Source organism: Camarhynchus parvulus, chromosome 7 (assembly GCF_901933205.1).
Source record: "Camarhynchus parvulus chromosome 7, STF_HiC, whole genome shotgun sequence".
Classification (NCBI taxonomy): Eukaryota; Metazoa; Chordata; class Aves; order Passeriformes; family Thraupidae; genus Camarhynchus; species Camarhynchus parvulus.
The window spans coordinates 15,636,594-15,708,682 of record NC_044577.1 but is presented as its reverse complement, the minus strand read 5'-3'; the positions used below and the strand labels follow the sequence as shown (position 1 = coordinate 15,708,682).

At 38.8% G+C, this 72,089-nt stretch overlaps 1 protein-coding gene across 1 annotated transcript; it reads left to right on the top strand.

Moving 5' to 3' along the window:
- Nucleotides 1–17,257: 17,257 nt before the first annotated feature.
- AGPS (alkylglycerone phosphate synthase) lies at nt 17,258–65,940 on the top strand. The gene is given in 21 exon segments (XM_030952052.1): nt 17,258–17,284; nt 17,286–17,452; nt 28,417–28,506; nt 32,133–32,223; nt 36,659–36,779; nt 36,851–36,925; nt 38,526–38,597; nt 39,399–39,478; nt 41,066–41,146; nt 42,116–42,241; nt 44,252–44,360; nt 44,784–44,911; nt 47,503–47,554; nt 49,774–49,850; nt 51,013–51,125; nt 52,648–52,717; nt 53,684–53,745; nt 55,530–55,619; nt 56,018–56,117; nt 57,804–57,861; nt 64,943–65,940. Coding segments are annotated over 21 exon segments (1,911 nt in total). The 3' UTR covers nt 65,065–65,940.
- Nucleotides 65,941–72,089: the final 6,149 nt, after the last annotated feature.

Genomic DNA, 72,089 nt, shown 5'->3' with positions numbered 1-72,089 from the left:
TAATGGAAAGGCCTGCAGTTACCCTTAGGCATGAACTTGATTACATGAAGAATAAAAAATACAAAATAAATCACATGCTTTAATTCTAAATTACATTATTTGATGTAATAAGAACTTCCATACCAGATAAAATCTAAATTAGTTGTCTGCCAATAGTAATTCCCAGATGTCTCTGAGGAAATTGGCCTATTCTTCAACCTCCTTTCCCCCTCTGCAAGTATAATTGATAATTATGTAACAGCCTGACTCTAGGGGAAGTTATTTTCTAACCTCAGGCTGGTGGCTGATTTATGCCCTGAACTGTGAACATTTATATCCATTATGAATTTTTATCAGGTCCAATCTAATTCCCCGCACAAATGTATGAATATGTATGTATAACCTTTTACTGAATCCTGCTAGGCACTTGGCCTCAGTGATATCATTTGCCAGCATGTTTCACAGGCATATTACTTTTGACTTTAAATATAATGCCTTTTACTTTCATTATCACATCAATATTTGCTTGGGGAATGGATCAATGGTAGTGATAACCCGCAATATCCTTTTCCCCCAGTAACTGCCTGCTCTGAAGAGCTTTCAAGCCTCAGCTGGATCCTGTGCGCCTGTGCGGGACCAGAAGGTAACAATCTCCAGTCTGCCAACATTTCCTGCTCCATCCCTCTTAGCCCACACTTCACCTTTTATGTTATGGGTTGACGACAGGCAGAAGGATGATGCTTGCAGTAAATGAAAAGGTTAAAGTGTCTTTAGGACTACAATCACTCTGCTGCACCATGACTTCCTGAATTTGCAGGGGTCATTTCCTTTTGATGTCAAGAGGAGGGTTTATTTTGGGGAGAAGAAGTTGTTTTGGACTATGGGAAAGACATTAGTTTTGATTTGTGTTGGGTCAGGTCAAAGAGGTGCTTTTGTAAAATACTGGAGAGGGAGGACTTAATCTTGGGGTGACCTATTACAGCTACATTTTATCACAGGAAAAGGGTTGATTATGTTTGATTTGGAGGAAATTGGTTATACCTAGCAAAAGAGGGTTTGATAAGGAATGATTCTGAATAGAAAATGAAGAAGTGTTTTACCTAAAGACAGAATTTCACTGAATGTCTACATGGGCTGACTACTGCCGTGATAAGAATAGTTGGATTTTGACTAGAGGCAAAAGAAGGTGAGACAGACTGTAGGGAAGATCATGCAGAAGCAGCAAGAAAAAACAGTGTTTTCCTTTTTCCTCTCAGTCCTCAGACATTATTGGTGGCACCTGCAATGAAAAGAAGACAATGAGGCCAAGTTCAATGGTCCATGCATGAAAAAATTTGTGTTTGTGAATCCTCATAACACACTCAATGAGGAACTATTATTGGGCTGGAAAAGTTCATTTATGAAGAACAGGGATATATGCAAAGCCAAAAGGGACATGTGGCGTTGTTACAACAGACAGTTGGCAGTAACTCCATACAGTGATCACAGGCAGTATTAAGCATCTGTGGACTTAACCACAAAACTTCAATTCTAGTGTAAATTCTTTAGCTTGTGAGTGAGTGCTGAGATATGGTCTCTTGTTGGTTCACTTAATTATATAATCAACAGCTCTGAAGTTTTCATTTGGATTAAAATTTCCCTGGAACTCAAGTAATTTAGATCTGAGGTTTTGGCTCTAGTCCCTTCCCAGCTTGTACTCAATATAAATTACTCTCCTGGAACGATGACATGTTCAATTTATCCTCCATTTTAGATGGTTGAAAAGTGCATGCATAATTCTGTGCATGCCACACTTTCTGTAATCTACTGTGACGAATAGACCAAATGACTGAAACTGCTAGGTAATACAATTTATTTTAGTCATGAATCCACATCCAGCCATAGTTAAAATACCAGGCATTTGAATTATTTGATTTGAATCAATGCCAAATTCAATCTTATGCAAACCAGAAAGAGAGAGGGAGAAGTAGTCCTGGTATTAACCCAGTGATTTATGCGTGGGAACATAAGGCCATAACAAGCAGCAATCAGCCAATTGTAACAAAAGGAGTGGACCACCATGAAAAATCGGACAACGTTTCATTGGAGGGATTGGGAACATGGTGATACTTTTACACCTAGATAATGACCACAGGAAAAGTAGACTCAGGGACCAGGATTCCCCACATTCTACCTTCTGTCAAAAACACTGGTCAAGCTCAGTACACCCATCTCCACTCACACTGGGATGATTTCCATGGTGCAGTACAACAAAGGATAACAAATATTCCCATTCTGGAGAGAAAACCAGAAAATAGTTATATCACACCTGTCTGAGAGAAGTATATATTATTTCATGGTCTAATTCCTAATGACTATGTCAAATTAAGAGCTGTATCCAGAAATAATGAACCTTGGTGTTGAGTTTGCATCTCCTGGGTCAATCTGACTTGCCCATTAGAGCCACGGGTTTAGGTACAGGGAGGCAAAGTCACCTGAACATTCCCCAGGATAAAGGAGGAGTGCCTAGAATTTTGTCAGCATTAGAAATCCCACAGGGATAATGACTTTGAGGATTATTTTATACTCTGAAATATTACCGTTTTTCTTAGAGCTCTTTTTACTGTGTAGCAAGGCCATGTTTGCATAACCAAATGATAGGAAAGGCGGCCAAAACAACTTTCTAGCTACGCCTACTAATTCCAGTATTCAACTCAACCCAACCAAAGAGGTTTCTGGGTAGTGGCCTTGAAAGCTCATTACTGCAGTTCTCTTTACCCACTGGTGCCCAGAGAGGCTCTGAATGAACTTCCTCTGAAGTTACACTTGGAAAGGTCCAACTCCTTGTAGGTCTTTAAGCAATTTTCTCCTCAGCCAGAGACCTATCCTCTAATTTGATGCCTCTCAGTGAAAATGTTTTTCTCTCAATTGTCATGCCAAACAGTTGTCTGCTTTGTTAGTTTTTTCACAGAAAGGCACCTGTTCAATTTTAGATACTGTTCAGCCTGTTCCACTTCAGAGGTCTGCACTACTCCTCCGAGAGCCCTGAGCTCTCCACATATTTCAGGCTGCCAGCTCTCTTATGTGCTTTTCCCCAGCAGCTAATTTTGCTCGGAAGCTCTTATGACTGAGCCAGCTTCCGTTCCTTCATAAAGGGATACCCTCTTGTTATTGCAATTGAGGAGTTCCATAAGAGGCTTTTAACGTCTCCAGAGTGTTGTTGTGTACAATAAAATCCTGAATTAAGCTGTATCTAACACTTGTTCATGCAATACTGATTTATTGGCAAATTGCATTTGTTTCTGTTGTTGACAAATACTTTTAGGTTTATTTCTAATACCACAATTCCATTATCAGATTAATATAGGCCTAAAATAAAATGTTATATGCTTCGTTTAAATAGCCGTACCATTTCCAAGCCTGAATCACTAATATGTACACTGCCATCTTGTGTCCTGAAATTCTAGATAATATAAAAATGCACAATATACATAGAGCTTTTCACAAAATAGGAGATAGCTATATGAGTGGAATTGGCAAGGTTATCAAAGGATCTTTACTGCAATTTCCTTCTCTTTCTTGTAAAATGTAAAATAGTCATTAAAATAGCAAGTCTGATTGATAACTCTAAATCCATCTGTTCTAAGCATCTATTCATTTTAATTAGTGATTTGTGGGTAACCCAGTAGAAAAAAGAAAAAAGGCTACAGAGAAAATTCTGCTACAGCCAAGCCACTCTCTTTTCCAGCAATAAGGTCCAGTATGGACTCCAAAGTGTGGCTCTGTTGCAAGGCAACCTCTGAGCTGGTGTGGGGTTCCCAGAGCAGTTCTATGCCAAATGCTTCTCTTCTGCCAAAGGAGGTATGATAGAAAAGAGTGAAGACATATATTTTTAGCTGGAATCTCTCCCTTTGGAGCAACCATGGTTCAAACATAACTGGATCATCCATGAGTCTGGTCCAGTGCTCACCAGAGGACTGGGCACCTGGTTGCAAGAGGACCTAAAGTAACATATATTTACAAAATGAAGAAAGTGAATCCAACATTTCTGCCCCACAGTGTTTATTCAAAACTAGATTCAAACCACAAAACTAATGACATTTTAGTGGATGAAATAAGTACTGCTTTTTCTCTAAAAATGATAATTCCTTCACAACATGCTAATCAAAGAAGCCTTTTCATACATTCATACTCCCAATTGCTTTCACTGTATATAATATTTAGCTCTGCCTTTTTGTTATGTTTTTATTAATTTTATCTTCTGTCTTCTGTTGTTTATTGTTGCAGATGTGTAGGAGCAGTCTCAAACAGTTTTCAACAATGGCTCTGTAAAACCCCAAAGATTTACTCCATGCAGTTATTGTTGCCTGAAACAAGCATAGGTAGCAAGATAGGGGAGAGGGTGCAAAATCAAATACTAAACTTAGAGACATCTGGGGCAGGGCAGAAAATAGTGAAAGCCTATCAAGGTAATAGATGCCAAGGTAAAAGGGCAGAGAACATTAGCATGGGGACAGAAGCACTCTTGGCCTTACCCGCTCGGACATTTGCCTCAGTTAATGGCTTTCCATGCCAAAAATTTTTCTTTCCACCTGTTTGGAATTTCTTAGCCAAGTGTGTACACACATTTGTGTACGTGAACTTAGAGTATTATTTGCCACCTCTGAAAGGCAAACACTTGAGGCACCCATTATTGTCTCAGGCAGGCAGGGCTTCTGTCTCCCAAGGTTATTTTTTTATGCCTTACATGCATAATATACAATGACACAGAGTTTGAAGAACCTCCCTTTCTCATTACATGAGCAGTAACAAAGACTTGAAAGAGCTTCTGCTTCTGTAACAATACTTTTATAATACCTTACTGCTTTATGAACTTTTCTTCAAAAAGCAACATGTGTCTTGCGGCCCAGTTGCATAACCTCCTGCTCAGTAACAGGAGAACATTAAAACTGTTTGCACAACACAGTGTTTAAGTAACATAAAAGCTTATTGAAAAGGACTTTGCAATTTCAAAATCTGGAATGCTTTGCTAAGATTGTTAATGCTATTTTATTTACTTTATCTGCACATAAGATTCCTGCCAGTTTTCTTTGTTTTCCAGCGGAGAGTCATACTTGCTTACTTTATATCCTTTGCTGTGTTATTATCCAAGAGATTTTCAGATAGAAAAAGCTAATTGGCTACATACGAGGAATGATAAAACAGTAACTACTAGAAGTTAGATAGAATTAAGCAGGAAACTGTTTTCTTCTACTGTAACCTTTGATGTGGTGTGAATTTACCTCCCTGGTGACTGAATAGCACTGGCTGTAATAGTTACGGGAAAAACAGAAGAGGGAAAACTACTGCAAACAGAGCAGGTCTGGTAGGAGAACTGATGTCTTTTGTGTCCTCAGTTCCTGGAGATGTTGGCTGACACAGCCTGTGACTGGTCAGTCCAAGCCTCTCAAGCACGCCATGCTCCAGCTTTTGAGTGTCTGCCAACAGCTGCCATACTGGGTTAGACTGCACAATGTCCTAGCAATAGATGAAAGTTTGTTGTTTCCATTTCCAGCTTGCTTTCCATTAGCTGGTTCATTTTGTCACTGTCAGACTTTCACTGATGCTAGAAGATGCCTGCCCACCAGTTGGCCCATTTTGGTAACTACCTACCAGCAGAAGTAGATGGTGGGAGATAAAATATTAGGGATAATTCTAAGTATGTGAATTGAACCTATCCCCTCTGGATGAGTTACTACATGCTGCAGTACCGTGAGTGAGCTGCTGATGGAATCCTAAATGTGAACTTTGGAGAAAATACTTGCTCAAGTTTAGACTTTCACATTCCCATCTAAGAGTGCCCTCTGACCACCAAAAGTCACAAGCATTAGGCAAAATTGCAAACACAATGTGTGCAGCTGGGTCCAGCTAAACCAACAGTGTCCTTTAAAGATCAAAGAACACTCAGAGAAAGAACAGCATCGGGGAAAGGCAGATAGAGCTGCACTGAACAAAATTTCAAAGCTTTTATTTATATTTTATCCTGTAATTAAGCTTAATATTTCTAAGCTTTTCCAGGGGTACAAAGCCTACCATGTCTGTTATTGCAGTCTTGGCTCTCCTGGTAGAAGTAAACTACTCCACATCCCTAGAGCACACACTACATTTCCCAGAGGCTGTGCATGTACTTTATTACTCAAGCATACTTATCTGAAGAAAAAGGAGCTCTGCCACCGAGCACGAAATAACAGGTCTTGACTTTAAAGTTTCATAAGTTTTTGTTTTATGTTTTAACAAAGCTGCCTTTCCTTTAAAGTGTCCATCTGCAGGGCTATAAACATTAGTGAGGAAGCCTCTGCTTAGGTTTATTTCTGTTAGCAAGAGCAGCTGCCCATCTGCTGGGTAAAAGGAAGGCTGGGCTTTGGTGGATTTGGAGGCAAAGGTCACAAACAGCACATCCCAGTCCTTTGCCAATGACACATTTAGGCTGTGACAGATCAGAAAATGTTTTGTTAATCCACCCCGCTCAACTTTCCAGATCTCCTTGGATCAGAACTCAGTAACATGGAATCTCAAATGGCCTTCACACAGAGATGCTGTCTGTGTAAGATAATTGTTGTCCCCAAATGTGGTAGGTCAAATGAAAAGATGTCACCAGGTCCCAGGGTCCAGCTTCAGCCTCTGTGTTTCAGGATGTGAGATGGGGATGTCTGTGGAAGCTGGGGACTACAGGACCTAATGCTGGCCCTGTGCTGGGACCTGCTGCAGGGATTTGCAGGGCTGAGGACATAACTTGCCACAGAGGAACTGATTAAAATCAGCTCATTACAGGTCAGCACTCCAGAAGTCTGAGGGATGCTTGTGCAGCTGGCTGTGGAGTCTTGTTCCAACACCTGGGACATTCTGAAGAATCTTGCAAGCAACGTACAAGGTAAGATAGAGTGAGAAATCCAGAGTTGACTGGGGGGAAAAAACCCCACACTTGGAAGTATTTTCTTTTAAACTCAGTCAAAACATAAGTGACTCAAATCTCAAGTAAGATTGACAGGGCATAAGGATCAAGTTTGCCTGTTTTAACACAGCCAACAATGCCCTACAAGTCAGGTAAGAGCTATGAAAGGCAGGAACACTTGGCAATCCTGGGATACACAGTATCACCTGGAAAATAAATCTGAGGCAAATAATTCTTCCTTTTTAATTTTTAATGGCTTTTAGAAACTGCTTAGAAGCTGCAGTAAAATGTATTTAGATACTATAACAAAAGTGTTTAGAAGATACTTTGCTGATATATAAATACACAATTCAGTTGATTACAAACTAATTGCTAAAAAGCTTTCCGTAAAAGCCCCTCAAGATTCAAAAGCAGCGCTTTCTGCTCTAAGAGTTGGAGAATTTGCATGATGTACTGAGCACTAAATGAGGAATTTAAACATCTTACTGGAGGCATAAGACAGAAATTATTTCTAGCCATTTAAGGAAAAATTCAAACAGAAGAAAAATTCAAATTAGGGGCTCAAGAACAGTTACTTTAGCTCTGTCTTGCTTTCCTGTGTACCAGGAGTCACACTCTCCATTCCAGATGAAACTTGCTATTTTAATTGGAGCAAGGCAGTTTTAATGCTCTTGGCCCAAGAGCACTTGCTTTGTACCAAGATGTCCAAGCAAGTGCTACCATTGTCACAGCAAGATAATTGTTCTGATAAATGTCTTCATTTTCTAACTCTCCCTCTGTTGAATTTATTATCATGGTTTTATTCTTCCTTCAGTCACAAGGTTATACTATTTTCCTTAACTGCCCTCTTAAAACTAGTGCATCCACAGTCCAGGAGGGAGTGCTCTAGCTTGGGAGCCAACACTATTATTGCAGTCCTGATGTTCCAGCAAGCTTGGGAATGATTGCCCTGAGGTTTCTCACCAAGCTGCTTTCAGCTCACAAGGGCATGAAGAATCACTTAGTACCTCTTTTTATGCCTAGTCATTAGGTATATTTACAGTAGTACTTTCTCCCTCAAAGTCTGGCACTGCTTTCTTTGCCCCTACTTTCTGTTTTACAACTGTTCCTTTGCCCCTAAACTTCCAGTCCTGCAGCGCTGAGGAGCCATGAACACAAGGACAGCTTGTTTTTTCACTTCTCAACACACAAAGAATGTTGTGTTAAAGAGAAAATAAATTCTGTTTTTCTCTCATTTGAAATGCCTACCTTCTTCAGCGACATCACTGCATGTAATGGAGCAGTAAGCTGGTCCCCTATCAAACAAAGCAAGCAGCAGAGATTAATTATCTCACAAATATTTTGGAGAATCAAGCAGTTCACCCATTTGTGCTGCTCCATTTCCCGTGTTTTCAGCTGAAAGAGCAGGCTGCTGTCTAAATTGATGGCATCCTTTTCAGCTGAGACCAGCTTAATCTATTTTGTGTTCTTCAAAAAAGGAGCTGCCTTTGTTGTCCCTTGTATGTGCCACAATTCTCTATTGAAACAAAGCACTGGAGAACAGCATTGGCTTGACAGTGCCCGAGACTGGAGTCCTCAGGTCTGGCAAGGCAGCAGCAGCAGGAGCATTTAAGGTGTCCTGCTGCTGCCAATTCCACAGGATAAGCTGATGCCAGTCATTAATTGTATATACTTAATTAAACTTCTACAAGGCACAAATCAAATATGCAGGTGAATTCAAATCACATCATCATAAGGAAGGAAACAACATTTTAAAAAGTTAAAATCAACAAACAACCAATATTTCTAAAAGGAAAGGGAGACAGATGGCCAGGCTTCCTGTTGGTAACTCTCACTGTTCTGTCTGCTTTAGCAGTGCTTGCTAACTTATTGGTAATGATGCTTTTTAGTGATTCCTACCCATGAGTGTCCACTTTTCTCCATGAGGGTCTCTCTCTCATCACAAAGACAGTTTAGCTGCCTCTGGAGCAGCTGCTGAGCTGCTCCAGGTTATGGCCTTGCATATTCAGATAAATTGCCACTCATTTCTCTTAATATATTGTGCTGTAATTTGAAAAATCCTGAAAATCAACCCTTTTCATCAGCATTCTGAACTTAAAACTGTATTTTAAAAACAGTAACAGATTTGCATCTGAGCAGAAATGTTGCTTTTACTCATTCAAATATTCAGTTCAGCTGCCTTGGACTGCCCCAGCCTAAACTAGAGTGGAATCAATATTTATTTTGTTTCACATAATGACAGAATTAGCTACGTTTGTTCAAACTTCTTTGATTTACTACCTGATCTTATTATTCAGAATTCAGTCTGTCTCTTCCTTCTGTGTTTTTTTGAGCTCAGAAGGGGCAGAACTGAACAACTTAGATCTAGTTCCAAGGAAAAGGAGAGTAAGTTATGGAAGCTGTGTGCTTCTGCCCCAAACAAAATGCAAATGGTCTAGTACTAGCATAATGATAATTTAGCTGCCTGTAAACCATTAAATCACTACTTTTTTGCTGTGGTTGGCCACCAGTGCAACACCATATGGTGGATGGTGCTCACTAGCTTGTGTTTAGGTTCCCTGTTCACAGTTCTGTGACTCTGGTTCCTCTTTAGCTGACTGCAATTCCTCCTTCCCATTTCCCCATTCCTTGAGTGATAGGAGAGGTACAAAAGAAACATGGTACAAGGAAACAGAATATCCTATGTCCATGGCATTGGCAGTCTCCTGCCAAAGCTTTCTGTGGCAAGCTCAAAAAAAACCCATTTCTAAATGTTCAGTTTGCCTCCATAATCTTGCCTTGTAATTGCTTAGGGTGCTCAGTTCCCTCTTGGCACAGCACATGAAGGGACCATTAAATGCCTAATACCATCAGGTGTGCTTGTCCACACTCTGCCTGACTCTCATCTTATCTGTTCTCATTATCTTTGCATGTATTCCTGAATGTCTTCATTCTGAGGCATGTCTCTCAAAATGAATTGTATTAGTTCCCTACATTTCTTCAGTACATACAGGGAGAGCATCTCTGTTTTGGCAGTCCACAGGGAATTTGCTATTTAAATTAGAAGGAATCACAGGGAACTTTGGGGGAACAGACTAAGAAGGAACTAAATAGCACTCAAGGCTGAAAAAAGATACAAGTTCAGGGGATGGGAAAAAGTGGCTATTTGGATAAGCATATCTTACAGTAGTTTAGAGCATAAACTGCAAATCTGCAGAACATCAGGAGTCAGCCTAACCCATCTCCCCATCAGACCTTAAATGACAGTGATAGTCTCCACTCTTAGCTGTGTGTTAAAAGACTGTGCATCTGATTTATAAAAAGGATATGGATGCCTGCATATATCAGAACAAATACAGATGCCTCTGAGTAGTTGTAAACTGCCTTCCATTTTCACAAAGCATTTGGAAATTCAGATGTTTAATAAAATTCCCTCTTTTTAGTTATATAATCTTGACTTTTCCTTAGTAGCTACCTTTACAGGACAATTTTACTATTGTGGTGGAGATAACTGTCAAGTAATATGATATGATATAAGAATTATTGAGAAAGACTTAATCTAAGGTGTAGATATCTTATTCTATTCTGACATCTAGTTCCCTCAAGATCATGAAAACCTATTGTTTTAAGCAAGGGAAAAGACACAGTTCCACATGAAAAGTGACCAAACCAATGGCACTAAGTGAAGGGAACCCTAGAAGTACAATCAAACACCTAGGGTGAGTTTTGTTCATTTTAAAGAGTCACAATTATTTATCAGCTTTCTTTTGGGAACAGTTTTTGCACAGTCTGTTCAAACACTCTGCCTGTCCCAAACATGGTGTTTACACAATTACATTGCTCAATTGTGTGTCTGATGTTGCATACCTTGGTATTCCCCAGAGTATACTTAGGGAATTGTCTTAAAATGTAATAATCACTAGAAGAAAATGTTCCTTCTCTTTAAACTCCAAGAATTTGCAATAGCTGATTTGTTTCTTAAGTTGCCTGGATGTCTGATCCAGGAAAGGGTTTTTGTGAGTCAGCTACAACAGTTAAGTGTTAAGAGTTTTAACTGAAATATGTCAAACATTTCTGCCAAGTCATCTGATAAATGTCCCTGTTCAGCTGTAAAGAACTCTGTAAAAGATGCAGTCTAGAACAGTACAAATACACTAGGCTTTTTATTAACACCTTTTTCTTATTTTAATTAAGCAGTAAAAATTCAACTGACTTAAGCTGAACTCAAGCACAACCAGCCCTCTTCATACCCTTGTATTTAGCCTCCTCTTGAGATGCTGTTCTCACCCAGAAATTGTAGAGCTCTTGTCATACTTAAAATCTTCTCAAAAGTATATAAAAGGATTGAGCTTCTAAGTAAAACACAAGCAACAGTCTCTTTCACAATACAGTTTATATGTTATACACCCTTAGGAGTAACAACACTTATTAGAACCAGTATGTCTAGGGACATGAACCAGGAAAATACAGAATTAAGCAAATGTCATTATTATGTAATTTCTTCTTTCTCCTCTACATTCTGAGAAATTGCAGGAGATTGGGAGAATTTTAATGTAACACATGTAGTGCACCAAACTACATTATTAGATTGGATATTAATTAATGTAGTCTAATAACTATATTATTAGACTGGATATTTCAGCAGAGTGCTGTAATATAATCTATTTTACAGTATGGAGAACTGAGAATAGTCATGAGATAATGTCATCAAGACAAAATACAGGTGAACTGGAGTTGCAACAGGCAGGAGAGTATAGATGCAAATAGTTTCTACAGAAGCTCCCTTGTCATGCTGGGCAGTTACATTTCACTTTAACTGACAGCTCTCTTAAAAAAGTGGAAGTGGGAAAAGTCTTGGGGCAGTAAAAAAGGAGTGTGCACTTGAGCTCCTTGGGATATGTACCTTGTATGCTAACTGTCTGTAAATGTCAGATTGTGCTTAACTTCACTGACCAAGCCATGAGAGGACATCTATGGTAACTATGTTTGGTTTTACAGAATTGCCTCAAAAAGTAAATATGAAAGATTTTTCTCTTGACAAGCGTTTGACATACACTGTGGAAGAGTTGAAACTGGCAGGGCTATATATCGCTATGCAGTTTTCTCTGAAGCTTGTCTCTCTTCCCTCAGTTTTTTGGATGCAGCAGGAGTGTCATTCCAGTCGAATGAAAAGGTGAAATGAGTTCACTGTGCACCTGCAAAATATGTACATTGATAAACACACCTGCCACTATTGCTACCAGCACAGAGCACAACTGGTTTGACTACCAGAAGTAATCAGAAGAAACAGATGCATCTCATTCCATTTGCTGAGGCAAAAAGCTTTGTCAGCTTTGAACAGAGGGATGCACAAACTTATCTGTGCATATAGCTAACAATTTAGAAAGTATTTTTCTTCAATGCAAAATTGGTATACAGAAAATTCAGGTCTGAAGTTACTAAGTACAGCAATAATAAAAATATATCACTGATAACTGCTTTGGAGCACCAGTGGAAGGCTTAGTGGAGTTACAGCAGTTTCATTGAGGAGTCTATATATATTTTTAAATATACCATGGATAAGGACTTAGTACTTAATTCTCAGTGAACATCTCTTGTTCAGATACATATTTACTTTTAAGTTCTGGCATTTCTAAGATTTCAGATCATCTTATTGACTGAAAGCTGAAGTAGTTGAGCTCCTTGTACACTTTCTCTCTTTAATAGGAGAGAGTTGACCACCATGTAAAAAAAAATCTGCATTTCTTGTATGTTTAAAGACAGAACATACTGCCCACTAACCTTTTCTGTATAAAAAAGGTCAACTTCTGGTTGGAGATCCCAAAATTAGAGGTTTCATTCATGGCCAACGCTCTCTCTTATATTTTTTCCCTATTATCACTCCTATCCTTGTGTAACCTTTCAAATCCAGGCTGATCCTCGCCAATGGCTTGAGGTACTGCAGGCTGCTTTGTAATGCTGAGCTCTGAGACCTGGGCCTTTCTTCTTCTGTGGCACTGAGGCTGCCAAGCTGAGCTCATAGTGCTGTAAGCTGGTAGTGCATGGATGGACTGAGGGATGAATGCAGTGCCTTTTCCCAGGGACTCTGCTGACATTGTAAAAGTAACACAATGCTTAAGTAGGTCTTAGAGAAATTGTCTACTTTAGGGAAACTTCTTGGGCCATTCCATATCAACAAACTCCTCCCAGAGCATGAATTACTTGGTGTTGAATGACATGTTCATGAATGTGTGTATAGGCTTGTTTTGTTGTTTTTTCCCCCTCTAGTGAAAAAATTACTAATCCAGAGGTTATCTCAAGGGCTTATGCCTTTTTCCCCCTTTTATTGCCTCAACAGCTTCTTCTGAGTCCATGATTCAGCTGTGGATGTCCCACACCCATCCTAAACCTAGGGCAGGCAAAACCCCACCTCTTCTGTAGGCGGTGTCATTTTGTACAGGGGTACAGAACAAAAAGGTGTTCTAATACATTTGTGTCAATCACATCTTAATAGTGGCTGAACTGGAGAGAGCAAGAATACCTGGAACACGCCTTATTCAACAGGTGTTTCCTTCTGTTTAAACCTTTCAAGTAGTACCATGAAATGAAGAGCCTTGAAAAAATTAGTTTATTACTTTTTCATTTATCTAGAAAGCAAAGGCTTCTTTATGTCTATTTTCTCAAAGCCTAGTATTATGGTAATGTTCTTCTGTTGCCTTCAGAAGCAGTGAGGTGAATTAAGAATTGTAGCTTAAAGCTGTGTCACTTTAAAATGAAAAATAAACAAAAATAATACCACAACTTTTTCTGCTATTTAGTCAGTAAAGGAATAGCACAGACATGTACTACAGCACTGCACGTCCTGCCAGGACTGGGAACTTTCTTGTGTTTCTATAAAACTTCTTTGAAATGTTTCAAAATTCTTCCTACAGTTTAGGTTGAACACTGTACCTTCTCTCAGATGTATGTATAGGGGCTACTTGCCATTAAGAATTTTCTGCATCTGATACCTACATCTCAGGGGCTCTCATGCTATATTAGGTAATTCTCTACAACCTGTTGCAGGACTCCACTCAAAGAAAGAAGATTTATCAGAAGAGTCTTTTCTTCGCATAGCCTGTGTGCAGGTTGCCTAAGAGTGTAGTGTTTGTCCTGAGAACATGTTCCCCCTGTAGTCTCCCATGGGACCACTCTGTAATGGAACTCTGAGACACCTCGTTTTGAAGACCTCTCTGCAAGTTTACAGTACTTTGGGAACTTTATTTTGTATTACACTGTAAAATGGCTTTAAAACTGTGTTTCCTGAAAATGCCAATGTGCAGAATTCTGGAAATGCGGGCCTTTGTTGACAGGAGGTGTCACACTGAGCTGGCATCTCACTTATGCTTACAGATGCACTTGGTTTTGTGGGCAGGACAGCTCATGGAATAGCAAAGGCTGCTGCTTTGGCTCAACAACAATTAGAATACTTCCAACTACTGCATTGTAGATCTGCTGGTATTTTTACTGATATAAATTTTCTTCAGTGTCACAACATATTACTTTCAAAATCCTGTTCCCTAACTTTTCTTCTCAGCACTACTACTTACCAGAATGAATCATATGGTTAAATTAGATATAGTTTTTGAAAAGATGCCAGTGGTTCACTTCAGCAAATGAGAAACAGTGACTTCACAATCTGATAGTGCACTATGTGACTGCTGCTTTTTATGAAGATTGCCATCCTTCCAAGGGAAGGAGAGATTGCATGCAGAGCACTGGTAGGAGCTTAGCATGCTTATTGTAAGAAAAGACTCCTGTTGCACAAAAATAAGGTGTGACTTAGCTATTCCTCTGCTTTGCAAAAGACAAGGCTCTCAATAGTTTCCAAATCATACCACTACATCTCTAGCATCCCCAGTTAAATCTTCATTCACACACATACTTTAAAACTAATTTGGAACTTTTTTTGAGAAATAAGTTGTGAGGTGATGACAAATATTACTTATCAGATTCCAGTTGAGGTCAATTTTTTACTGTGAAGCTCAACAATTAGGATCAAATAAATGACCAATGGGCTCACTATTGTTCCTTACAAGTGACTGGGATACAAGGAAACATTCTAGGAAAATCTGAAGCCTACTACAGGGGATTTAGTATCCGTTTGGCAGCATTCAGCAGTGTGGAAAGTTTTAGGTAACTGTGACTGAAATTCCTCCCAGCTATATCCAGAACTTCAGTAAACAATGTGAATGGAAATTCAGTCAAGACCTGTGTTTGTTCCCTACAGACTGCCTCCACAGCAGCAGACAGCTAAATGTGGGTATGCATGAGTTAATCCAGAAACCTGTATACAGATTATTCACAGGGGGGAAATTTAACTCCATAACCAAACTATTGAACTGCCACAACAGCTGTTTATGTTGCACTAATACCAGAAACCTAAGGCTGAGATCCCATTGCAACTAGTGCAATCACTGCCCCAGGAAAATTGCAAGCTATTTTCTAGACAAAGTACACAAAGGGCATAAAATAAATTAACAATGGTGAGAATAAAAGCAAAACAAACAGTAATAACACCTGGGTGACTTTTATGAACTGCTTCTCATCAGTAGGCATTACTGGGGTTGGTCCTTTGTTGTCAAACAGTCCACAGTGTGTTTATCTTCAGACCCATTTCTCTAGGGAGACACTGTTACCCCTGGTTTATATATGGGGAGCTATGACTCAAAGAAGCACCAATATTGCATGTGAGGTAAGGAACTGAGCCTAAGTCCCACTGCTTGCGCAGTACAGCCTGTCCCCTGAGAACTTCCTGCAAATTGCTTACTTAATGGAAAGGTACCATTTTGAAGTATCATGGGAGAAACGGGTCCCTAGAAGAGGTTTGAAAAAGGGTAAGAGCTTTATAAATTTTCATGGGATTTTATTTCACATAGGTAACAAACATCTGAGGAAGAAATGAACAAATAAATCAACATTGATAGACCAAATGTCATTATCAAAGTATCAGTCATCACATAGATCCCAGCAATCCACTTCAGGACTTCCAAAGAGCTGGTCAGTGCCAGTCAGTGGCAAAAGCCGATCATGAAAGTAGGTCCTGTGTGACAACCGAGCAGGCTTCAACAGCGTGAGATACTTCATGTCACAGAGGAAAAGTTGGAATTAATCTGAGTAGGTCATCTAGCCCATCACCTTGCCCTGAGCAGAACTGCTTATAATGGTATGTCTGACAGATGTATGTTGTCCGTTCTTAACGCTGTCTAATGAAGGTGACTTTGTTCTCTACTTAGGCAGACTACAACAGTTTTTCATTTTCACTGCCATTAGAAAGTAGTGCTAATACTGAACTTATATCTTGCAGCTTGAGCTCATTACTTCTCACCAACCTAGCTGGGACACGAAGGGCAGATTGATTGCGTCCTTTCACTCCGTAGCAGTCTTTTACATATTTGAAGACTGATAACCTATCTTCCTTAGTCTTTTGTAAGGGACTCGGTTTGTTAAGTGGTTTTTCATTCCCTGATGGAAAAAAATCATCTTCTCATCTGTTCTACTTTAACACATTTACAGTTTTCACATCCTTTCCTTTGTGGAAATCCAAAGCATTCTGGTGCATCAAGGTAAATTCACAGCAGAAAGCAACTGGGGTTGGCATCAAATCTTTATCTCCCCTTAAATCCCAATTCCTCTCCCTCTTCAAAGTGATGCTACAAAGTGAATCCCAGATGTTCCCAAAGGTCCCAAATACGATCAGGATTGTCAGTTTTTGCAAGGACTGGCCCAACGATGGGTGTCCCAGATAGAGCAGGGGGGATGCATTGCCCGAAGTGGTAAGCACTCATTTCCTGGTGCGGGCTGAGCGAGGGAGCAGATCCCGGGGAGCAGGATCCTCCCTGCCAGGACAGCCGGGTTGCACAGGCAGAGAGAGGCACCCGGCTCAGCAGGCCGCACTCACCGGGGCCTTGTGGCCCTATCAACAGCCATGATAAAATCTGCAACACCTGTAGATTATTTGCCACCTCATCGACCTATTTCTTAAGTAACCCGCCTATGCTATTGTCATTAATTAGCATTTCATCATTAACTTGGGCAATCCACATCTCTAAAGGACACCTTTGTGTTCTCTCAAGTTTGTTCAGCGACCCAGAGGGGCTGTAATTACAGCACCGGAGGCGGGAAATCTTTAATAAACGCTTCCTCTCTCTCTCTGTCTCCGGTTTGCCCACCGAGCCCAGCGCTGCCGAGGCAGGAGCTCCGGCAGGACGCGCGGGCCGGGCCGTGCCGGGGGAGCGGGATCGAGCGGCGCGGGGCTCATTCGGCCGGGGGGGCGGGCGGTGCGGCGGGGCCCGCGCGGGGAGCGCCGGGCGGCGCCTTCCGCCCGCGCGCCCTCTCACCCGGCGGCGGTCGCGGCACAACACGGAAGCGATGGCGGCCGCGGCCGGGGAGGCAGCGGGGAGGCGGCGGCGGCTCCCCGTCCTCCGCCCGGCGGCGGCTGCGCATCATCTCCGGGCACCTGCGGGGCTCGCCGCGGGCCCCGGGGCGGGGAGCGCTCTCCCCGAGCCCCTGCAAGGCGCAGGGCGGCTCCGCCGGGCCGGCCTCAGGCTCCATCCCGAAGAAGCGGTGGGTGCGGGCGGGGGGTCACCGCGGGCCGCGCCGGCGGGGCCGGGCCGGGCTGGGCTGTCTCCCGGAGCGCGGGGCCGGGGCTGCGGGCCGGGGCCGGGCTCTGGCAGCGCTCTGCTCCCGGGCGGGCACGGGCGCGGGCCGGCGGGGCCCGGGGAGGCCCCGCGTGGGCTCTGCGGGAGCAGCGGGGCTCCGGCGGGCGGGAAGGAGCGGCGGGAGGAGGGTGAGGCAGGTGCCGCTCGCGGGTGATGTAAATGGCTGAAGCCATTCACCGCTGCGGGGACTGGAGCAGAGCGAAAGAAGGTGGTCTTCAGCCTCTTACCTGTTTCTGTAGTAAGTGGGATGGTGGTAAAATGGGAAGTCGTTCATGGTCATCTGATTCACAGCTGTAGATGTGATGGAGAAGTTTTGTTTTTGTAAAATACTTTGAGGCTGCTCTAATGAGGAATGCAGCACGTGTGAAGAGCAAGGTCTATGTCTGGTCGCCTCGGTCCTCCTTTTCACAGAAACCTTCAGCTGATGTAAATACTGGCAGAGTGTGCTCATGCATTAGGTTCTAACAAAAGTTTCTTAGACATGAATAATTTTAGAGCTATGAAATACTTTCTTCTGCTTCTTGCTGTCTATAGTAGTATGGAGTCAGGTCACATAACACCAAGGGAAGACAGTCAAATTCTCTAGTTCAAAGTTATTTCACTGGTTCTTGGATTTTTTTTTCTGCTAGAATTTTTTAAAAATGTTATGGGTATAATAGCATTATGTAGTTCCATGTAACTTATTATTATGAAGCCACCTTTCTGCCTGGGTGGACTTGTATTAATTTTGTGACTTTCTTTCTTTTACTGCTCCCCCTTTCTTAGATGTGGATTTTCTATATGTATGTTGGCTTGCTGTCTTACAAGAGCATTTTAAGGCTTAGGTTGTAGACAACCTCCTGTTCTCTCTTGAGCTCTGGGCAGGACCCAGTGTGTTAGTGCATGGGGGTAGTCCAGAGGCAGACTGGGCAAGCAGTGAATAGAAGAGCTGTTCCTCGTTTGAGGAAAATCCATTCAGCCCATGCTTTGCTCTCAACTTTTTCAAAAAGAGAGCAAGGAATAGCCTGTATTCTCCTAACAGGAAGTTTGTGGCCTGAACTTGGCCTGCTTTGGGAGGACTGGGCTGTCATGCACATGCAGTCAGATGTGAACAGCTTTGAAAGCATTTAATTCTCATTGAGGGGAATTTGATGCGTGTGCTGCTCAGTGGGACAAATGGGTTGTTCTGAAGTTGCTGCCTTCCATATTGAGTTTTTGTTTGGTTTGAATCCAGGAAGAAATCACTGTTTCTGGAAAAATACCAGCTTAACTATTTTTCAGGGATTTATTTTAAATGGATTGCTGTATAATTTCTGCAGCCGGTTATTGCATCTGTGAAGAGCAGGAGAAACAAACTTCTGTGAAGATGCTTGTGACCTGGAAGGTCGCTTCTTTCTCTGTGGAAACACAGGCTTGGGGAACTTAACATTTGTACTTCTATAAGTTACTAACATTGCTCTCCCCTGGTTGGACTTGCTATAGGATCATAATGGATTCGTATTTTTACTCTAAATAACTTGATCTGGACTCAGAATAAAAATTTGCTGTGGGGGTTTAAGGAAACGCTTAGCTTGTTCTGGAAATTTGCTGGAAAGCTTAGCTGGTTCTTCACCAGAGGTACAACTTTCTTGCTGTACTTAGAGCCCAGCCTATTTGTATGTATAGAAACACAAAAAACTTAAAGGGAGCTTTATCTCAGTCCTAAGTTTCTGTCTGAACATCTGAGATATGGTTGAAACACACCTAAGATGCTGCATGTGAAAATTCTGAGACTAAAGTATATCTAGGATATGAGGATCGTGGTTGAGCTCATGTTTGAGGATAATACCCAGGTTTTGGAGTGGTGGAGGAGAAAGTTCTATTGCCTACACTGGTTTGAGGGGGGCAAGTCATGAATGCCTGAGTCTTGTTCTAGTGACTCCCAGCTAATCTAGAGCTGATTTTTATTTGTGAGGCCAAGAAAGTTACTGGAAGAATCTAGTAAAAATAGCTGACCTAGAGAGACTGTGCATGCCTACTTTTGGTAATATAAGGGCAATCTAAAGCTGGATGATGTTTGCTTGTAGTCTGTTGAATGCTAGTTCAGCTCTACTGCCTCTTTTGAACTGTTACTTTAATTTTTCCTAGCAAAGCTGTAGCCAAAATACCTTAAACAAAATTTTTGTTCTTTACACCTGTTGCATCTTTCCTGTAGTGTTTGAAATAGTAGCAAAGCTGTAGACACTCCTTTAGCAGATTCAGATGCACTCTCCTCATGTTGCATTTCTTCTGCAAGTAAATGGCTTTCTTTGATGGGAAAAAAACCCTTTACAGTACTTTAGGTCTGTGATCACAGAATTTTTTTTCAGGCTGTTTTTCTAACAGTCAGTAGACAGTGGCCTTTGAAAACATGGCTTTCTTGTTGGTAGTTCAATGACCAAACTGCTAAAGATCTTATCCAGACATTATTTCTCACCAGCCAGGGGAGGATGGAGAGTACACGTTATTGGCTGAAACTCTGTGGGTCTCGTCTAATTCTTCTTGCTTCCAAGTAAAAATGCCTTGGAAGACTGGGCAATGCATTTACATATTGATGTGTTTAAGGATTGTAACACACTTTCTACTTTTTCAAGTTTTAGTTATTGAGATGGGAAAATTCCTCAAAAGACAAGTAACTATGTATTTGTCTGAGTATCCTCTTGAGGGAAACCTTAGGCACTGTAAGAGTAGAGAGATGTTATTTCTTGGTGGCGTTCCTGGCTTAAATGTAATATTTTAATTGAGCATTGCAGTGAAGGCTGGAATGATGGTTACACAATGTGTGTTGAAGCCTGAAGAGGATTATAGGCATGATGAAAAAGTTGGTAAAACAATTGAGCTGGAAAACAACTCTTCATTGAAATTAGTTTTCCTGTCCTTTTATATTATGCTGTTGACTTTTATTGACTGGTAAACTCACTTTGCTGGTGAGACTTGAACTAAAAACTTAATTAATCTTCAGAATAACTGTGTATACATGAAGTGTTCAACCTGTACTGCTTTGGAAGCAGTCAGGTGCTACAACTTCCTAGAACAGAGTTGTACCAGAGTAGCTGCTGGGTGTGCTCAAGAGTCCCTTAGAGATGGAATATGCACTGGTGTTGAGCTCATCAAAACTTGTATAGTATAACTTACTCAAGCTTTCAATGCTTTGGTCTTTGTTAAAAGGGATAATTGATGAAGTTTAACTAAATGTTGACTCAGTAGCTTGTAGGCTTAAAATTTGTTCTGTACTAGAGCAACAGAAAGCCGGAGAGGATCTCCTGATTATCCTCTCTCTGTGGAGAAGCTGCTTTCTGAGGGGATGAAGAGAGGCTTGTAAATATCTTTTAATTATTATGGGCATACTGTTACACAGGGTAAACTAAGGGATGAGTGTGTAGTGAGCTGTGTGTTGAGTTCACAGGCAGGTTTTTCAGGGCAATGTGTTAATGTTGCTGAGCCTTCTTCAGATAGACACCTGCAATTCTTGCTGCTAAGGATTATGATGTCATTATGCAGCGACATGAATTAACTCCTAAAGAATTGGTACTACTTGAATATAACAGTGTCTTCAGAGAGGCTTTGTATCTTACCCCCAATACTCTGAGTGCTCTTTGTTATAAAGACTTCATCCTTTAGAGAACAGTGTTTAAGCAACACGTGGTGCTAAGCTGTGTCCTGGTGCAGCTGATTTCTGAGTTTAAGGTGGTGAAAAAGGATGAAGAAGGAAAAGGCTGGTGGCACTTCACTAGTCTTAAGAAATCAGAAGAACCTGTTGCATTGAGGAAGGTGTGGCAGTTCACAGGAGGTTCTGTGGTTGCATCAAAGCAATTAATTGTTAGTCAGAGTTAATATTTGAGGAACAGATAAAGAAGATTCTCTCATGGAAACATTAACATGAAAAAAGTGTCATAATCTGATGGTAAAAGTGACTTCATATGTTACAGCAATTCCTGTCTAACACATAGCTCCAAGTAGTTGCATGTCAGGAAGATGAAATATAGGAAGTCTATAAAAATTTAAGTAACACAGTATGTATTGTTAGATCATTTGATACCAAGTGAGCCAAACTGGATATAGTCATTAGCTAAATTTTGTTAGAAAAAGAACCTAGATGGAAGTGTGAAGTGTTTAATATGTGAAGCTCAATATAGATTATTATATGGAAGCAAGTAGCAGTTTACAGCACAAACTGAAAGACTTTTGTAGATCAGCTGTTTGATATCTACTGAGATCTGAACTGTTATGTGCAAGAAAATCAATGTGTATATAGCTGTTTATTTAAACTTGATGTATTTATTTAAACTGAATAGAATTAGAATAATCTGATAATGCAATAGATTAAAGTAATTACTTGGACTAGAAGCTACTTTGAGCTGAAGCAAAGTAAGGAGATCAGTAGTGTAGTAGACTGCAGTCAACTAGACTTTCCTGAAGTGTTAGTGTACTGTGATGGTTGTCACAAGGGGTCTTGGGTGAAGGAAGAGACGAGATCCTTGACTCCATTATCAGAAGGCTTGATTTATTATTTTATGATATATACATATGCTATAACTATACTAAAAATAAAAAGCAGGAGGGCTTCTCAGAAGCTTGCTAAGCTAAGAATAGAAAAGTAAAGAATGAATAACAAACCCTGCTCTCTCGGACTGTGTCCGAGCAAGCTCAGTTCTGGATTGGCCATTATTTCTAAACATCTGAGCTGGGCCAATCCAGATGGACCTGTTGCATTCCACAGCAGCAGATAACCTATTGTTTACATCTTGTTGCTGAACTTCTCAGCTTCAGCAGGAAAAATCTTGAGAGAGGATTTTTCATAAAAGAAATGTCTGTGACAATGTACCTCTTTGTAGAAAATAAATAATGTGGAGTATAAAAAATCAGTTGCAGGTTGAATGTGATGGACAAGCCTAATGCCTCTGTAGTGTTGTTATATGCAAAACTGGGCTGTTTGTGCAACACCATTGGGGTTCATGGTGTAGGCCAGAAAGTTTTCTTGAGCCATGGTGTATTTGCTACAAAGCATGCTAAAAGGTTCTCTATGGGATAGGTAAAAAGGTGTCCAGGAACTGAATTTACTTGTGCAGAAAAATGGCAGACAGTTGATTCCTTCATTAAGTTATTTCTTTTAAGACAGCAAAGCAGAACTCCTGATTTTGCAAGCTTTCAGAAAATACTTCTCAAAGGACTGATCTCTTTGTGCTGTTTCATTTACTGCCTGGAAGTAGCCATGTGTGTGCATTTTGTAGTAGAGCAGTGTCTTCAAAGATAAAAGTGAAACTGGTGTCAGCTGAAGTAGTAGGTGGAATAGAGAGAGCTTCTAGTAAAGTATTCTGTTGGATAAGAATCATCATTTGGCCAAGTGTTTACTGAGAAGAATGATTATAATGTCTTGGCTTTGCTTGATCTTTAATTCACCCTAATTAACTTTATTTATTGTGGAAGAACACTAGAGAAACACTAATTTCCTTATTCCTTGGGGCTTTGTTTATTACACTGTGGTGAAATGAAGAGTAATGAAATAGTCAAGGCTAAGAATGTATGTAAGGAAAGTGAACACCTGTTTTATCAAAACAGTTTAAAGAAAAGCACTGTGCTTTTGGGTACCTAAACTCTTGATGTTATGCCTAAAATCTGGTTGTCTGCATTTGCTGCTTCCTGTAGGTTTAAACTGTAATTAGGAGCCCAGGTTTGTGTTGTTGTGTTAGGTATTCAGCAAGCAGAATAGCAACTGAATTGGTGTATGTGCAGCTGCAGGTGCTTAGCTGGAAGTGTGGACTACAGACCCTAAAGTCTAAATAGCTTTGACTGATTTTTATAGATATATTTCCTGGAATCAGTTTGAAAGGCAGCAGTAAATACACAAACTTAGAATGTGTCTAAGGTTATAAAACAGGTGTTACCTGACTTCAGACTTGAGAACAATTATACTGGGTTTGCTGCAGGGAAGGTGTTCCAAGAGGGAAAAAGCATAAGAATGACAAACATAGCAGATACTCTCTGCCTGGAGCGTGGTATTCCTCTCCAGATAAATGATGCTTTCACAAAGCAGTTCTTGAAACAATTCCTTGGGCTGCATGTTCTTTGTTTATTTCAGGCACCTGATGCTGATTTACTACTGGCTTCAGAAGCACTCTGCAGTGTTGCTTGGTTGAGAAATGTGACTCTGTAATCTGAACAGAGACACTGCTCCAGGGGAGAGGGAGAGGGATCTTCTGGTACCACCCATAGAAAGGGTTCTGAATTTCCAGCTGGGCGGGGCTGGATTGGTAACCCAAAGTCCAACTGGGGTAGGCTCTGAGGAATTGTTCCTTGGGTAATGTCTTCTTGTAACACCTTACCATAATACTGCCTCAGTATTACTGCACCCACACGCTGACTTTTGCAAGAACTCTGCAGCGTGCAAGACTGTGTTACATTAGGCAAATACTGGTGCTTAAGCCCATGTGGTAGCCCTTAAAATTGCCACTTGAAACTGATTTCCAGTAATCTGCTGGCTCTTCCATTGTGCAACAGAAGTGCCTGTGAATATTTTATGTGCATGGGATTTTAATGCTGAGTGTCCACTGGTGATTGAATTGACAGTGTCAGTGGTTATTGTGAGGAAACTGATGGAAGCATCTGGGCTTTGCTGCACCTGAGTCACATTTCTCCAGCTGGATTGAACTGCACATTCATCTTGCTTCTCCAAAGAAGCCTTGGCTATCTGTGGGAGATTCTGTGCTTATCCTTCAGCTTCCTTTGGGAGAGATGAGAACTTTTTCATCCAGTCACTGTGCCAATCTCTAAAACCTAAGATTTGAACAGTGTTGGCAGGTACAGTTTGTTGAAATAGTGTAGTCCCAAGGGCTCTGCCTGCCCAGCTGAGTGACTGGATTCTTCAGGAGCACTAGTTCAGCTGGTGAGCTGGGGGCCACCCTCCTGCCCCCCAGCTGTAAAAATCCTTATCCAGCAAGTCAAACTAGTATTTTAGTGTTGGGCATTGTAATGAAAGTGGAATATTTAAATTCACTTAAACTAGTCACACTGTGTTAATCTATTGTCACTGCTTCCATGGTGACTTGTTTTCTTTTAGGCAATATAATTTCGTGTATATATACAAGCATACACATCAAAAACCTTTAGCAAGGTTTGATTTGTACTACTTTGTATATTTCAGTAGTGAATTTCTATCATTTAAGTTAGAAGGCAAGAAAGTACTGGTCTGTTTCTACTATTTCTGACTAAAGCATTTCTCATTTCTGTCAAAAATGAGATAATGAGCTTGATATTTTGTTGAAGCTAATGTACTGAATAGGAAAGGTGTTGTCTTAAAATAAGACAGTTTGGGTACAATACTACAGTAACATTTAGTTTAAAGTGAGAATAATGTCAGATGTTGGTAAGAGTCTTGGCTATATATATATATATATATTCTTGGAAAGGAGTCTGAGAAGAAAACCAGAAGGGTGCATAAATTATATCTTGCTACACATGCAACATCTATGTGCAGCATACTCATTCCAAAACCAGGCCTTCCTGTCTCCAAATAGAAACCTCAGACTTGCTCAGTAGAGTTTTGAATATAAAAATTGGATGCTTAAGTTTCTTGTTCTGATGTTTACCTGCCACAGGATCTAGTACTGCCCATTGTGTCTGGTGGTGTGAAATCCCCTGCCTTTGTGTTACAAGGTAGCCAAGATATTTGGGTCAACTATTCTTCTACAAACATGCAAACTGCTATTTTAGACTTTAGATTTTAATTATTATCATCACACCAATGATGGGAGCTATGTTGTCTGACAGAGTAAAGCTTTGTGTACCTAATTTTACTCAGGAATAGTTCAACCAGAAAATAAACTCTTAGGAGTTAAAACTCTTAAACTCTCTTCTGTATTTTAGAGCCTGATCAAAGTGCCAGGTGGTTTAACACCAACCTAGGAAAATAGGCCTTTAGAACAGGCAAGCGGATGGGAATGTGGTTAGTGTAGCAGAAAAACCTCATATCTGAGTCTTTGTGTCCTTAATTAATAATACCTCCCCATGATTTTGTGGGAAGTATCTGTCTGTACTGCTATCAGGACTAATGATAGTTTCAAGCCTGGCTATTATCAGTTTATCTCATGTCACCAGTTTCTTTAGGGCCTGGCCTTTTGTGTCTTGTTCTGATTGTCTCCAGATCTGCAGGTAGTTTCTCTAGCCTGTTTCATGCATCATTGTTGGCATATTTATTTTGGCACTGCCTTCCCTCTCTAAATTAGAGGGGAAGTTTGAGCCTTCCTCCATTTTGCTTAGTAATATCAAGTCCATTCTGACTTTATAGGAGTCAACAAACTACAGAGGTCAGGTATATAGAAATACTGCATTTAGTCAGCAGAGGGAGAAATCTTCCCTTGAGGAGGACTGTAGTGATTGGGGTTTGAATGGAACATTTAGTTAAAAAAAAGAAAAAACAAGCTCTTGAGCTGGCCAATTCTGTGTCACCTTCTTCTCAGCTGGGAGCAGCTCCACTGTGTATGACTTAGATTCTTTGTGGACTATCATATAAATAAATGTAGCATTTATAAATATACATACATAGAAATAAGGGTAAAAAGTCTGCATCACATGCTGTAAGAGCCCTTGTTGATAATCTGTCACAACAGCACAGTAGCACAGGGCATTCCCATGCTATGGAACATGAGTGAATCCTTGTTCTTTCCTGTGTGAATCCTACATGTGTAAAGATCAGAGAGAGTGGGCAGCAGAAGAGGCTTCTCTATCTGGACAGCTCTGCTCAGTTTAATTTTGGCTGAAATTTTAGAACTAATTCTTCAGTATGGAAGAACAATATAGACTGGCTATTTCACAAAACTGTGTAGAGTAATTTCAGTACTCAGTAACTGATAAAAGTTTGCTTTAAGTGCCATATTTGTCAAAGGCTGGTTGAAATGTCTGAATCAAACAACTGTAATGAAATACATGACCATGGCTTTTTTATATTTGATTAATTAAAATCTTGCATACAGGCAGTTTGAAGAAAATAGATTTTGTTTGAGCCAAGTCTGTTGAATTGCAATGATAGTATGTCAGCAGCCTGTGTTAATAATACATTTATAATGAAAACCTTTGGTAATCAATCATCACATGGTTATCTTGCATGTAATGCTGGAGCTGAAAGTGGCTGAGGCAGTGCTTTCTCTCAATCACAAGGTCTTTTTGAAATGGTTACTCCTGATCATCTTACTCTTAGGCAGTCAGAGTAAGAGCTACATTTACTGTATATAGGGCAGGGAGGTGAATGATCTTTTGACAGAATTCTTTGAGATACATTTCTTTTAATTACAATTCAGTTTCTAGGTTAGTAATTTCATTTGTAATGTAAATAAATGGCAAGCTTTTAAAGCAAAGCTTGATGAACGTGTCATTACTAGTAGTGTATTTCTTAAGTCTTAAATACACTTAGACTGATACAGTTCTGATGACTTTATCATAGTTAAAGAGATTCTCTGATATGGTTGTGCTTAAAATTTTTAAATTTTCTGCTTGTATTTTGGCAGTTGCTAGTTTTGTTTTTACATATTTATAGTTTTATGCTATCACATTCTGGTTGTATTTGTTATTCTTGCACTTCTTGAGGTTTTGTTGTTTATGACTTTCAGTCCAAATGTGTCTCAAAGTTCCTCATCAACGGAATGTTAAGAATGCTGTGGGATTGCAGTAGTAATGGCAAGCAACTAAAATCATTATTCTCTGTCAAGAAAATAAATTTAAATACTAAATGTCTTTTTTATTCTGAAAATATTTAGATGTTACCTATTTGTATGTTGATGTTTATGTATAGAGTGAAAACCAAGCATCTTTCACACCTTACCTTTTCCAGCTGGAAAATATCACTGTGTCACTAGTGATCTAATCCTCTTTTTCTACACAGAAGAAAAACAAACAGACAAATCCCTTCAGTCCCAACAACCCCATGTACTGCTACAGGCTGGAGGCGGAGGGCTGGAAAGTGGCCCAGCAGAAAAGGACCTTCAGGTGCTTGTCAGCAGCCAGCTGGAATGAGCCAGGCTGTGCCCAGGTGGCCAAGAAGGCCAAAGGCATCCTGGCCTGCATCAGCAATGGCGTGGCCAGCAGAGCTAGGGCTGTGATCATCCCCCTGTTCTCAGCACTGGTGAAGTCACACCTTGAATCCTGGGCCCCTCACAACAACAAAGACATGGAGGGGCTGGAGTGTGTCCAGAGAAGGGCAGTGGAGCAGGTGAAGGCTCTGGAGCACAGATCTGATAAGGAGCGGCTGATGGAGCTGGGGTCGTTAAGGCGGGAGGAGAGAAGGCTCAGGGGTGACCTTGTCACTCTTCACAACTCCCTGTTGGGAGGTTGTAGCCAGCTGGGAGTCAGCCTCTTCCTCCAGGTAACAGGAGACGCAGGATGAGAGGAAATGGCCTCAAGCTGCGCCTGGAGAGAGGTCCAGGTTGGACATCAGGGAGAATTTCTTTGCTGAAAGGGCTGTCAGGCATTGAAACAGGCTGCCTAGGGAGGTGGTGGAGTCACCATGGAAGTGTTCAGGAAATGACTGGATGAGGCACTTAGTGCTGTGGTTTAGTTGGCATGGTGGTTGGTGAAAGGTTGGAAATAATGATCTTAAAGGTCTTTCCCAACCTTAATGATTCTATGATTCGATACAGTGTGCAATGACTTAAGCTGGTGGTTCCTTTTATAGAGCATCTGGTCTTTCAAGTCATAGGATGCAATCTGAAGGAGTAATGGTTGTGGTTTCAGAATTTCTTTTGGCTCTAAGCTATACACTTTTGATGTGTACTTGATTTCTTGAATTGCTGTCTGGTAAGACTTTCCCAAAAGCATATAACAGAAAAGCATTTTGGATCTGCAGTATGCTAATATTGTCACTCATATTTTTTTCCCCTTAAGGCAAGAACTTTTGAAGTGGAATGGATGGGGATATAATGACTCCAAATTCATCTTCAATAAGAAGGGTCAAGCAGAATTCACAGGAAAAAGGTAAGTTGAAAATTTATGTAAATGAAGCATCTTATTTAGTGGTTTATTTGAAAAGAGTTTAAAAGCTGCACAGTACAGTTAATTCAAAGAAGGCAAAGAAGTTGCTTCATTTCATAGGATAGGCTATTCCGCATTTAACAGCTTTATGGAAGGCTATACATAGGAGTCTGACATAGTAAAATAGGCTGTGGGACTTATTGAAATGTTTATTAAAATGTTATAAAGACAAATTAATGTGAGTCTTCTCTGTAACTTGATATAATCTGTGGGTTAATGAAATCACACTGAGAATCTGCACCATGTTCTAAAGCGTTAGATAACATGCAACACAACAGTGCAGTTTTGAGAATCTCTTGAGCATCAACTAGTTGCTTTATTAAATTCCCACTTTGTTTTGGGTTTCTTAACCACTGCTCATGGAGCTACTTTATCCTCTGAACTTAAAAATAAAAACTGCTCTTCAGTTGTATGTTATGTAGTGGCACCACTTCCTATTTATTACCCTCTAACCCTTTATGCAGCAAGCCTGTTTTGAGAAATATATTTTTTGCAGAACGACATTAAAATTAAGGCTAGTTGGGGATCTCTCCATTTTGTTCCAGTGGAATTTAAACCTATTGCCATCTTTGTGGTTTGGGGTTTTTTTCCTTCCTGATTGGAAAGTAACCTTACAGTCTCTTCCCTGTTTTAAAAAATACACTTTCCATAAGAGTTAAAAGAATGCAGAAGAGAAATAAAATTCTGTCTTTCCTAAAAATTCCTTCCTAGTCTTTGAGTCTGTAAACTTGCATGAATTAGTTGAGTCAAAGCTGCAAAAACCTAACTGGGATCTTGAGCGTTTCAGTTGTTAATTTTTTGATTTCAGGCCCAAATTAAAATGCAAAGCCTTGTATAAGCTAGTTCACTGTATAATATTAGGGAGATTGTGTACAGAAAATCAGAGCACACTAAACAAGAAAGAAGATAAAGGTCAGGAATTCTGTTTTTTTCAGGAGGAAGCATCAAGGCTTCTTGACTGCTATGTGACTGATATGTACATGTTCTAGAATGGTGGGTTTTTTTCCCCATCCACACTGTTGCTAACTGAGACATAACCTTAGAAATACCTTCTTGGGCCACACCAGTATAATTTCTATGAAACAGTTTGCCACAGTGGCAAAAGGAGAGTGTTTGAAATGAAAACAGGAGAATGAGCATGGGGGGTGTAGATGCCTCATCCTTTCAGTACCGACTAACAGGTCTGTTGTCCATAAGTCTGTCTAATAAGCTCAAGTGTGCTTGTACTGCCTGCCTATGCATTATCCAGTGGCAGCAAGTTCGAGGTTCTGGTTGTGTAAAGTACCTGTGTTTTGCAACAGGCATCCCTTACTGTTTTGCAGGATTAGGTGGATGATAGTTTTTCAGCCTATCTACTGTGCTATTGATTTATAAGACTCAGTTATAGCCTTTCTTGCATTTTCTCTCCATACTTGTGGTGTCTTGGGCCCTTCAGTCTCTGCTTGTAAGGCCCTTTGGTCTGTACAGTTGTTCTCTGCACCCTTTCCAGCTCCACTGGATCTTTCTGCAGACAGGGACAAAAGCTGTGTGCAGCACTCAAGGTTTTGATATAGCAGTGTTCTACAGAGCAGCAGAAAGAGATGAACTCTCTTCTTTCTTACCCCTGCCCAGATAGTGCATACACTGTGGGCTGCTGTTGTATGTGGTCAGTGAAGATGCCATGATACCGACTACCAGTGGGGTTCTGCCAAACATGCAATAATGCTTTTCTTTCAGCTGTTGCAATTACCTTAACTTCCATGGGCTTTTTTTTTGTCTGCTTAGGTTTTTTTTTAAGGTCCTGAGTTCCTGTCAGTGTGATCAATAAACTTAAACTTATGTTATCCTTCAGCCTGTAGAAGAACCTTTTCTTCAGCACTGTAGCAGTCTATTTTCGTAAATAACTTTGGGATGAACACCTGTGGAAATATAAAGGCGTGTGGGATTTCATGTTCATTGTATCCCTTTTATTCACTTTCTGGTTTTACACCCTGATAAAGCTCCAAGGATTAGTGAAGCAGGATTCCCCTTTATGAAAGTTGTGTTGACTTTCCCTACAGACCATGTGTTAAATGATCTTTTTTGTTATAGACTGCCATCTCCACAGGGATAGATGGTACTTGCTAGTCTGAGCAACTGAAGCTGTTTTTGGAGTGTGTCTGTGGCAGGTGGTTTTTGGGGGGCTTGCACCATCATGTGTGTGCCTACAAAGCCTGCTTCCTGATCAGTCATGCATTGCAGTAAACTAACTTATTCTGTGCTGTGACTTCTGTCAGTGTCTTGACTTAAATGTTTTGGGGTTTCTGATAGCTTTAGCTGTCTTTTGAGTAAGTGATTAAGGTTACCCTCGAATCCAGCTGTAATGATAGTTTGGCAATACTGAGAAGTACGTCTGGAGAAGAAAGCACACGAAGCTGACCTGGGTCTCTGCCTTCATTGCAAATTCTTGATGCAAATGCGCTAAACTTTCATTGCTTATTGCACTTTCCTCTTCAAAAAATTCAGTTAATTTTTGTATGAGTTTGATGAAACAATAACAGCTGTCATAGGAGGAATGACTGAATACTCTCTTCCATGCTGAAGAGTCTAGCTTGAGTTAAGGTTGTTGCCTTGTAATTCTAGGATTAGAGCAGGAGGTTTGTCAGTAGAAGAGCTGAAGGAGTAGTTGAGATGAGGAAACAAAAAGAATTGATCATTTTGTGTAACAGGTGACTCAGTTGTAGAGTTGGTTGCACAGCTGTGAAGGGCAGGGTCATAACTGGATTTACAGTGACTGAGTGATCTTAGAGGGAAGACCCAGTTAGGTCTAATGCAATGACCCAGGTGAAGACTATGGTAAGGATTCTCAGCTGCTAAAAGCTCTTAATATCAAAGGAAGATCTTATTTCTTCTCTCTTCTGGGAATACTTTTGAACACATAAACATGCTGAAGGTGTGTATATGTATACAATTAGTAGCAGTAGTTTCTTGCTGTTTTCAGTGTTTTCAGTCCCCAGCCTTCTCTGTTTTCACATGTGGTGCGCATGGTCAAAACCAGCTCCTCTGTCCCTTGTCTGTAAGTCTGCATTTGTCACATGGCTAGGCTCTTGCCAGACAGTTTGTGCTGGAAATAATTTTACAGTGCTTGATGGATTCTGATGCATTTTGATGATGAAGGGGGAGCTTCTAATACTGTTTCTGTTTTCTTGGAAGTGTAAGGTGTACTGAAATGGGTTTGTGTGTCTGAGACTGCTGTTCCATTGCAGTGTGTCCTCTGTCTGTAACCAGCATGTAAACTTGGGTGCTGCTTTCTACACTGCTGCAAGGGAGAAACCTTTCTAAAGAGTGGTGGGATGGGATAACTGAAAAGCCTTATGGCCAAAGCAAATGATACCATGCTGACAAATGATTTGATTCTGTGTGAAGTAAAGAACAGCTAAATACAATGAAATATGCAGTTGCATGGAAAGTGAATGTGCAGAAGCCTTGCAGGCTTGTAGGTAAAGAGTTTAATTTAAAACTTCTGTTTGTGCATACATAGAACTGAAAGAAGTGTATCTGACATACATTCTTTTAATTTAAAATGACCCTATGTAATATTGACTTTTCAGGTACAGATTAGGTGGTATGGTATTACCAACTTTTAAGGAATGGATAGAAAAAACCTTTGGAGCAAGTCTGGAGCACAAAACTACCTCTAGAGTAAGTAAATAGCTGAACCAGTTCCTTTGAACATTAGTCTTGGTGATAATCAAGACAACACTGTTAAAGATGATTCAGCTGTCACACATAATTGATTTAAATATAGTGTATTAATACTTCAGAGTTTTTGGGAAAAAGAAGTTGGTGTAGAACTACTATTTGAAACCTTATATGTCTTAGCATGACTTGTGGTTTCAGGGTAACTGGTAGTACATTTATTGAAATGAAAATTTCCAACACAGGGAGTTTTTGTCCTGCCTGTAGCTTGCATTTCAAGACTGTAGAAAGTGTTAGCCCAGAGGGAATTGTTTATACAACATCAATGTTATTCATGATAACAGAGATAGAAAATACAGGAAGTTAAACTGTGATGTGTTTTTGGTGTATTGAAAGATGTCAAAGTTCTTATTTGACAGTAATTTTTATTACATGTCTGGGTGCTGAAAACTGACTACCAGAATACTCAAGATTGAAATGAATGTTTTCAGAAAAATAACACATTGGGAATGTTCTGGGTTTTGGAAGTCATACATACTTTGCTTTTTAGAAAGAGTAACTTAACTTAGAGTCAGGAGACCTGGCTCCCTAATTAGAATCCCTTTGAAGCTTCAGGTTCTTGTCTAGATAGCTGCTAAAACCGTATTGGAAGCAGGCTATGCTTGTATTGTGGGTGTAGCAACCCAGCTGTGGGTAATGGTTCTACTCATCCCTTGAGTGAGTTCGAGTTTGAAGCACATGATCTCATAGAGCCTCAAAACCTAAGTATTTCTTCAGTCTTCTATTAATCAAGACGTTATTTCATCTGCTGTGGTTTACAGGATCTCCACCTGCCAATACATTTTGAAAAATTCATCTGGATGTGTTTTGTTGACCAGGGTTGGTCTTAACTGACCACTTTAACTTGCTGTGAACACAGGTCTTGTGACCTCTCTTATTCCCTTTTTACATGCAGACAAAGGATAGAGCAAAGCAGAATTGCAGGACAAGTACATATCTTTTAATAATACCCTGATTCCACAGGCCATCTTGCAGACCAGCTCCCCAGGATATCTGCCAGCAATGTTGAGTGCTTTTCTGTTGTGTTGTGCCCCTCTGGTTTTAATGGTCTTGTAATGTCAAACAGGCTGACTACCTTGATATGGGATAGGACTCTTTGGAGTCTCCAGTATATACCTGGAGTTCTCATAGCTAGTCTCAAATACTGCTGCAGGTCCCTCATTTTCATGGCTGCCATGACTCCAAGGTGTATTTCAGGTTGTCACCCTATGCTGGGTTTTCAGCTTCTGCTATCCCCCAAGCATGAAGAAACTCAGATACAGGAGCAGCAGTAGGGAAGCCATCTCTTGGTTCATTTTTGTGGGAACTCAGCACATCCCTCTGGATGTCCAGAGTTGCCAAGGACCCCGTCGGGGGGCTCGGAGACCCTGGCATGCTGCCCAGAACACCTGGTGGCTTGATTTTGATCCTTCCAGCGAATTGCCAGCTTGGCATGGGGATGTGAAAGCCACACAGGTTTGAATGGTGTAATAACAGGGTGTTCACAGCGTGAAAATGTAAATTTTGGGATTTTTGGTATAGGGGTTATGGGGACAAGAGGGAGGAATCTGTGCCATCTCCTCCTGCCTCCGTCATGTAAGATTGGAGGGTTCCCTGTTGCATGTGACTTTTGTGTTTTAATTAATAGCAGTTAATATACCTGCTTCTGTGATCTTCAAGATCTGTTGATGCTCTTTATTTTTTCAGGCCAAACTTAACATAAAGAGCAGTTTAGTCCTAGTTTACATAGGTTTGCTGAGTAGCTTTTCATGGTGCAAATTTTAAGATACTTCAGTCCTATGAAAATAAATAAAGATATATTTTTGTTTGTCACTGTGTGTAAGATTTTTGTAGATAAATATTAACTTTTTAATCTTGAAGATTAAAAGATTAAAAAACTTGTGGAAAAGTTATAAAAATCAAGAGGCTTAAAACCATCTACAAAGAATTGTTACAGCTGTTAAGTATTCATAGTCTCAACAACAAAGATCTTCAGGCACTTAGTGTTCAACTTGATACGAAATAATTCTGTCTATGGAAATCCATGAAGAAACAAAAGTTTGAAGTCTAAAATTTAAACACAGCTGGCAAGGGTTTTTCTTTAAACAAAGGATTTGAAGATCGTTATTTGGTACCCATTTGTTTCTTGTGTTTCCTGTGTTGCTATCAGAGTTCTTTGGGCTAGCAAGCAGCACTGTGTGAAAGTGCATTAAGAGCAGAATAGTAAGAGCAGCAGTTCAGTACCAGATTTACATCATGTTTACTGTGACTGGCTCCTAAAATCCAGGTGTCTTCAGTAGTGGAGTGCCTCTCACTTAACAGCACCTAATTTCAGCTTCTGTGTTTGTAGATGACAAGATTAATATATTGAGGGAAAAGGCTTTTTTTAGCTGTCTGACGCCTTATTTCAATAATTACAGCATTATCCTTAAAGCAAGTCAGGATGGCACATATGCTCTTCCAGAAGTCAAATCACTGTTAAAACTGCATTTTCTTTGTCGTATGTTCCACATGAAAATTCTAACCCAAACTTTTGGCTATCCACTTGAACCTGTGACTGATGCCAGCTATTGCTAATGAACATCTCATGCAGCTATTTCTTTCTGAATTATTCCTGTCAGTACTCTTAATTTCTCCATAACCTTATATAGTTTTTGTAAGGTGGACAGTCCATCACAATGATACAACTTTCCTGATAAGTTTAAATCTTACCTTCATCAGCTCTCACAACTTTTAGACTCAACCCGTTCAGAATAGAGGGCTGCTGTTTTTGCCATATATTGGCAAAAAGTATTAGCTGCTCTGAAGGTTATGTAGAGCAAAGATAGGCAAAATTCTGCTCTAGGAAAGAAAACTTTATTGTGAGTATACTTTTTGTAGAAGGCAAACTTCAGAAGATGAAAGCACAGTGAGTTCCATTTTGCTATTCTGTGTTTGTCACGAAGCACAGGTAGGGCTTGTCAAAGAGATGTCTTAAATTTCTTTGACTAGGTGGGACATTACTGCACAATACTTTTTGATGGTAGGGTTGCAAATGAGTTCTTTCTGGCATCTTTCCTGAGAGCTTTATAGCAAAAGTGCAAGCACATTCTTCTCTTTGGGTTGATGTCAGTTCATTTTCCAGCAAGACTTGCATGGAAGAAATGTGAAAGCAGTGCACGCTTTTAACTAATTTTTGTTCAATCCCTGATTTTTAAAAGTGTATTTAAAATAAAAGATATGGTGGTAAAAAAACCTCTCAGTTCTGCTCTCAGACTTGAGGCATTTAGTTAACAGGAAATAAGACTCTTGACCAACATTTTCTTTTGCGATAAGTCTTGAAGTCAAGAAGTTACATTTTAGTTATCAGACAAGCTTTTTATCTAATTAAAGAACTCTTTAATTAGAGGCCATTTGTGATAGAAGACATATTACTTTAGGGAGATTACTCATATTTGCTCCATTTTTAAGGAGAGAAAAAAAGGCGTGGTTTTTTTGAATCTTCAAAGCATGTAAGAGTCTTACACTTAATGTCTGCAAAATATTTTTTTTAATCTGGATCATGTAAAGAATTCTTGTTCTCTGAGTGGGTTTAAAAAGTTAACATGTGAACTACATTCTTCCATGCCCAGTAATTGGAAGTGAAGTTCAGAAAAGAGAGTTAAGTGGTTGTGTCTAACTTTGAGAAGTTGTAAGAGTACTAGACAAGACATGTGTTGGAAAAACCTGGAAGGAATGGGCTGTTAGAAAATCTGAAGCAGAGGTTTTCCCTCTGGTTTACAGAATCTTGATTTAAGGTCTGTTGGTAAGTCAGAATGTCCTGTGTAGATTCTTGGAAAGAAGAACACCTTTTCCAGGTGTTCATCGGGACTTTAGATGGAGACACCTCTATGCATGTGACTCAAACATGGGTTTTATGGGATCTTTCTTATAGGTGAGGTCTGCTTAATGCATGCCAGTTATGTTATATCAGTCAATCTTAGTTTTGCCTAGCACGACTTCTGATTAGGCTTTGGTTCAATTTGGATTTAAATCTCAGGACATGGAGGGGAGGTATGTTCGTGAAAACAGAACTGTAAGTAGAAGAATTTGCATTGTGTAGTGGCTTTAGTATGTATTCTGGTACCTTGGGAAGTCTTAAGAAGAGAATTTGTTCAGTATGCATTCAAAAACTCATGTATTTCTCCACATTTATCAGGAGAAAGAAAGGTAAGAATGTGGTACTGAAATAAAACTTGTGTGCAGAGTAGGACAAGCTGGATTGGTGGTTTGAAGATGTGAAGGAGAACTGATGTCTTTCTGATATGGAATAGATGTGTTTGGGTATCAGTCAGTGTTAGCCTGTTTTTCTTACTTCTGTTGTACAGAAATACTGTAAGAGTGAACTTACCTTCAGTGAATTTATTTTCTTGTATTGTAGGCATCCTTAAATGTTAATGATGTACCTCCATCCATTGTAAATGAAGAATTTCTTCAGGATCTTAGAGCCACTAAAATCTCATATTCCCAGGATGCAGAAGATAGGGTATTCAGAGCTCATGGTAAGAGAACTTCATTTGTATAACTGCTGCTTTCAACACTTTCTTGTTTGACCTTATTGTTTGTGTTCCAGGCCACTGCCTACACGAGATATTTGTACTCAGGGAAGGAATGTTTAAGCGAATTCCTGATATAGTTGTATGGCCTGGTAAGTTTTTATTGTCATCTTCTCCCTTCTGAGCTGGGCCATTGTTTACTAAACCTTTGTGCTTTCTGGTGAGGGGAAAACTGCCTCTTGATTCCCTGACTTCACTCATCTTTACAGAAACTGAAGGAATTTTCTCATGAATGGTAATCATGATTGTTTAGGATCTGGACTGCAGGTTGTGTCTGTGAAATCCTATCATTTTGTAGAGAAGTCAATTTATTATTAAATATAGCTGAAGTTTGTTGGCTGATGAATTCACCACTTAAATAAGCACTGTGTAATGTGAACGTCTATGTTCAGCAAGAGCAGTTGTCAAAAATGGCAGTCTCAATTTTGGGTTCTAAAGGTGTACATGATGCTAGAAGGGTAGTGAAATGTTTGCACTGAAGAACTTTTGGTTTTGTCATGCTGTACTTTAATAAAAAAAAAGTGTAACACCTGTAACTCCTATCAGAACACTTCACAAAAGATCAATGACTGGAAGAAAGAGCAGTGCAATCTGAGTATAGGCTAGGCCTGCTTCTTTCTGTCTAGTAAAAGGACACAAATGCTTTTTTTTTTTCTTGAGTCATGTGCCCTCTCGTCACTAGGAGCTACTCCATGTGTGCCATTTTTCAATAGTGAACCAAAAGGTCATGTGATCTAAGTAAATGTCAGTTTCTGTTCAGTTGTATGATTCCAACTCTTTTGTTAATTTTATAACTTCGATAGCTGCACTGCATTAAAAATCCCAAAATTTCTTGTAAGAACTTAGTCCTACTGAGTTTTTCCTCCTTTATTTAGAGGAAAAAATCACATATGGGAAGCATGAAAAGAGGCACTATAAGATGAAATTCATTACTTGAGGCCAGCTGCTTGAGAGCATTGGTGACTGTGAACAGTACTTGCCACAACTTCTATTTTGTGTAGCTCCAAAAGCTGAAACAAAAATGATTAACTACCTTCATTTAACACATCTCTGTATGACAAGAGCAAAGCAGCCAGAGTTTGGAAACTATTTATTTAGTCCTGCTCATCCTTTGCTGTTTGTACAAACTCATGTATGCAATGTATTTGATCCCTTTTTTGATCCTTTTACTTGGCTGTGCACAAGCATTTCCACCTCCCTCTTTGACCAGGTACAGAATGCATCCTGGAAAACTAGATTTCATCAGCAACTCCTCTTCTGTAACTGAATGTCATTCAGGAAGAAAGAAATGTGCTGTTCATCTCTCAGAAGAGATTTATTTCTCACTTAAAATAAATCGGACAGGCTGTTTTCAATAAAAGCTTTACATGTGATTTGTTCTCCAAAATACCTAGATGAATTGTTAACTGTTTGGTGGCCCATCTTGCCCTGAGAATTCGCAGGAGTTCTCAATCCATGAGTAGAGCAAGAGACTAAGACTGTAGTTAGTTCTTCAAATGTAGAATTGTTTGAGTCTAAACTTTACTCTATAACTGATAATTCTGAGCCCAGCTCTTATTTAGTGCCTAACTTTGAAATGTCTTCCCTGCTAGTGTTGGAAAAGGGGCTGCTGCTTAGTGAGACTGCAGTATTTAGTAATAAGCACAAATAACAAGCATAAAGTCTGTTTTTTAACTGTTTGTTCTTTTTTAGTTTGCCATGAAGATGTAGTTAAAATTGTGGAATTAGCCTGCAAACACAATCTCTGCATAATACCATTTGGTGGTAAGTGAAATTATGAAATCTCCTAACTGTTTAAGGTTATCCATGAAAATGTCTTCAGCTTTAGTTTAAATATGTGTTCTTCATTACTTGTGCTCTGTTCCCACAACGTGTATAAATCGGGGTTTTGTTGCACTGTTGAAATTCAAAGTTTCAGAGAGGATTGTGGTCAAACACTACCTCAAAATTATTCTAATTTCCTTTTAGATGTTGTTCAGTAGAAACTCCTGTTTCAAGGGGTTTTCAGGAAGTGTTCCAGATACAGAGTACAGCTAAAGGCCTGTACAGTCTGTGTCCTCCACAGCCTAAAGAATTCATAAAGGACTTCCAGCTTTCACTGGGGATGTCTTCTCCTCTAAGCCTGCTGAAGTAGAGTTGTGAGCTACCTTGTTTTAACATGGAGCTTAGGAAACACAGGGTTTTGGCTTTCATGAACTCATTCTGTGATAAGGTTTTTGTCAAGAAACTATAGCTCTCTGTTTCTTGAATGGCTTTGTAATTTCTTATCCTTGTTTGTTTTAAAGCTGTGTGCAGGGCTTAACAGAAGCAGCTGAGATGGTCACAGAATGTCATGTTTGTTATGGAGTGCTTCTAAAGCATTGCTCAGCTCCACAACTGCCTTGATTTTGTGAAACCTGGAGAAGGGGCAGCCTTAAGAGGGCTAATCACTAGCCTCAAACAGTTAACTTCAGTGATCTTTCTTTATTCAGTTCTATATCAGAAAGGAAGGGAGAGAAGCATTCTATTGGAAGAAAAGCTACCTGAGAATTTTATGATCACAAAATATCATTCCCATATTTGCAGGAGGGACAAGTGTCTCTAGTGCCCTCGAATGTCCTGAAGAAGAAAAAAGAACAATTGTGTCCCTGGATACATCACAAATGGTATGATCTCTTAAAGTTTTATTTTAATTTTTTAAATCATTCTACAGTTACTTGGGTGATCACTACAGAATGACATTTCTTTCTTTTCCAGAATAAAGTAGGGATGGAAGTATTAATTATCACCATGATTATTAAACTGGTACTCCTTCAGTTTGTTTTTCTGATATTAGTCCTGTACTACTTCACATGACCTGTATATATTCAATAAGAAAAAATAAAATCACTGTTAAGCCTTATAGCAGCTTCAAGTGATCAAATTCAGAGAAAGCTCCTCTTCTTCTATACTGGAATTTGTATCTGAGGATAAATGAAAGACCAGGAGGAAGTTGTTATTGCAAATTTCACTAGTTCTTGCATTAGACTTCAAATTACTTAAAGCAAAGATTGATAAGGTGACCTAATATATATAAATCAACTTGAAGGATAAACTTTCAAGAAATAACTGGGGTTTTTGTCTAGATAGCATCTTGAGAATGTGAAGTTCATAGCTTTATGGCAGTCTAGAAATGAAGTTCTGTAAAATTTATTGCTAGTTTTCATCTTTTCATTATGAAGGAGCTTTGTACTTTTAAAATGGTAGATTTATGGCTACTTGGTAATGAGATGCTTCAGAAACAGCTCTGTATCTTTGATGTAAGACTCTACTGCCTTCAGGTACTTGCTGAGCTTATTAACTCCTTTAGCCTTGAAGGTAAGACCTGGGGTTTGGCTCAGTTTTCTGCACTCAGTAGTTCTTCAGTTAAACAAAGTGATTTTTTTCTGCAGAGAAGGTACTTGTATGTTGAAGGAAGCTCTTCAGGTGTCTATGTAGAATGAAATCCAACAAGTGACTAGTGACTCAGGCCTTCATTTGAACTCCTTGATTTATAGCCCATAGCTTTGACTTCTGTCAGGTTTAGGTGTGGCAAGGAAATGTGGTTAATTCTTACTATCTTGCTTTTTTGTCAGCTAGATGTATAAATGAGCATTGAGTCAGAAAATAAACCAGTTTTATGTGTCTTGAATGACTGCCAGCCAGTTCTTGTAATCATTAATGGAGAGAAAATTAAGGTGAAAGGAAGCATTGTCAAAGTTAAAACATATGTGTCTCAGAGCAGTTAAGATGATTGCTGAAGCTTTACTATTTTAATAAACACTTAATGATTATCTTTATCTTATATATAGGGTCTATATTGCATAAAAACTGATTTATATAGGCATCTGAGATTACTTAAGCAGTTTATGTTGAAACTGAAGCAGCTGAAGTAGTTCACTTTGAATAATTAGTTAGCCCATAATTTATGAGAGGGAGATTCCTGCAAGAGTTTTGATTTAATTCTTTCTGGCTTTTTTTGCTTTTTATTCTGTAAACATCCTTGGTATAAATTGATAGATATATATGTTAGTCTCTTGTAGTGGTGACTGTAAATTGAAACCTGTTGTGTAGCAGTTTGAGGTAGTGAAGAGCCTCAGCTTCCACTGGTGTAGTAACTGGAGTGGTATTAATAGTAAATTGTATGACTAAGCATGTTGATCCTATAGCATTAGGGAAGGAAGTAAACAGAGATCTTAAACACTCATTCTTAGTTTTAATTGGCTTTTCAACAGAATCGGATTCTCTGGATAGATGAAAAAAACTTAACCGCTTGTGTAGAAGCTGGCATTGTTGGACAAGATCTGGAAAAACAGGTATTTTCATCTGTTAAGTTTCTAGTATTTTTTTTTATATTTTTCTTGGGTATTGTTCATATCTTGTCCAAATCATTGAATTCTAGCTTAATTCTTGTGTGTTTTTATGCAGCTAGTAAGAATTACATGCAATGGTTATGAACCCACCCTTCATAACACATGACCAGTAAACATACAAAGCCACAAGTTCCTGTGGTATAGAGAAAACCATGAGCTAAATGAATTGCTGTAAACAGGATATAGAAGTGACTTTCAGCCTTTAAGTTAGAACCACTATGTACAACAGAACATAGTTAATGATCCATGTTACATGGTATACTTAAATACAGCTGTTCAACATGATTGTTATCAGTTGGTCAGTGCAAACTGATAATCTCAAATGCACTAATGCAGTTATCACTCAATGTGAGACTGCCTGGCCTTTAATTCTTGCTGTTTGACGGCTTTGGTGTTGTAATTCTGAGGGCATCCTGTCAATCTCAGGTGCTGTGCAGATGGCCAGACCAAGTTAAGACAGAAAAATGAGAGACAAGTGACTACTTAATGTACAGGAATGCATGATCTGCATCACAAGTAGTTGACAGTGTTGCATACAGGAAGCCCAACCAGATGGCTGTATATGAAAACACATCTCTCCTTGAGAGAATTAAGTACAGGCAATTTGCTCAAATTTTCTGCAGACCTGCTGCATATCACATTAGGATAGAAGGAACAAGAGATTAAGTGCCTTATTTATTGGCAGCGTTTGTGCAAAGTTGGCAGTTACTTAAGTTATAACTTCTTTTTGCAAATGTATATGAATTTGCACCAACAATAGAGTTCTCAGTTTTAAAATACAGGGGAGGAGTATCACAGGGTGATATGTAGCACAGGTGTGCACAGTAGAAGGAGAATCAAACCAGTATAAAATATTGGAGTACTAAGTTAAGGCAGGACCTGTAGGATGTATTTTTTCTTTTCTTCCTTTAGCTTGCTGAAAGTGGCTTCTGTACAGGCCATGAACCAGACTCCATGGAATTCAGTTCACTAGGAGGCTGGGTAGCAACACGAGCATCAGGCATGAAAAAAAACATCTATGGAAACATTGAAGATCTGGTAAGTAGTTTTAATACTTGTTATAATTTTTCTGTTCACATATTTAACTTTTATAATGACTCACAGTGGGAGGGTAAATTGTGTTTCTTTGTCTAATACAGTTTTGGAATCAAATCATGACTGGCATGCTTTTTTCCTTGTTTTTGCTATTAGTACTAGTAAACCTTATCACTGACATAAAAGTTATTCTCATTTGAGCAGTCACTGACTGTCTGAAGGAATTGTTACTCTGTCTTGACTCTTGCTGTCTTCTACTCTTTTGGACTCTCTATTCATCCAGTGTAATAATCCTGTCAAACTTCCAGAAGTTTGTTCTCTCCTACCTGTAGTCTGTACCTGAAGATGTCTAGCTGAGCTGGCTGACAGCAAGCAAGCTCCCCACCTTCCTACATGCCCGTGGCTAGCAGTATTTTTTAAATCACTAGGCTGATCTAGCTGAGCACGTGGGTGCACAGTGGTGAGATCTAGTGCCACCCCATGGTCTGTAGAAACACAGAGGAAAGAAGTAGTGGACTGGGAATGGCAGTGTTCTACTCTTGAATTTGTTTTAGTCATCAAAATGGTTCAACTTTATATAAACTCAGATAATTTTTTGACTTTTAAGCATAATTTTTGATTTTAAAGTCTACGTTTTCTGTTACATCAAATACGTTGAATATACTGAAGATAAATCATCACTGCTCAGACTTTGCCTGCCTTTTTGCTTCAAACTTCCACCTTTCTCTCGTAATTTGTTTAACCCTTCCATGTGTGAATTTTTTCCTTCTTTCCTGCAGCACACTCTAGGTAATGTATCCATGTTACCTCAGGCTTTGTCATCAGCTCATAGCTTAGACATTTGTTCTGTGCACAGATATGACACTTCACCATCAGTGACTGAGGCTGGCAGGAACTACTCAGTTTTTATTCAGTAGACCTGGCTGAAGTAAAACTTGTAGCACTTACCAAGTGTCATCATTCCCCTGCTGCCTGAATGGTACAGTTTTGCTTGTTCTGGGAGTTGTGATGCAGAAGGCTTCTCTATTATGGAAGGACAACTTCAGGCTAAAACAGCTTCTGAAATTTTCATTAGGAGGAAATAGGATTGCAAATTGATTCAGAACAGTTCATGAGTTTCAAAATAGCACAGTGAGAATGTTTCAAGGAAGTGTTTACCTTTTGAGGAGCTTTATATCCTGAAACAGTGTGTTATATAAGCTGCCTAAAATCCACTTATTGCAGAATCAACGATTCATAAATTGCATAGAATGAAAATTACTTAACTGCCTGTGCTTCAAAGTTGTAAAGCCATTAGCTGAAATTCAGTAATTTTGCTTCATTTTAAGGCATCACTAAAGCAAAGCTGAAACTCTGCCCTTCCTTGGTATAAAATAGAGGATTGAATTGAATAGAGGATTAAGAAAACCCACATATAGGCTCTATTGCATGGGCCTGAATGAATCTAGAAACAATAACATTGAAAAATATTTTTTAAAAAATAACCTCCTAGCCCTGCATGTGTGTCAGTCTTATGGCAGCTTTTATATTGATAATCTATTTCACAAAGTATTTCAGTCTTTCCTCCTAATTGAAATATTTCTGTAGCAATCAATGACTGAATTATAGTAGCTTCATCAAACAGAAGTTCTAGAGCAAAACTTAAGCAAAGTTTAAGCCCTCACCTTTTCCCTCTCTAGTATGATGTATATTCTGATTAAAATCCTGGTGTATATAAAGTTCTATCTGTGAAGTTGTACACGAGGAGCAAAACAGTTTTAACTGGTATTGCCTGTATGTAGCCACCAATTGATATGATTTGTCATAGAATGGAAGCTATCTGGTGTGTGGAGAAACCATGCTGTGTCAAAATAGTGGTTGGTAACGGTTCTCAGGTTCTTGGGGTTGCCTACAGAATGTCTAAAACCTATAAAGCCAAACTGTATCAAACATAATATGTTTTGCGGAAAATAAATATAATAAAAATCTGTGCTTAATGCTAGTACTGATAGTCATTGTTCTTTGTTTAAACAGGTGATTCATATAAAGATGGTAACTCCTAGAGGAATAGTAGAAAAAAACTGTCAAGTACCTCGCATGTCAACAGGACCTGATATCCATCACTTCATTATGGGATCTGAAGGTATAAACAGAGTAATTTCACATGCTGCATCTTAATTCAGCTTCAGTAATGCTTGATTATTTGAGCATCTTTAATGCTGTGGCTTCCAGCGTGTCAATGGGTGGCATTGTGCAGGCATGAATTTCTTGTGTCAGAATAAAACATTGAGACCTTAATTAGGACTGTGAAGGTGCAGCTTTTAACACTGCTTTAAATGGACCTGTGGAGTCAGCCTACAAATCTAGTAACAAAGAGCACAATTTAGAGAATATTTTGTGAGCATCCACCATGTAAAAAGTAAGGAATAAATCACCTGCTACTGCAAACTGAATTTTGGAATTTCTGATTTATGTTAACTTACAACATTCTGGTACATGTTAAGTTGGGTATCTTGCAAGCAGTTCATCTTGGAACACTTTGCTCAGTTTTTCTCCTCTCTTGAAGGAACCCTTGGAGTGGTTACTGAAGTTACGATAAAGATTCGCCCGGTCCCTGAGTATCAGAAGTACGGCTCTGTGGTCTTCCCCAACTTTGAGCGAGGGGTGGCCTGCTTGAGGGAAGTGGCAAAGCAGGTAAAGAAAAGCTGGGTGTTGACTTCACTCAAGGACTCATGGATTCTAGCAGTAGGGGTGTATTGATGCTTCAGTATTTCTGGCACTTGATAACCAGGAATTTGAGGTAGGAATCCTGTAAGCGTGTATGGTCCATGAGGATTTTGGAAATCACTCAGTTGAGGACTGAGCATGTTATGACTTTGCTTGGTATTCTGAGCCAAAATGTGGACGAGCCTTTCAGTGGCTTGTTTCAATGGGAGTTATTTTCATATTGTAGCCTGAAAAATTCAGCTTTGTATCTCCTTCAGCTGAGAACTTTACTCTCAGATTAACTAGGACTATGTAAAAGGGACCAGTGTTTAAATGAATTGAGTTGCAGCATACATATAAAAGGCAGTTGAATTCCTGGCTTTGAAGTGGTAAAGGAACAAAAGGAATGCAATTGAAGGATATGGCCTGTGTTTAGAAATCACTGCCTGGAGCATAGTGACGTGGGCAGGTGAGATGGATATTTCCAAGTGGAATTTTCTTACACTGTAGTATTTAAACAGAGAATAGTGCAGGCAGATGGTTTCAGGTAGTGAAGTACTTGGATACCGAAGTTCTGTAGTACTTTTCCTCGAGGCTATGCATCCAAACCAATCTTAGTCTGGCCTGTTTCTCCACTGACTAACTTTCCTCTGCTCTGTGCAAAACATACCAAATTATATATATGAATGGCAGAATGCACCCTGAATTGGGGAAATAATTTCAGAAATGTTTTAATTAATGCTAAACTAAACACAGCTTTACATTTTTTCCAGTGATTGGTCTAAATTAATGGCTTAATGTTCCAAGCCAGATGTTCAAACTGGTATGTGAATGACATGTATATGCTAGTCAGCAGCACTTGCCAGTTTTTCTGTCGTGCTTCTACTGCTAGTGCTTGTCCTTCCTTTTAAAGGTACCTAAGCAGACTTTTTGGGAATGCTTAATCATATGGCTGATCAACATTTAAAACTAGTTAAGAAACTCATGTGTTTTCCCTGTCTGTGGGCTTAGTTGGAGGGAAAAAAAGAGGCACTATTTGCCGCTTGATGTTGCTCCATTTCTAAGCTTCTGTTGCTGCTGCTGCTGTTTCTCTGCTTACTTGAGCCTGAACTACTTATTCTCTTCTGTTGCCCCTCACATCAATCTGAGTAGTAATTAAAATGATTGCTGTCTGAAAAGCTCTTTTATGTATCTGTCCACTTTAATGTAAGGATAATCAGCCTGTAGGCTGTGAGTGGGTTGGTCTCATTTAAAACCACTCCCACAGCCTTCTGTCTACCTGCCTGGCGAGCTCCCTTAGCTCTTCATGTTCTTTCTTCCTCTTACGTGACCAGATACATATTAATGATATTGTGAGGAGTGAACATGTCAAATGAAGTGAAAGAGCAGTACTTCCATATCCATGTGATTAGATGATGACTAGCCTAAAATTCAGACTCTTGTCATATTCCTCTGGCCACATGTTTCAGTACGACTGGACATAGCCATCAGTGAGTATAGGATGTAGGCATATACATGACCAGAAACTTACTTAAGTGAAGGCAGCTGTTCTTACAGATTTTCAGATTCCTGTACAGTACAGAATCTAGATTAGACCCAAGTACAGATTTTGATTGCAGTCTGACAGCAGAGCATGAGTGTGCTGGGTCTAGCCAGGATGAAGTCAACTTTTTCATAGTAGCATGTGTGGTGTTAGTTTTTGTACTTGTAACCAAAAGAGTGTTAACACACCAGTGTTTTAGTTATTGCTAAACAATATGTACACAGCGTCAGGCTTTTTCTGTTTCTCCCTCTCTTTCCACCACCAAGTGTGTTGGAGCAGATAGGAGGCTGGGAGGGTACACAGCTGGGACAACTGACCCAAACTGACTAAAGGCAGATACCATATAGCATCATGATCATAAACAAAATAGAGGGGGGTGTTTCATAGGGGTTGCCATTGCTTGAAGACTGCCTGCATATTGGTCAGCTGATGGTAATTGATTGCATTTTGCATTGTGCTTTTGTGGGGTTTTTCCCCTATTTTGCTTACCAAGCTGTCTTCATCTCAACCCATGGGTTTTTCAGCTTTTGCCCTTCTGATTTTTCTTCCCCATCCCACTGGGGAGGGGACTGAGTGAGCAGCTGTGTAGTGCTCAGCTGCATGCCAAGATGACCTTCAACAAATAAACTTTTTCAATGGATTTTTATTATGTGTGTGTGTCTGATTACACAGAAACATAAGCTTGATGTGCTAAACAAGTGTACTATTTTTAGTGCATATGCCAATTTAGAAAAACAAAATATGAAGATCAATGTTTTTGGACTATTACTGTGTTGGCTTGAGATTAAACTGAAAATTCTCAATGCATAATGTCTAGACCATCTACTATACCTAGTAGATGTTGCTATTCCAGTGAAAACAAGCTCACAGTCACCCTGTTTCAATGATGGTGATGGCCAGAGGTCTCTGGTATGAAAAAGTGCTTTCTTATATGCTATTTTGAAATGAAAATTTATTTGTAATGAATTTTAAAACCAACTACGTATGTAATCTTTTTATTCTTTCTTCCTCTTACTCCCCTGGCTTTGCCTCCAAGAGATGTGCTCCTGCATCAATTCGCCTTGTCGACAATGCACAGTTTCAGTTTGGTAAGCGTGTGGATCATCATAGAGTATCATCTGTTTCCAAGGGCTTTTTAGTAGTTCAAGTCTGTTTTGGGTAGTAATTCTTTTGCTCAAATCTAGACAGAGGGCAGTGAACCCAGAGTTCCAACTCCAGATAGTGCCATAATGTGAGTTTGGGAAACAGAAGCCTGTCTTTGTCTCAGAGGAAACACTATGCACTACTTGAGTCAATAAAAAGCCAGGCTCTGCCTATAAACGAGATGGGTTTTCTGCTATGTTTCCTTTCTTGACATTTAGTCTATTGGTGAGATTGAAAGTCTGGAATCACTTCCTCCATTTTGCTGTAAAGGAGTAGAGGTTCTAGTTTTAAAATACAGTACTTGAAATATTTTCTTCCTAAGAGTATTAATGAGAAGTTGGATATGAAAAAAAAAATCAGAATGCCAGCACCTTATTTTCAGGGTAAGTGGGTTGATTCCTTTAAATTTCATGAAAGCATCTCACAGATTCCTTAGAATTTGTAGGTTTTTAAAAAATGTTCTGATATCATAATGTTTGATTGGGACAGAGGTGATGACATATTTGTCCAAAGTGATCTGTCTATTTTCAAAAAAAGATCAAGTGTTGTAAGTGCTGTAACTGTGTGCAAGTACATCTAAGTTGTTAGGCTTTAGGTATTGAAAGTCAGTGAAGCTACCAGAAGATTCCCGAAGACAAAAGATTTCATAAAATTTCAACTAGTTCAAACACCTAAGTAGGACAATGTCAAATATGCAGAACAATAATTTCTCAGCAATTTTAAGGGAAAGCTGTCATTTTAAACTCTAGCAAATTTGGTAGAAGATACGTTCTAGCTCAAGACACTTCCATGGAGACTCTAAAGTTCCATGACCCAGAAGCTAATAGCTTGCAGAACTTGCTGAGACCATGCTATTTTGATTGTTCCCTGAAGATGAAAATGGAAAGTGTGACTGACCTTGAAAACCTCTACTATGATACTTCAACAAGTCAGAATTCTTGAAACTTCTTTTGCACAGAAGCCTCAGTGATGAATCTCAGCTTCAAATGGCATTCATGTAGTGATGTTGAAAAAGCTGAACTTCATTTTTCAAATCAAGGAAGTTGTGATTTGGAAGAGCTGAGAGGCCCAGCAAGCCTTGCTGCTTGCTTTGCTCAGTTTGTGTTACACTATTCTGCTCAGACATGTCCAACAGAAGCAGGTGCATTTCTTTTTCTTTTTTATTTGGGAAGCACAGTTTGACCAATTGCAAGCTGTAAACATAGTTTCAGGTGTGTCAATATTGATTTTTCTTGTAATCATTAAGTAATTTTTTAGATTGTGGTTTAATAAATTGATGTATTTTCATGATTTTTCTGTGCTTACTCAAGTGTGCTTGTAGATGTCCTCCTTGGGGTTTGTATCTGCAGAGACACTCCCTCTTTGCTTAAGAGGAAAAAAGAGCACATAGTTATTGAAGTTCATGTGTTATTGAGGAGGAAATGCTTTGTGAAGTATTTTAGAAGGAAGTCTCATGTAAATGGTGCATAACTTTTTATGAATTGGGCTCACAGCATGTAGGCCAGATGCCAGGCTGCTAAAGTGAAGCAGTAATGAGAGTTCAGAAGTTGTTTGTGACTGAAAACAATGGAACAAACAGTAAAAGACTTTCATCTCAATTAAACCGAGTCCTGAGGCAGAAATGTTAATTTAACAGGCTCCAAGACACCATTTATATATCCTGGTAATTTTAGTTCCCCGTTTGTCATTAAGGAAGCAATAACTAGCTTTATGTAGAAAACTTCACACAAGTGATAGAACTGTTAAGGAAAAAAATGCTTGACTCCTAACTTTCACCATTTTTGGCTATTTGTTTCAGTGGTTTTGGGGTAGCTTAAAAAAAAGTCACTGATTTTTGCTTAGTTTTGTGGTGTAAAAACTAATGAAATGCTCTCTTAAAAATTTTCCACATGCCATGGGTTTGTGAGATCTGAACTAGGGCAGCCTTAATTAAAGTGTCAAATATTTGTGCACAGGTGTACATATGTCTTCAAAAAATTAATGAAACCTTGTCCTAAATCATGTTCTAAATGAGTAGAGAGAATTCTCTTTAATTTTGATAATCAGTGTGCTCCGAGCAGTTCTAGTAATTTTGACTACCAAGCTATTTTTTATTTGCCCCTTGAAGTAAGAATCTTAAGAGCGCTGTTTGCCTTAATATGACTTTTTCTGCTTTTTGCCAAAGGTCATGCTCTTAAACCACAAGTTGCTTCCATTTTTACATCATTTTTGGATGGACTGAAAAAGTTCTACATCACAAAGGTAATTTTGGGGTTTTTAATATTGGTTTGAATTTTGCATGCTATTCACAAAATTCAAGATTTTTTGGTAAACTGCTTCTAATGCAGCTTAGTTTGAATGTATCTGATAATACAGTGTAAGAACTTGAGGTTCTAAAGGTGGTTGAATTCAAATGAGATTGTGTTTGAGGAATTATTCCAAGAGAGCTGTTGTCACTGGTCATATCTGTATAAGAGATTAATGTGCCATCTCTAACAGTAACTTGCTGACAGGGGGAAGACTGGAACCAGTTTACCCAGCTGCCAGACCAGTGATAATCAGTGAATACTGATGGAGCAAGGCCCACACTCTACTATATTTTCATCTTCCTAGATTTTTTTCAAGGCATGATCTACCTTGTTATTAGAGTGAGCTAGAATTTTGCAAGATCCTCAAGATATTTGGCAGTTTTCCCATATAAATTGGTTTTTTGTCTTTCTGGAGCTCATTCCTTTTTAACCTACAATGATTTGTTGCTAAAATGATGACACCTAGGCTTTTGTATTAAATATTTTATCTTATTATTGATTTTTTTCACTCCAAATTACCTTACTAGAGAGTTACTGCAAATATGGATATTCAAATGTAGAAAATTTCATTATCTTCCAAGAGTGAGCATACTCCTGGAAGACAGTGACCAGTGTTAATTCTGCTGTTTTTCTTGGATTATTGAAGTGGGAAATAACATGTGTCTTGGGACTTCTTTTGTTAGGGAATACATATTCTGTTTAGAGATAGCACAGAAGTTTTTTCTTCACTCCACATTCATGATGGTCATAGTTTTCTTCCTGCTTTTATAGCTGATAGGAATAGTTGATTGAATAAAAATGTCTCTATTGCTTAAAGCATTTAAGACCTTTTTTTTTCTACAGCATAGGTAAGCAGCTATTATGCCTATCCTGCTTTTTAGCAGGAGGAAAGAGGTCACAGATAATTTCTGTTATTTCCATTGACCTGTCCTGTCAAGAAAAAACTTAAATGTTATGGGAGTAAATTTTCAAAAGACTTTTTTCCCAGTCATTCCTCTTAATTACAGCAACACTTACTGACCAGGGCACATGCCATGTATTGGAAAAGTAAAAACCTGTTCCTTGTATTCTGCCACATAGACTGTGACTAATGGCAAGTTTGTCTCTCTCTGCAGTTTAAAGGATTTGATCCCAACATACTGTGTGTAGCTACCTTGCTCTTTGAGGGTGACAGAGAGAAGGTTCTTCAGCATGAGAAGCAAGTCTATGATATTGCCACCAAGTTTGGGTATGCTTTTCAAAGAGCATTTTCAATGTGAAACTGGGAATGAACTGTCCAGGAAAAAATTGGACTGCCATATTTTTGTAGTGGTTACTGTATGGATATGTTCTCAATTTACTAGTTTAAAGTGGCAGCAGCCAATTAGCTACTGAATGCTCCCTTTGATACATATGGCTTGTACTAATTAATAGGTAACTTTATTGAAAAACTTCAGCTGTCTCTGTATTGAAGAAAAATATTTCCTAAATATAGAATGAATGTTATTAAAATGGAAACCAGACCTTTTAATTGCTTACAGGCATGGAAGCAGCTTGTTTTGCAATCCTAGACTCTATATTTTCACTGCAGAAAGGGAGACAAAATCATTAGGGTGATATAAAATTTTTGCAGAATTCATGTGAGTATACGAATGCAGGAAACTTGTTTAGTTGAGAGAGTGCAGTGATTTTCTGTGCCACAGAGGGCCAGAAAACACCCATTGAAGTGGCAGGCTGAGTAATGATCAAGCAGTTTCTTTCCTTCTGCCTTGATTAAGTGTGGTTGATTAAAACTATCATTAAAACTGTGATTTGTCAAGAATGTACTGTTATTGCTAATACTAGTCTCAGCTATTCAAATATACATATAAGTACTGTTTTATCCATTTCAAGGCTATAATTTCTGAATTTTGTGCTTCTAGTGTGCTTTCATTCTGTTACTTGAACTGTGAATCCTTTTGTATTTTGGTATTTCAAGATGGTAGTGTATTGGTAAGGGGGAAACTTGTCTGTGTTGGAGCCATTAAAAAATGGTGCTGTCTGTGCTGCTTTATTAAGGCTATTAGTGAAATCTTCAATAGGTTAACCTGTTTTAAAATGCTAAACCATTTAATGGCTTTATAGTATAAAATACTTCATTTCTATGCTTCTTCAGGGTTTCGATTTCACACCCATACCCACCTCTCTCTCAGGTTTATGGGAGCTTGTAGGAAAACTGATTCCAGATGCATAGCACTTTCTTGTTCTTGGAAATCAAGTTAAAAACAAATGCTTTCAATAATCCTTGCTAGACTAGTGAAAGTAAGGCTTCCTTTATCTTTAGTGCTATGACCTTTGTGTCTTTTTTTAATTCATTCAGATCTCTTATGCTTTGGGGATCTTAAGTCTTGAGGTCTCGTGACTTGTGCACATAAAAGTACACAAATTCAACCTGCTTAGAAATGTAACTACCCATGTTCCTGTAAATTAGTATCCAGGATATACTTGTGTTTCTTCACTCTTTGTGAGTTTTGAAGACTGTTTTCTAAGATTACATCAAATATTTTGTTAAGTTCATCTCCAGGTTATGGAATGAAAAGAGAAATGATTAAAGGTCTGGTCTGAAGTAACTTCTGATTTCTAGTGATGAGACCTTGCTATTAACAACTATTTTAACACAGCTTGGGCAGCTAAATTTGCACATATGTTTAATAATCAAAGTTATTTTATAAATATTTTTGAAACTGGTGACTAATTTGGTGGAAAATTAATTAAATTCTTGTAAATTGCAGTGGCTTGGCAGCAGGAGAAGATAATGGACAGAGAGGATACATGCTGACATTTGTCATCGCTTACCTTCGGGTAGGTCAGCTGTTGTCTGTCTGCTGCAACTTCTGCTAATTAATGTAACAAAACATAGAGGTGTTTCTTTGAAGATGCTTTCTCTGAAATGTGACTGCAGGCTGCCTTGGATGATATCTCAGAGGTTGTATCAATCCAGGATCAACCCAGAGGTTGTATCTCTTACATTTCTGAGCAGTGATTATTTATGGAATTCCATCTGCAAAACACCATATAGACATTAATTTATATTCTTGTTAAGAATAATAATAATATTAATTTATTTTCTTGTTAAGAAAATAGCTTCTTATAAAGGGTAGGGAGATTAGATTGAAGAATCCATAGGGTGAATGAAATCAGAGGCATGTGCTCACTTGTCTTTTTACTCTTCTTTGGCAATCTGCTTATGACTAGTTTAAATCAGAATTCCAACATAAAGGACTTTTAGTCTAAACTGCTGCAGCTGTTCTTACGCATTTTAGTCTTACTGTTTGAGACTTTTTTATTTTTCAGAACAATATGCACATCCTGAGTGTTTGATTTGTTGGGGACAAATCACTGAATCTCCCTTTATTTCAGCAGGCTGTGTGTAAGATGGGAAGATGTTTGTCTTTTTTCTATCTAGACAGCGACTACCTTGCACAAAAAAATTTTACTAGATATTATACTGATGAGCACAGAAACTCTTGGCTTGGTACTATAGTGATAAAAATATTTGATTAGTGTAGATGTACTGACAGTCTGACAAGTTATCTCACTGTAGCCATGACATCAAAATATTTGTCATCTTGTCTTTTAAAAGCTTCCCTATTTCCCTATTAATAATAAACTTAACGTCAGTGGGACATATGGGTGTTTTTGCTACATTAGAATTTCTGTTCTTCTCCTGCAAACTAAAAAGTTGTTCACCTGATAACTGTAGCATACACTGGAATACCAGATGCTGATGCTGAATGTTACTGATAATTTCATTACTCTTTTTATTAGGACCTAGGCCTGGATTATTACGTAATAGGAGAATCATTTGAGACATCTGTTCCTTGGGATAGGTAAACTCTGATTACTTTTCAAAATTTCTTAAAACTTGATTTCATTCAAATTGTTCCTAACTTGTGTTTGCTCATGAGGATGCTTCTTTTAGGCCTTGCATGTACTGGATGCAGCCTGACATACCTCAAGTGTTGCAGCTCTGTGTTCTTGCTAAAGTTGCTGATAAATTACATACCAGAATTTTGTACATGCAGTGTATCAACCATTCAGTAATATTTCATCTTAGGTTACCTTACTGTAACAAATTTAGGGTTTGAAATTGCCCTGTTTAGGAGGACATTGGTGACAGTCATTGCAGTGGGGGATGAGCAACCATGTGTATGGGATCAGCAGTGAATTTCAAAGGGATTAGTCTGTAGTGAAGATGAAAAAAATCAATTATATTTAAGTAAGTTTTTTTTCTTTTTCCAGCAATGTAGGGAAGTACTGAAAAGGTAACTTTTGCCCAAGATTGAGATCTTTTACCTAAGGGTATTTTATCTATTAGCTATGGTTGAGAAACATTTGACCACAACAGAGTTTAATATACAAAATCATTTTGGATGCTCCAGTCCATTTGGTAAGCCTGAAATCTCTTAAATAGGATCTAAAGTGATTTGAATCAAAGCTTTACAGCATTCAATGCAGGTCTGATGACTTAAGCTGGCAACCCTATACCCTTGCTATTGAATTTAGTGGCAATTGTAAATTCCAGCCCCTGTTTGAAAATTGGTACAGTGTCCTAAGAGTGTAGAAGAAATTTGAGGACAATTTTAAAATGGAAGTGCTCTTCATTTTACTTTAGCTTTATAGATTTTGAAGAATGCTAACTTCTTAGTCACCAGTTTTCTGCCTCTCCCTTGTTTCAGAAGACAATGAGTTTTTACTTAAGAAAGTATTTAAAATTGTCCTCGCCAAAGCAAATGCTTTGAAAACCTTTTTTTTACTTTGATTTATAAGGACCATGTAACTTTTCATAAAGTGATTAACTTGTCCTTGACAGGTAGCAGATACTTGAAAAAATATTTACCTGACTTTCTTATTCAGTAAATGGTTAAATTCTCTTATGTTCTGTGAATCTTTAATATAGTTCTAAATCTGTGTAAAACACCAAAATCTGCATTATAGTTCTGCTCTGCAGACCTTTGTGGGAGAATGTGTAACTGAAGAAATGGTAACTTGAAAAACAGTGATTTCTTTTGGTTGCTCTAGCAATTTGTTTGCAACTGGGTCTGTCTAGAAGAACCAAAAAAAAAAAAAAAAAAAAGGGCAGAACAAGTATGGTTTCCAACAAGGTCTAATAGCTCTTTGCCACATTAGAATTATAGCGTTTCAAGTTGGCAGAGTAGTGCCCAGCTGAAGGATCTGCAGGTTTGGCCTTGTAGCAGCACAAAGGTATGGTGTTAGTACAGTTTGCCAGACCTTTTGAGTTCTCAGGATTTCTTCTGTATTTGTTAACTACTTTGCCAAAACTTTGAGGCTGTTTTGCTAAGAAAGTAAAGACATACAGTAGTAGGTAGTCTCCTTATTTTTTTAAACACTGTTGACACCTATTCCTTATGAAGAAGAGCTTTTAGGTTCTCTGTCTCAGAGTAAACTTGCTATACAGAAGTGCAGAAAAAGCAGTGGAGTCTTGATGAGAACTGTTCTTAGAACAAAGGCTAAGCTAGTTAACAGTGATTTTAGAAGGTACTCTTATGTTGTATTAGATTATGCTTTTTAAAAAGGTTGTGAAGTTCTTTTTTTAGAAGCTATATAAAATCAAATACTGAAATTTTATATATTAATGTGTTTCCTGTTACAGGGTTTTGGACCTTTGTAGAAATGTAAAGGAAAGGATAGTACGAGAATGCAAAGAAAAGGGTGTTCAGTTTGCTCCTCTTTCCACCTGTAGGTAAGCCATGCAATAACAGAAATAATTTTTCTTGAATCTTTTTTCAGTAAGAGATCTGGTGATGATATTACAAATACCAGTAGCCTTGACCTTCCTCTTGAATCTGCAAGTGGATTACATGAAGGAATGGGAAGTTCAAGGGATTAGTAGCACTTGCTTATGCTTTAAACTCTTGCTTATATGGACAAGAGTCAATTGTAATGACTTACGAGCCTCAACTTTCGAAGTCATAGCATTGAGTCACTCATGGATTAGGAGCAAAAAGGATGAAGAAATTAAAAAAAAAAGATGCTGTCCCTTTGAATAAGATAGGAAGTAATCTTAAGAATTTTATGCTGTCAAATAGTGGTTGGCTTAATATCATAAAGCTTTGTTTGTAATGCAGTTCTCTTCAACAGGGTGACACAGACTTACGATGCAGGTGCATGTGTCTACTTCTACTTTGCCTTTAACTACAGAGGAATTAGTGATCCTATTCATGTCTATGAACAAATTGAGGTAATGTATAAAGAAACAGTAGTTAAAGGGGGGAAAACTGATGACCTGTATTTTGTGCTGAACCTATTGGCCAAGCTTACTGAATTTTGCAGGAAAGATCTGAAAAGTCTGTTTGTAAAGCTTTGATCATTATCAGTAATAAGAGGTACATGTTAATAGTTCATCAAGTAGAGAAAAGGCTATCAGGGGACGGTTTTAGATATCAGTACATCGATAGTTCTGAGTAAAGTATAGAAGAGCTTGACCTGGAGTTTCTTGGATGGCAGAAGCTTCAAACCTCAAACCCCAAATCCATGGGAAACTAGTCTTCCTTAGTTCCATTATTTACAAAACTACTTCTCCTGCTTAATACTCAGTCTGTAAAATGCATGGTAAAAAAATGCACTTATTAATAGTGCTGCATGTAGAGAATAAGGAATGGTACTGTTTCATGCCTTTTCAGTTAGGCTGAGATTAAGCATTGGTCTAAGTCCAATCTGTTAGACGAGTTGTAAGCTGCTTCAGCAATGGCCAAGCAGCTCTGCCATACTTCTGCTGTAACACTTGGCTGATGAAACACTGAACATACCTAGTTAGGTGAAACAAATATCCTTGTTGGCTTCAAGATGCAATTCTTAGAAGGACTATGGCCAAACTGCTTTCTGTCCTACCTTCTGGTTCCTAGCTCAAACATCAGCACCAGAAAATTGCTAATAGGACTGTAGATAAATAGTATTTATAACTGGGATATCATTCTTCTCATGCTTATTCTTTAGAAATTTCTCTTTAATTTGGCAAGTGGATGCAAAGTTTTATCTACAAGTTCAGAGGCTTCCATGCTGTTGCATATAGGGCACTGAAGAATGTAATACTTGAGTATTTATTTAATGAAACTTACTTATACTTAGATATTTCTTTTATTGGAATTAGTTTGTGTGATGACCTGAGTGCACATTTTCCATTGTAGTAACTAAATTTAACCTAACAAAGTGAGTTTGCTGACCAAGTATATGTACTCTATGGCAGACTGAAAAAAAAATCTCTTAATTGCACAGCTGCAGTTATATATGTTATTCCTAAAACAGTACACTCTTTAGAAAAAAAAATCATGTAGTGCTTGGGCTTAGAAAAGCTTTTGTTATTTACGCCTTCTAAGCTCTCTAATTATTCAGAAGTGAATGGCAAAGAAGATTCTACAGCTTGAACATTCTTAACATAAAAAACTGAATTTTGTTTTCTGCCACAAACTGCACCCATGAAAAGGCTGTCTTTTGTAAAGGACCTCACTGCCTCAACCACGATCTTGGAGATCTGGGTTGAGCTCTGATCTGAATAAGGATCTTGACTTGCTCTGACAAGCCTGTTTTCAGACTTCTTTTTGAGACTTAATCATCTTCCAAATGTGCATCCCAGCCACTGGATATTTAAGTTTTGGCAGCGGGAAAGTGATCCAGAATATTCTATTCTTGAGTAGTACATTTGTTACAAGAGATGCCATTTGAAATGTCATAGCTTGGATGTTTATTTAGAAGACTCTTACTTACCTTTATCTGCAGGCTTGAACTATAATGTTTACCTATATAATGTACCCTGATTACTTCAGAAAGTTTTCATACACCTGTGTGTATAAGTGCAATAGCAAGCATGTCATGAATTCCAAAAGTCTTGTGCAAGCTGTTGAATAAATACCATTTCTTTCAAATTTAGAGGGCTGCTAGAGAAGAAATACTGGCCAATGGAGGAAGTCTTTCACATCACCATGGAGGTAATGTTCTCAGTCTAATGTTAGTCTCTTTGATACTGCTAAATACTCATGAGTACATAAAATAGTTTGTAGTAGAATTATGAAAAATATTTCATGGCATTACTGAAATTACTGGAGGAGGGTTGAGGGGGGAGGAGATCTCCTGGCGTTTTATCTAGAAACTTCCCACTCTTTTTCCAGTTTGATCAGTTTGTCTTAAACAACTTTTACTGATCCTTGTGTAGAAATATATTCAGTTACAAAGACTTCAAATGTGATTTTCACAGTTGTAAGACAATTTTCTGTCCCTGGTGGCTTTGTGAATGCTGTTTGCCCAAATTCCAGAGCACTTAGGCCAAGTGTCTGAATAAAAGAGCCAGTGACTTTGAACTGGACTGTGTTGCAATCTACCATTTGTTGCACAATTGTTGTTATGTAAGTATTGACTTTACTGGCCTGCTGTCTAATAAGTTCTAGTTACCTAGTTTCCTCTCTTGGAGTTTGGGGATTACTTGTCCTGTGTTACTAGCATCTCCACAAGGTATTTTATGCTTTAATATTAAGAACTAATGTCATGTATAAGCAATACTTCCTATACCTGGTGCTTTATATATGCTTTTCCCACATACATGGAATTTGATTGCATGCATCCTATATAATGTTATAACCTTGGATGTCAGGAAGACTTGTTGTGATGTCAGTGTGATTTGTGCAGCTACCTTCTTGAAAGTGATTATTTTCATATATTTCTTCTCTCTGCTCTCTTGGGGCATTGCCTGGTCACAGATACAAGAGCAAAGAAGAAGTGTAATGGTTTAAAACTAGAGAAAAAATTTGTGATTCAAAAATCACTGTGTGGGGGACAAAAACTAAAGGGCAGAAGCTGTGCTTTAAAACATATCAGTTATTTCCTAAATTTGAAGGGAGCTTAAACTTGTAACTAGGGCTGTTTTCAGGCATCTTGCTTTGTGATGGACACTGAAATGGACTCTGCTTTAGCAGTATCAGGATATTGAGGGATGTGTAGGTAAAAACATGAGTGAAAAGGTTTCAGTAGTTTTTCTTTGATATGCTGTTATGGTCCTCCGATTAGATCTTGAACATGGTGGTATAGTGGACCTGTCAATTCTCACACACTGGATGTGGGATTACCCCCTTGATGTACTCTCATGCCTTCCCTGCTGTGGCACTCTGTTTTACTGTGACTGGTATTTCATCCAACTCACATGCAGCTGGAGCTTGACACACATTTGGATGTATTTGCCCTCACCATGTAAAACCTTGCTTACCACGTGTTAAACAAGAAAAAAGAATTATATAGCATTTTCAAACCCTTGCATGCTTGAACCTTGTGACTCCACAGCTCTGAAAACTGGGTTTCTGTTTGACTTTGTATGCTCCTGCTGTATGCATGATTGCCTCTGATACTGATATATATTTTCCACTTTGAATGGTTTTGGCTGGCAGTTCATTGTGTTTAATATTCAAGATTAATTTTTTTCCAGTGCTTAGTAGATGTGGTGCTGAAAATTAGCCTAATATTGTCAGTTTTATTTACTGACCTTCAAGCCTTGTAACTCTTAGCACTGACTGGTCTATTGTGTAAGGTAAAAGAAAATACTGGTGCAATTTCCTTTGGTGTTTGTCTTGTAATTGTGATTAATAACAGTTGTTTTCACTATCTGGAAACAGACAGGCTGATTTGTCTGCCTACAATCACACTGTGATAAATGGAGCTATTTTAACTCTGGGTTTGTGTATCAAAGAAAACAGATGTAGTCTGGGACTTGAGGCTATAGGAAATACAAAGTCTGCTTAAGTCAATGTTCATATACTCCTTGAGTGAAGAAATGGTCATATGTGAGAGTTTGGGTTGTATAAATATATAAATTACTTTACATCTGGGGAAGTACCAACTGCAGGTAGGTGCACAGTGAGGACTGAAATAACTTTTAACTTTCTGAAGAGTACCTTCAGAAGGACTTTACTGTGTATAAATCTTCCTTCCCCCACCCCCCATTATAGTTGTCACCCTGTCTTGACTGTGTCCTATGCTCAGAAAGGGACCTTGCACATCTTCAAGTGCAGCTTTGATCCTTCTTTCTGGGCACTGGGATTTAGATTTAGATTTGAGAGTCACGTAAGGTTGCTAGAGAGCCGTAGATAGTGTTTAGAAACTTAGCATTTAAAAAGCAGCATTAAGAATGACAATTTCTTGTAGATACAAGTTTAATTTCAGAAAAATAATTATTCTAATCATTTTTGGCAAGCCCTTAAAACACCCATATGATGTGTCACACTTGATTTTTTCTTTTATCAAACATGCCTTTTTTGTACACTTGAAATAACGTGCTGAGGAGGCGCCAGTAGGTATGACTGGTGTATAAATACAACCATAACCTTTTTGGGGTACACCATCAGAAAGGGAGAAGGTTGGATTTGTACCTAATACCTGATCCCTTTCATATCACCAAGCTAAGGACCCATGTAAAACTAAGCAGTGTAAAAAGTAATGATACATTGCTTCCCTTTGAGGCACTGTTTTAACTACAATTGGTTGCTTAAGGAAACAATTATCAGGTTGTGGGGTTGAGGAAAATAGCCCCATTTAGCCACTTAACATAGTAGAACTAATTTTCTTCTACTTCCTAGACAGCTGATTAGAATAAAGGTTAACCAGGTAGCCTGTGCTGCATAGGTTTAGCTATAGTATCAGTGGCAGTTATGTAGGAAAACAAAAAATAAGAAAAAAACAACACTAAAAACAAAAGCCAAAACCCTAAAGCAAAACAAAGGAAAAAACAAACCTTACACCTTGTTTGCATTCAATTACATATTTGACATTGCAATTCTTTGGCATTAAGAGGCTGTGGCTTATACACTGCAATAATTAACTCAGACAAACTACAGAATCTGAAATTATAAAGTTCTTTTATGAGGGGGAGTTGAACACACTCTTTTCTCTTCTGCACAGGGGAAAAAAATCTTCCCTTCAGTTGAGCATACTAGAGCTTGTTCTACTCATGAGAATGAGTTGAAACTGATACATTTGTTAGACATGGAGTAACCTCATGTGAAATAATACAATAACACAGTTGTATTTTCCTCCTTGGTCTGTTGAAAATCTTAACAGAATAGTTGTCTTCAGTGTCTTTTCAAAAGAAAAAAGGAAAGGACCTCCTGATTCATCACCACCAATCTTGAAAGTATTATTTCAGCTGTTAAGATACCAAGTGAAAATAGGCAAAATGTTATGGTGGTGAGGTGCTAATTATGCAGTAGACTTGGTGTACACTGGTCCAATATCCTCCAGTGCTGCCGTGTTTTACATTCATGCACTGACCTTTCTCAGTACTGCAGAGTTCTCCCTGGAAGAGTTAATAGCATGTTAAGCAGACTGTAAGGGCAGAGAGCTGCTTTCTGGAGGGACAGCTAGCTTCAGGAAGAGCAACAGCTGCATGAGCCTCATCCTTCTTAGGACCTGTCACTGCTGCTCCTGTTGCAAAGCTGTTGTTAAGCAGGAACCAACTCTTCAAGTTGAAAGGGCTGGAGCAGAGGAAGTCCAGAGCCATGTGCAGTGCCATCAGAACCTATTTCCACTGGGACCACACAGTGCTGTAAATCTGTTCTGCATGGGTGTAGAGTAATTCCTGAAATCAATCAGCTACATGAAAATTTTTCTTACAGAACTGTTCATGTGTGCTCTGGTACTTCATATTCCAAAAGTGAGAAAACCAATTACTGCCTGCTTTCTGCTCACTCCGTTTGTAGCCATCCAGATGCATTTTCAAAGATGTGCAAGTGAAAAAGGACAATGGAAAGATGAACTTTTCCAATTAAACCAACATTGAGCAGCATGTATCAGAGCTGGGGAAAAGTTGCTTAGCCAGTTCACATATTTCTCTTTCCTATGTGGACTAGAATGATAGATAAAAACCTAAAAAATAAATAAAGTTGGTGTTGGACTGTCTTTGGAGTTGCTACTGAACAAGCTCCTTGGCTTTCTGATCTGAAGTGCCTTGTGAGAACCCCCCTGCTAAGCTGTGGGGTTTGTGCTCAGTGTAATAGGCTGGGGTTCAGATTGGAGGTTTCTGGCTTCCTAGCAGTGAATGTTTTTAGGCACTATTGGACTGCTCAGCACACCTCAGGAACAGGCCACTTGCCACCTGTAGAACTTGAAGACTGATTCTCTTCTACCTTATCTTGGATGCGTAAGATCACTGAATCACAGAATGGGTAAGGTTGCAAGGGGCCACAGTGGGTCATTTCATCCCATTTCCCTGCTCAGACAGGGCCATCCTAGAGCACCATTGCACAGGGTGGCATCCAGAAGGTTCTTGAATACCTCCACTCCCTCTCTGGACAATCTGTTCCAGTGCTTGGGCGCCTGAACAGTAAAGAAATTATTCCTTATGCTTGGATGGAATTTCTTGTGCCTGTTGCCTCTTGGACTTATGCTTGGCACCACCAAGCAGAGCCTGATTCCATCCCTTTTACAGATGCAAGATTAAGTGTCTTCAGAGGGAGAAGATGCAAGAAGGAAGGGCTGTGTTTGTTTCCAGTTGGGGCACAAGGATTGTGCATGTGATGGCATGTATGACTGAGTGAACAAGTAGTAACTTGCTGTGCTAAGCTACTACAAACACATTGTTAATAATGTTGTTATGTAGCATATAGAATCAGGTGAATTTGGTCTCATTTTTTAATTGTGAAATTAAAATTACCTACTGTAAGTGGTAGATTATTGTGTCTGTTCTGGTTTTGTGCACTGTCTCCTGTCAGTTCTAGATAAATGCCATCATGTAGGGCTAAAACTGAAAAGTCTACTTCCTCTAGGCTAAAAATGGGAAGTTGGTTTTCTGTAGCCTATGGTAAGATCAGGCCTAACTGAGATCTTATTGGTGGGAAGTTAAGGTTTCCTTGAGCACAAAGCTGTTCTTTAGCTAGGCTTAGAGCGGAGGTAGGCAACTTTGTCACTTGGAATTATTTTTATGTTCACACTAACCCCTTTAACTATTATGGCATTTTCTTCCTCTTTTCCTTTTCTCATCCTTGAAGCCATTTGGGTTGTCCCGTGGAGGAGAAGCACCAGAAAATGTATAGTACAACACTAACCTGAAGTGAAACAATATATAAATGACCTTTCTAAGTGCTGCTCTCATTTTCACAGAGCCTTTCTTTCATTTGGTGTGTTTTCCATTTTATCTGATGGACCAGCTTAGAATTAGGAGAGAGTGCTTCAAAGCTTTTTAACTCTAATGTGAAAACTTGAGTAGCTGAAAACTCTACGTATGTTTTATTGACATGAACGCTAGGAGCAGGGAATCAACGTCGCTGTTACCAAGGGGTTAAAATCTTTTTGTTGAGCGTGTTTGTGAAAGACTGCTGGTGACTGTAGTACAGCTTTTTTTGTTTCCAGTTCACTAATCAGATGTATGTTAGATTTATTATTGCAAAAGTATAAACCATAGAAAATTTGACAAGATAGATGTGTAAATTATCACTTTGACAGAACTAATGATGCACTCCAAGCACCTTCTGTTTTCCAGCACTTGGTGAGCGACTTCATTAAATATGCAACGACTGTTTGGTGCTGCTCAGACGGTAGTTCAGTTCCTTGTGGAATTGCATTATTACTGGAGGTGTAAAAGAGGCAGGCATGCTAGCTGTTGGGCATCCTGCTGTGATTCTAATGTGCTCCATCTTGTTGGAGCAGTTGTTTGCAGTCTTTTCAGGACAATTACATCCATAACCACAGAACACATTCACTGAAACTATATTACAGATAACAGTTGAGAATAGTAATGACTGTTCTTCGGTTGCTTGTGTAAGACCCAGTGTGAGTGACTTAAGGGGATGGTCAAGCCACATCCACAATTCAGGTGTTTTGTAGCAGTATTAAACTTTTAACAGATTGAATTTGACCACGTCAGTGTGCTCAGACAGTCACATTGTAGTGACAGTATATTCATAGATGGAGATTCTTTCCTGAGCTGGGGCTGCAGAATACAGCCAGGGTTTCATACCACATGACAAATTCTTTTTGTCCTTCAGTTGTGATCTTTGATCTTGACACACATGCTGCTAATAGTCATTTTCTAGCAAACTGCAAATTTCATTCTGTCTCACATTATTTGCTTTTTCTATTGGCATTGTGACTGGCTCGTATTCCTTAAGGTATAAACAAATATACTCTGTTCTCCAGAGGTGTCCCTGTAATTTATTATTCTGATGACAATTTGATGGTTACCTTGAAACAGGGCACAAAAGATAGCTTGAATTTAGCTTCATATACTCTTAAAGCTTCCATCTCTCAAACCTTTACTGTATCTTTTCTTACTGACAAATGGATTGTGTTTCGGGCTGGCAAGTTTAATGCTAAAGTGTGTTCAATGAAAAAAAATGTCCTCAGTTTTGAATGATCTGTTAATCAGAGTTGATGATTTGGTTAATTAGCATGTGAACACTTGACCATTTAACAGGACTATTGTGAGAATTTAGTGAAATGAATTCTTAGAAGATTGTTTCAGCTTTGTTTGTATTTGGTGTATTTTGTGAATAGCCATTTTTACATGCAAAACAAAGCTCTTGTGTAATACCACTGAGCAATTACCAGCCAGCATAGAAGTTTTTAAATTAAATATTAAGCCTTCTTCATATAAACATTTTTTTGCTATTTAAACCAATACTGCTTTAAGCTTGATTATTGAGTTATGTTTTCACTTTAAAGTAATCAAAAAATGTGGGGTTCTGCTTTTTAGTAATCTCCTCTACAGTTTACAACTTAAAATTAGTTTGTGGCTTTTTAAAACTTACTACTGATTCCTTGTCTTAATAGAACATGTGATTTCAGCCTAAGCTTCATCTAAATTTCATAGTTTCTAAAGAAAGTAGACAGTGTGGAACACAGTCTTCCTCTGGGAGTATGCTGAGCTTAATGAGCTTGATAGTCTGGTGGGCTCAATAAATCAAATAAAGCAAAACATTTCTCATGTTTGAATAAAAGCATTTATCACACAGTGTTTATTCATTCATGGTCACAAGATTGATTGGCTCCTAGAATCCTGCCATATATTGAAACACTTTGTTTTTGTTTTTCCAGTAGGCAAATTGCGGAAGCGCTGGATGAAGGAGAGCATCTCTGATGTTGGCTTGGGAATGCTGAGATCTGTTAAAGAATATGTGGACCCCAATAACATCTTTGGAAACAAAAATCTTTTATAAAGCCCTGCACAAATGATGTACTAAAAATTAAAAATTACTGTTGAAATTCTTCCACTTTCATTGTATTGATATCCCAGTAATCAAATATAACATAGACTAAACTTTCAAAACTAGTAACTTACATTGATTTTTGCTATTCCCTTCCCCCTTCCCCCAATAAAGTGTAAACATCACTGTTAATGTTTATGGACTTTTACTTAACAATGTTCCAGCCTACTGGGCACAAAGTACTAACCAGGAAATGCAAATCTGGGTTTCCAAGTTGGGCTAGGCAGCACAGCTGACAGTATATTCAGTGCTGGATGCTGCCAGATGTTTGTGACTTAAAGCATCCCCCGCCCGGAGGACAAAGACTGACAACAGTGTTTTCGACAGATGCAGCTGCACAGCCCAGCCTCTTGCTAAAGGAAAGCTGCTGAGACAGATGAGAGAACACCAAGGAGTACCTCCCTGTGCTGCATTAAGTATGTAACAGACTTGTAACCACCAAATACTTAAGAGTATAAATATAGGCTTTCATCAAAACAGACAGCGTAAGTCAAACTACTAAAAATTCAGTAGTCTCTTACTGTAATACTACTGGAAAATCTTACACAATTGAGCTGTTCTGAGTTGTATTTGCATTGCTGGGATAATCTTAAATTAATTGTAGGTCAGTCACTAAGTTTTGTACAATGGACATTTCTCACTGTATGTTGAAAACAGGTTTCTAACAAAATTTTGTGTTCATCTGTACTTCAGTCCTAGTGTGTATGGGTTTTGTTCCTGTTGTTTGTTTTGCACAGATGCAAAATATCTTTTTCAGTTACTCAGATGAAACTGCCCAGCACTGTCTTTTGAAACAGTCACAACAGTTTAATAAAACACTTAAATGGACAACCTACTGTCATCCTGGAAGTGAGATTTCCCATTTAAGTTTTGTACAGTTTCCTATGGCCTTTATGAATCATTTATTTACTTCACAAGTAGCCACAATTTTAATTGCCCATTGAACTTTATGAAAATGAAATATTTTCTTGATCAGTATCATGTGAGAGTAAGCATTTTTACATTGAAACTTGAATCGTAATCAGTAAAATAAACAAAATATTTGTCAATACTCATGATCCATTTTTAAGGTGGGTTCTTTCTTAAAGCAAATTATCCAACTTTTTGATAATTAATGTATATGCATAAGATAGAAAAAATACAGACTATCCTTTGAGACTGTCTCTAGTCAACTGCTTCACAGCTCTGTAGTGTCAGTTTGGACACCTTTTGTATTGGTAGTGCCCTTAATGAGAAAATTATAAATTGCATTTTTGTTTTTAAACTATTTTAGAATATTCTCTAATTAACTTTCAGTTTTGGTAATATACCAAAAAGAATATAAAATGCTTGAAAAGATACTGCATATTAGACAACTCTGAACTTGTTCTGAGATTAATTTCAATGCTACAGTTCAAATGATTGAAAAACATGGACACTCAGACCATGACTTTAAACTGCATGCTGTCAAGGTAATTAAAGAAAACTTTTTTATGATCTCCAGGTCATAAGACAGAATGTTCATGTGATATTGTTAATGCAGCTGGATTTCTTTTGAACGGTCTTTATTTCACAACATTTCAGTATAAAAATCTATTCTTTTTCCTTGTCCCCAGAGTTGGTATTTCAGCAGTAACCAAAACAGTAGGGGTAGTCTGTTGTGGGAAACTGAGCCTTTGCACTGTGGTTAAGTGTTCCTTATGTGCACAGAGGTGTCCTGGGGAGTGGCTTTGCATGAGGCCATGCAGGGACTGCCTCACCTCAGCTGCTCTGCTCTGCTCGTGGGGACTCCCTGGCCATGGCTGGCCTCTGCTCATGACTTGTGCCACTCCCCAGTGCAGACTTTTCTAGGAGCTGGTAAATATGAAGGGTGTTTATGTGCCTCAATGAAAGTTTGTGTAACTATGAAGAATTAATTTTGAAGAAAAGCATGTGAAGCTTTTTTGTAGAATGACAGCACAGAGTAGAACAAGTAGTTATAGCTTAGTAATACTGATCTCATTATGATTTTGACTACAGTACAACACAGCTCTGCAACATCCTTCCTATTTTTTAATTTTCTGACTATGGTTTCCTCATCCTTTTTGGTATTGTAAGTACACAGGTAAAAAACTCCTTACACTCTCTAACCTTTAAATAGCCACTGACTTCTGAAGTGATTTAAAATGCAGTAAAGATTTTTACTGTATGTCAATTGTCCTATGGGAAGGTGAAATAACAGGCTACAAGGGTCCCAAATCACTGTCACTGGATATATGTCTAAGGAAGAAATTAACACCAAATGTAATGAGTACTGCTGTCTTCCTAAATATTATCTTATGAACTGGTCAGAGCTTAGTTGAAACTGCAGTTGAAACATGTATTACTGTCTTTAATTTCACATTGCTAATGAAAATTGAAAAAAATGTAATGCAAGTTCAGAAGACCTAGATAGAGATCATTTAAAGGAAATCTTACTGTCTCTAATACTGTAGTCTTCCACCACTCTTCCTTCTGTATGCTCTACTTTCTTTCTACAGACTTCACCTGTAGCTGCAGCCTGTTCAGAGATGGAGTTTGATCCATGCAGATTAGAAGTGCTGGTGCATAACAAAACTTTTGCATTTGCTTGAGTATTCTGGCCATACATAAGTTACAAGCAGTTTTAATTAAGCTTGTAATAACTTCCAATTCCACAGTTTCTGCTCCCTTTGAAGGAGGAAAGGTACAGAGAGTGACTGTGGCTTGACTGTAAAATATGTTTACATTAGAGAGACCTTTATAAAAGTTTGGAGGGAAAATAAGCAAATCTGTTAAAAGCTGATCCAGGATCTAAATCTTACAGTCAAAGAAAAACATGTCTTGATTTGACTTGCAGTACAATGGTTAAGTTAGAGGTGTCATCTTTGCCTTACAGCTGTGAACAGAGGCCAGGCCAAATAGTTCTTCCGTAGCAATGTTAATTAACTGAAACCAATATCAAAGGCAGGGATACGTTAGCACTGAAATCCAGAAAACACAAATTGCTTCTCTGTCTTGGAAATGTATGTTTATCAAGGTTGTAATTTAATTTTCTGAAAATAAAGCCAAACAGTGTTTGTCATTTTAGTGTGAGATTAACTGTAAAGCTTCAGTTGTAATGTTAAGAGATTACAGAACCTTATATTATTAATAAAAAGAAAATCAGCCTAAACCAGTATGTGTTTTTTGTGATGAAACTAAACAAATATATTCTACTAACTTGTCATATTACTTCATTTTAATTTGGTGATGAACTCTTACCTAAGAAAAAACTATTAGGAAAGCTTTGGCACGTGCTGGGAGAGAAGAGACTGAATTTATAAATCTATGCTAATAGGAGCTGTGTTTTTGTGTCTCATGTAAAGCACAACAGGAAAGACACATTTTCAAGGAAGGAAGGGCAAAACAACACCAGGCTATTTGGTTCAGAATTTCACCTCTTTGGTGAGGGCAGGCTGGGGACCATGTTCAGCTGCTATTTGAAAGCTCTTTCAATATAATACAGAAGCAGACATTGTCTTACTTAACTTCCCCATATTTCAAAGCCCTGTTATATTGAGCTGTTGCGATAGGTAAATCATTTCCTGCTGCTGTGCTCATCTCTCATGTAACCTCCTTGTTACAGGTCCTGAATCTGTTAAAGTTCTGTGTGCAGCAATGCATCACGTATGAGCAGAAGCAATATTTCTCAGTTACCTCCATCATTGCTATAAAGACTTTGTGCCTTTTAAACAAAACTAGCTGAAATCACATGTTGCTTTTAGGAAATGTCGCACTGTGTTGTGTTAGCACCGTTATTCAGTCTTAACACATTGCACAAAACCTACAAAAGTCAAAGTGTGCAGGGGACAGAAGAACTAATGACATGGTTCACCGTGTTGAACTATGACAATTGCTCAATATGATCCAATTTTTTGTGTGTGTGCTCGCTCACAGGAAGGAGACTACCTCGTCATCAAGCATTTGTGTTTTCCTTCTATTAACAGCATTAAAATGCAATATTTTTACTTGGATCCAGTGAGTCTCAATCTGAACGAGATTTTAGATGATGATATACTTGTCTCAGGATGACAGCCAGACCCCATCAGTGTTCTCTTTGTTTGAAATACATAAATTTTATAAGAAGTTGGATCTGAACTCACAGCTGTGTAAATACGACAGGCTCCCTGTTTATGGTTTTATAGTCCCAACACTGACTTTGAATTCCACATTACCTTTAACATAAATTGATGTCTTTCCTCAGTCTCTCTATGGAGACCAGAATTGGCAGGTGGCTGCTTTTTTCAGTGTCAGCTTTAAGGTCTGCTTTGCTCAAAGGGCAGAGGTGGTCAAAAATACTGTTCAAAGATGTTTGCTGTGCTGTCTCTGAAAAATACTAGTGCTGTTAATTTGAAATTAAGGATTCCATTTCAAAAATGGGGCTATGATATTTTAAATTGTATTGTTATTTGCACTATTTAACAATACAAATTGCAATAATATGTACCTTTACTGAAATGCTGTGAAATGTTTCATTTATGAATTTGTTTTTGCACTTTGGAAAAACAAAGCATTGATCTTTTTATGGGAAACTATGAATCTTTCATTTTGATTCAGAATAAATCTAAATTTCAATTGACTGTTCATAATTTCCAGTATAACATTGATATCTGAGTAGCACTCTGCCTGTTCCCACCTTCATGATAGTGGTCATGTAGTAGTATTGCCTCCCCCCAAAGTGGGGACCATAGCAGCTTTTAAATAATGTATTTGTTGTAGTACTGCAAAGTATCATAGCACCCTTCTAAAGGATAAAACAGAAGTGTTGACCACAGCAGTGGATTTGTGTGTGTGCTAAAAGATGATGGACAAAATTCAATTATGTGACTCTAATCATGTAAAGTTTAGGTTGATGCTTCTAAAACATCAGATCACAGAATCACAGAATCACAGAATTTCTAGGTTGGAAGAGACCTTTAAGATCATCAAGTCTAACCCATCTTCTAACACCTCAACTAGATCAAATTAGGAAATAAATGAAAAAACGTTTTTGTTTAAAAATGATACTTCAAAACTCTATTTTTAAATTATGAAGAATGTAAAATGATTGTCCCAGCTCTGCTGTTCAGTATCATCTGGCTTGTCTGAGTGTGGCTGACTTCCCACAATGCTTCTGTACAGCAAAATATAAAATGGATGGTCTCCAGACAGGGTCATGATACAACCGCTCCCATTTCAGGCTGCTGGAAGGGCTTGGCTCTATTCCCATGAGTGACATGGGCACTGAGCGTGTGGATATCATCCAGCACTGCCATTGCATCAGTCAGCGCTGGCTCAGCCACACGATACCCAAAGTATTCTAAAGGCAAGGAATATCACTGATGTTATGTGCTCAGATTAAGTAGAAAGCACTTTATGCTTTCAGTTCAGCATAAAAGGGCAATTTGGTAAGTTCAGTTCTTGACTAGACTCAGTCCTGAGGCTGTGGTAGTAATGAGAAGGTGCAAACCCAGGCTGACCTTCCTCCCTCCCAGCCCGTGGCAGCAGCACTGTTTCCTGTCTCGCTCTGTTCCTGCCGCCACAGAGCAGGAAATCCTGACTGCCCAGAGGCAAGGCTTAAAAACCCTTCTGAAACATGAAGTGACACACATGCTCACCTAGCAAATACATAGCAGCTGGGTAAATACATCTAGAGATGAGGCCATAAAAGCTGGTTATTAAGGAAAGTAAATCTGGCTAATGTTAGAAAGCAAGATGTGGGTGAGCTGAATGCAATACTTTGGTAAGTGGGTAAGCCACAAGGCAAATTTACCTTCTTAGTGCTGTTGCTTCTAGAAGTACAGGGCAACACTGTTCTTTCCATCAAGTTGGTTTTTTTTTTTTTTTTTTTTTTTTAAGATTTTCATAAAAAATGAAGATTTTGTTTTTCTCTGTTCAGGCTTGTAACTGTTATGCCTAAATTATCTGTTGTGCTCAGTTTTACAGGTTAGCACATTCTAGTGCAGGAAGATGAAGAATAAAAATAAAAAAAGCCAATGGCCTCCTTGAAATTGTGCTCATCAGAGCTCAGTTTATTAATGCAGAAGTGTCCGAAAGTTAGGGATTGTGATTGGTAGCCTTCTCCTAAAGAGGTGAGATCCCTTTAAAGCACAGAGTTAAAAACAGTCTGCAGAGAACAAAAAGAAGCTGTGAAAAGGGACTGGGGAGAGACAAAGCCAAAGAGAAAAGATGTTGGAGGATGTTGCTGGAGCTTCACAAGGGTGGAGTAATCCTTGTTACCCAGTTTGTGGCTGAGGGTGCCGGGTTTCCTGTTTCACACAGAGGAGATGAGTGACAGCTGCCCAAGGGGAAGTGGAGAAAGGCTCTCAAGAAGGCGTCCTTACTCCTGTGCAGTGCAGAGGTTTAGCATCACACCCTGGAACAGAGGCTGTCTCTCTGCAAAGCTTCAGCAAGGCAGCACAGCCCCCCAGCACGCTTCATAAAAACTTCTTTGTACAAACTTCACCTGGCTGTTGCATGACTTACTGCTAATGAAATCATGACCTGGAAGCAAAGAGAATGGCTAATGAGGAAAACAGAGCAAGGGCAGTGCAAGCCAGTGTCTTGTGTGTATGGCTGAATGACAGTGAAATGAACATCTGGCAGCAAGAGCCAGGCAGAAGGGACCTGGTTGCTATAGAGAAATGATAAATTTCAGATGGTAACAAATCTGCTGCCTTGGTTACAATTTAGTACTTTTATTAAGGCTGATGAGAGGGAATCACTATCTCTTCATTTGTAGACCTGTGTGCTGCTCTGCACACACGAATAAAACATAATTTTATTTCCTGTTCTTTTCAGTAGTTCATGGAAGACTCCCGTGCATATCAGGGCTCCAGGAGGTGTTTACAGCTGAGCCTTTGTGGGCTGCCTGCTCAGCCATGCTTCAGCGCTTTGGGTCCTTCCTCCTCACCTCTGTCACTGCATGATTTACACTACTAAAACCAAAATTATCCTTGTTGCTCTTGCAGAAAACATGG